Raw genomic sequence first — 72,089 nt, forward strand, 5'->3', positions numbered from 1 at the left:
TCTAATCTAATCTAATCTAATCTAATCTAATCTAATCTAATCTAATCTAATCTAAGTTTTTGTGTCATTATTCCATGACAAACAAACAGGTAGTCTGAAGATAAGGTTGTTACTGGTTGGTTTAAATATAAGGGGCATTCAAGTCAAACCGGGACTTGTCATCTCATGAGACTCTCTCAGGGTACCAAGAGAGCCTTTGATCCTTTGACACAGAGTTAAAGGAACATTTCGACATGGAATTCCAAGAACCTCTTGAACGCACTTTGATCCGTGACAAAACCTGAGTGCATGATTTCACCCCTGAATAAAAATCTGCATCAAAATAGCGAAAGCAGATATACCTCAAAAATATTCTGAGTAATTGCATTAATACGAAGTTGCAAACCCAGGCCTTTTGATGTATAAATTTTGGCTTTTTAACTGCATCATATCTGTATATATATTTTTTTAATAAAAATAAGCAAAATGTTATGTAAATTTTTTTAAAGGAGAAAAAGGAGAAAGATGAGTTCTTATTTAGCATATAATATGTGCCTCTTTGTGTCCCTCATAAGAATTTTAAAATTTCTTATTAATAATGTATTTTATGTAAGGTATATAAGCCCTAAGATGAAAACCCAAACATCATAAAAACTGTAGCCAATCAATAGTTTTAATTTAGCCCCTCGAAATTCATAATGATTAGCATTTTCATCTCTAAATCAAAGAAAGCCTTAAAGATTGTTGTCCAGTGTAAATGATCAGTGAGACTTGTCTCGAGTCTGATGGCTCTTCCACAAGAGGGAGATGAGACACTTTACAAAGCAGAGAAGAAAACGCAGCCAGCTTTTAAAGCTTTATAGCCACAGGATGATCTCCAGTTTAAAACCTTACCTGGCATCAAATCTGTCTCCGCATCCTCTGAGGAGCACTGTACAGAGAAACATCATAGACCATTATAAGAAACATTTGTCTATAAAAGATTTATTTCTGTTTTTCTTGGCTATTCTGTTGGTCACAGTTAAAGATTATTGGAGAGCTTTTCCTTAATCGTGGATTTATGGAAATGAAACAATATATCTTCATTCCTATTACATTTATAATTATTATGTAATTATTTTGTTTCATTTATTCAATGACTGAGCTCATAAAACTAAGTTATTTGGCTTCCTAAAAGGTAAATCCAGCAATATTAGCTCACGTGGAAATTTCAGAAAATTTTGGAGGGGTCCATTGATTAAAGATTAAAAAAATGCGCGTTATGAAGTAAATAATTCCATTTTGTAAATTAATAAACGGAAAAAGAAATATACATTATGGTGGAGTTCTTGTTATTGTATACCACATTGTTTTACTAGGTTTGAAGAAGGGCCAGCCATGAAACAGCATCCACAAAACAGACAGGGTTAAGGGCCTTGCTCAAGTAGCAGCATAGGAAAGCTTTGGCTTGAACCCTTAACCTTCTGATCAGTAACCCAGAGCTGCAATTATTATATAACAGGAATGTAGCATTTCTGGCTCTACAGTAGTGATGGAAGGCCACATCTGGTGTAAAATTAGCCCTATGCATACTTCTGTGGTTAGTCTCTGGCTCTCGTCCACTGCATGATTTTGATTTCCCAATCAGGTTAAATCATTAACCTGTCAGGTTAAATTGAAATCATGCTAAGCACAACCATCATCAACCCTTTCATCGAGCATATGTTCTGACTTCATTAAGTTTAAATTCCACAGCAGAGGCAGGAAGAAAGAAATTAGGGACAGACAAAAGAGAGACATACAGTAGATAGAGTGTAAGAGAGACAATACTCCAGGCAACAGATGCCCCATCACCATATTTACATAATGTTGGCAATGGGTGTGGATTAGAATTCAGATGTAAGGAGCACAGCTGTTGTTGTCCAGAATGAGCGTGACTGAGCAGGGGAGTGGGCTGAATATTCATGTGGCATTTATTGCTTTTTCAAAGGCCATGTGCATGCCATAGTCAAGTGCAGTTTCCACCAACATTATGACCTCAGTTCCTTTGAGTAGTATCTTAAATGAGTTTAAAATAAGAGGAGTGTTATACTTTACTAAATGAATATGTGTAAGTTAACCATACAAAAACATACGATGGCCCCTAGGGTATACACAAGTGGTAGTGCAGTGTTTTACTTTTTGCATGTGTTTTCGGTTTTGCAGCATTTTTCTTTTTGCGTGTGTTTTGACTTGTGTGTTTTTGGTATTGCAGTAATTAACCTTTTGCACATGTTTTGGTGTTTGTATTTTTTAAGTGCTTTACATTTTTGCACATGTTTTAACATTTGTGCGTGTTATTGGTAGCTTTTCTTTTTGCATGTGTTTTGACTTTTGTGTGTTTGGTTTTGCAGTGTTTTTCATTTTTGCATGTGCTTTGACTTTTGGTGTGTGTTTCTGTATTTGCATTGTGTTTCTATAATTTTTATGCTCTTACTTCATGAGGCAATTTGGCAACAGCAATTAGCCTAACCTGCATGTCTTTGGACTATGGGAGGAAACCAGAGTACCGGGAGGAAACCCACCAAGCATGGGGAGAACATGCAACTCCATGCACAAAGGGAGGGGAATTGAACCTGGCCGGGAATCGAACCCAGACCCTGGAGGTACAGGGCGACAGTGCTAACCACTACACCCCCCTGTACAAAAAACTACATAAAAATAATGTCCTTTGTAAGATGTTAGGCCAACGAGAGCCATCAGAGCTTTGGCTTAAATTCTACACACCCGAGGAACATTACTCAAATTATATTACTTTGGTTGAGGTTTTGATGATGGTGTAGAGCGCTGACTAACATCTTGTTCCAATTGTGTTCAATTGGCTTGACATCTGGTGAGATCTGTGAAGGCTATATCATATCATTTAAATCAATTTCATACTTGTCAAAGCATTCACTGATCCATTGTGCTCTGTGAATGGAAAGCATTACCATCCTGGAAGAGACCACTCCCAGGACAGAAATGGTTCATCATGGTTGATCAGTCAGAATAACTTTGTATTGATTTGCCATGACCCTTCACTCCAAGGGTGAAGTGAATAAGACTGGGCAGATAAAATACACTGCTGTCCACAGCATCGCAAAGACACTACAACTCACTGGGCCTTGCCAGTTTTGATCACAATTTCCAACCATATCCTACTAACATCTTTTCAATAGATGTCACTTTAACACTGTTCATTTTAAAAAACAGCCCTGTGAGCTGTCTTAATGAATGAACCTCCTGTCATCCCTGCCTCATTAATAAATTCGCTTTGAAAGTCACTTAGATCTTTTCCTCTTGCCATCTGGATCCAAAATCACAGCACATCGTACATTATATGAGACACATAGCATGAATGTTAACATTATGTTGTACACCTGTCTGGAACTGAATCTCGTGTTTTTTTTGCGATTTCTCATTAATCTGTATACTTTTATGTATATTTAGTTTACAGCTATATATTACTGATATAATGCCAAAAATTGGTTCAACACATGAGATTTTTCGAACTACACACAATTTCTGCTGCAGTCGATTACAGATTAAAATATGTGCAAGTTAAGTTGTAGACATACAGTACACACACTTTCTAGCTAGAAACCGCAAGATGAAAAAATACACTTAATGCAACTTTAATTAGCTGCTTTGTTCACTGCCAGTGTGCAGTGTAAAGGCCACACTGATTAACATGACAGCGTGTTAGACAAGGCGCTACTGTGGCCTCGTGTTAAATAGGTTTAAGAGGAGCTCCAAATAGAATGAAGGCTAATGAAATTTTAATAATAATCTGACAGATTTAATTATTATTAAATATTACATAAATCAAAAGGATGGCATGGTGGCACAGCGGGTAGTGTTGCTACCTCACAGCCCCAGGGCTCTGGGTTTGATTCAGAGCACAGGTCCCTGGCTTTGTGCATGTTTCGCGTGGGACTGGTATTTCATCAAGTGTACAAATCTCTCACCTTGTGCTCAGCAAATAGGTGACGCTAAACGAAATAAAGAGATTTCTGAGGATAAATGAGTGAATGAGCTGTCTTTTGCTTAAAACTAAATTATTCTGAATTATTCAGTGAATTACTCACATATGAAAAATGTCACTAAGCAACTTATAAATAATAAATTCTAAGCTTTGGCGTCACAGTCAGTAAAAATATTTCAAAAAATATGTGTGTGAAATTGCGACGCTGCAATAATTAGCTCATGCTTGTCATTTAGGTTGACACATTAAGAGTGAAAGGAGGCTAAATATATGTTTTTCCAACACGCTGTAAAACCTTAAGGGCTTTTATCAAGTCTGTCTTGTCAATAAGGTTGTTTTTCAAGTCTGTCTTAAATCAAAATTGAGGCACATATAAGCACATTACCATATGTTATAAATGTTCCTGCTCTGCTAAGTGCACTAAATAAAGAGTTATGTTTGGACTCAATTTGTAATACATTTGGATTATAGATAATAAAGATACCAATATGACTAAGCTCAGACGCTTCTGACTCGTATCTCAGCTTAACCTTGGAATGCATTTTTGCATGGAACGAGGGTTGGGTAATTTGGCTCCGATTACTTTCATTGTACTATATTGTACAGGCGACAAAAGCTGGGGTGAAGAACAGGAATACTTTTAACAACCAAGTCATCTGCTTAGGGTAATATGCTTATAAGCACCTTAATTTAAAGTTAAGTCAAACATGAAATAACCAGGATTATCCTCTTAACAGGTGCTGTATTTATTTCAGTTTTTTTCTGTATCTTCAGCACTAATTACTATACGTTTACAACATTCCCTGGCCTTGCAGTATCCTAGGTCATGTCATCCCAAGCCTTTTCAGCATTGTTATAAATTAAACCCTTCATATATCCATTACCATATATCTCCTCCAATTTCCTGATTTATATTTCCTATCAATATGAAGCTTGCTAAACATTTTAGTCTTTAAATAAGATATTTCTCCATTCCATCTAATTGTGATTGACAGATAGTAAGTACTGAAATTTTATACTTAAACTGATTTAATATGCATCGCCTATTGGCACCTTTAAAAGACCTAGGCTAAAGATCAATCTAGGTTCAATCAACTGACAGTTCTGTACTAGCCAGAGCTTTGTCAGGTCAAAGACAGGACTGCCTGATCGCCCCTTTCGGGTCATTGAGCAAGACCATAGACTCTCAAGCTGGAATTTTATATTATTTCATTTAGCAGGTAATATCGTAATGTTACTGTATCAATGTCAGAGCATCATAATACTGCCTGGTGATGTTTTAAGTGTATTACATTCGCAGTTAGAAATGAGTAACAATCATTTCTATACAATGTATACACTCATTACAGCGAAAGACATAACTCAGTCCAGAACATACTGCTGACCCAAACAACTGATCGATGTGTGTTTATGTGAATCATCAATAAGTCATAAAGCGCCCAGAGTTACATAAACAATGCTAGAAACATAGAAGATAACATCAAAGCCTACTTTCTCGAATGGCAGCTTTTTTTATTTTATGGATTTAATGTACAGGATTAATGATGATGTCAAGCATCTTGTGTGTTCTGAGCAACAGCCTGCGGCAAAGCATACAAACAAGCTCACGAGGCACAAGGCATACACTGAATCACTTTTATTATAGTGAATAGGACAATACAGATGGAAGACTGTATGGAAACTATTGATTTGGCTTGGCTTAAAATATTGTTATGGTGATGTGAGTTGGGAAAGTCTGCATGACTGCAACATGACTGCTTTCTCTAAATGTGTACATCCATGTGAGCAAATTGCATGTACATGAACATTACTTCTCTGTGTCCAACCTGATTTGTCCACTCTTGCTCAGAATAATCCTACAAGACCAAGACAAAAACCAAGCAAAACCTGCAATCAAAAAAGCTGTAAGGTCTTGTATAGACAGGTGTGTGGTTTTCCCAATGAAGTCCAATCAGTATAATCAAACACAGCTGGACTCAAGTGAAGGTGTAAAACCATCTCAAGGATGATCAGAAAAAATGGACAGCACCAAAGTTAAATAAATAAATATATATATTTATATATATATTTCATTATTGTAGCCATCCAGACCAATATATAAATGGAAAGAATATTTTTTTTTAATTAAGATTTTATGAAGAGTTGTGCATGATCGTTAAGTATTCTGAAATTATTTCCAAATTATATCAAACAGTAAAGAGTAAGGAGCATTTGAAGGGTTAACATAAACATACCCATTTTTATTCCCTTTTTTTTTTACCATACAGTACATAAGTGTTGTTAATATTCCCCAATGCAGTAGTCCTGTTGTGTAAATCCGTTGGATTTTTGGTTTTATAAAAAAAAAAAGGCAAAAATGTGTACAGTATGCTTATAATAGGTGGAAACTATAAAGTCTTTACTTTAAACCATCGCTGAGTAATTTAACTGCAAACATGTTGCAGTTGTGCAGGCACTCGTGTAAACAGTAACAAATTTTAAATACGTTTAGTCAATCATTTACTTGCCTACTCGTGTCCTCATTTAAACTTTTGCCAATTCTTGACCTTCTTACCATATCAGACTTGGATGTCAGCCATTATGAAGTGATGTCCTCTGACACAGAGACGAAGGAAAGGAACTTCAGCCGAATAGTAAAAACACATTTATTGAAGTGACTGGATGCCTTTATTTGCTTATTCTTTGTCCATGAATGAAAGTCAGATATGTTTTCAGCGGAATGGCCTGAGCCAGTATTGGTATGTTAATTTATTCTATCCTTTAAATAATAATTTCTAGGTGGCTTTGTGTCTTATTGGTTAGCCCTGTTGCCTTCAGGGTTGGGTACTTGATCCCACCTTCAGTATGAATAGGTATAAATGTGTGCTTGGTGTACCCTTCCCGAAATTCCCTGGGATAGGCTCCTGGTCCGCGCTCCAGATCTAACAGATGGATGGATAATACAGTCTTTACACTTTTTGCTTCTGAGACAGTCTTAATAAAGAAAAATCCTCAGTGTGGGCTTAACACTATAGAGTTCCAACTGAACCTATATAAACATTGTAGTGTGTTAATTCAAAACTCTGGGTGTTAATTTGACACTCCAAGTTTTTTGCTCTGTTTTCTGAGACACTCACACATTTTACACACATACCTTTAATGTGTAAAAAAAAAAAAATGGTACTGCTCAACTGGATAACAGTGTGCTCAGGTGTCATTTAGAAGATTTCCTTATCCTCTGGGAAATCAATTCACACACACACACACAAACACACACACATGCACACACACATGCACACACACACACACACACACACACACACACACACACACACACACACACACACACATTTGTCTTTCTGTCTTTGGAATGACCTTCATTGGAAATGGCTAATTAATGTTATGCCTACACCCACAAATATTACCTTAACTTCAATAACTATTTAGCTCTCTGATCAATCATCAATCAAATGTTTAGTTTTGCTTCTTCTTCAATAAACCCTGCATTGTCCTTTTTTAAGCTGTGTCTCTCCTGGGAATAAGAAAAGTCCCCACAGTTCATCAGTTTCGGATGTTCCTATACTTGTGGAGACATTTGGTCCACACAAGATTTGAGAACATGGCACACATACACACACACATACACACACCATAATCCAATGTGAAAATTTACTGTATTTCATATCTCAAACAAGAAGGGAAAAAAAATTGTGTGCATAACCACAAGGTGGTAGACGTAGACCATTATTAATAGAGTAAGTAGAATGCAAAATAAAAAAGTCAGCATTAAATCAGCGCTGATCGCATCCTCGAATCTCAGGGTCATTCGGTCCACAACCAGCCGGAATTTTCTGACAGCAATATCAGTAATGCTCACGGCCTGCTTTTTAGCAGTGGGAGGAATTTCAATCTAGAGCCCTGTGACCTTTCAGAGCTCAGCTCAGACGGGTTAAATCACTGTCTGACCCCTACACAATACCAGGACACACTCTTGAGCGCCTGTTTTTTCAACCTGTGCCGGATTTCCAGCCATTTCCCCCACAAGAGTGTGAGAGACAGACCAGGTATATACTGCCTGGAGACATTTACCCCAGGAGGTGATTTTTAGGATGTAAAATGAAAGAAACAAAAAGATGTAAGGATGCTGAAATGTGTAGATTTATTTAGTCTTGACAAGAGTATCTGCCAAACCCCAAAATGTAAATGTAAAGTATCGACAAAAGCCAGGAGCATGGTGGTTACTAAAAATGGTTTTCTGAGAGAAATCAATGATGACCCGTTAGGCTGCCAACATGGCATGCACAGGTACACACATTCACATATCAATGTTTTCACACATTCACAGGTACTTCATATTCACGATTTCTCTATAAGTATTTATATATATAGGTGAGGTGGTATCGCACACACCCACACGTCACGAGTATGCACAACCATATCTTACATGATTTCAAGCGCTCCACATGCAGGAATTTCTCTATACGCTTTCGCTTTAGACACCCTTGTGGCTTGTGATGTGAGGAACATCTGCACTGTTCCTTTCACACTTATTTATGAGCTGTTCCATATCTCTCACCCAAGGCACATTTGCACTTTGATTCTTATACACACTAAAAGAGGACATTTCACATATGGCTGTCAAAGTCCATGGCTCTGCATTATTAATTCACACCTGCAGTGAGTTCTTTTTTTACCCCAATGCAGATTCACACATAAATATCAGATGCTGTATTTGCATTTACCTGTGTCTCAATTTGGAATACCTGTACACCTGATAAATAATGCAATGATCCATTGGACAGTAAAAATTATTTTGTTTAAATAATAATTTTTATATATATACTGCATTTTTTTTCTTCCTGATTTCCAACAGTTCAGTTTCTGTGCGCTTATACCCACTGTAGCCACAGATTGAAACCTGATGTAGCCCATACGCTTTCTGCCCATTATGGTGCTAGAGTGCTTACTTTAATTACAGTCAGTAGCCTTCCCGTCAGCTTCACCTATGAGCTCCCTCATTAACACATCATTACCACCATCGCTAGAGCCTCTTACTGAACGCTTGTGAATGTGTGCGTGTGTGTGTGTGTGTGTGTGCATTTTCCGTGTTTTTTAACACTTTGCTCAGCCTGTCTGAGTAATAAAAAACATGGCTGATTAAGATCACATTTGCTCCCCATTCTGATGTTTTTATATAAACATTAACTCATGTGCTTGACCTGTGTAAAGTTATGCATTTCTCAGCTCCTACATGATTGGCTGATTGGATGATTACAGGAATGTACAGGTGTAAAGGTGTTCCTAATAACATGATAAATAGACTATATACAATACAATGTAAGATTTCAAGTTAACAAGGGCCATACATTCAATAATCATAACATTTAATTGTTAAAAGAAAAAAAAAACATGTAAAGGTAAACATTTAGCCTTTTTACTACTGTTCAACATTACCATAATTATTCTAAAGATTCTATTATTATTCCTAATTGTAGTTTTTGGAAGAGAAAGGTGAATAGGTTTTTTTTCTTCAATATTGTTTTTTTTTTTTTAAGAAAAAGTGACTGGGCAAGATGAGTGAAATAAATGCGTTCAGTGGATTTTTGGAGAATGTTGAAGCAAAGAAACATTTACAGACATTTTCACTCTGTCCCTGCCATTGCGGTTACACCAGCATTTAGGAAGAGGAACAAGTCTGCATTATTTAACGTCTACAATACTCACTGTGAAATAGGACCTTATGTACTGTAGTTTAAATGTCATCTGAACACCACATTAAATACCTAAAAAAGGCTGTGTGGGATACTGTAGTGTAAGCTTATGTTTCACTTCCTCTTGCTCCTGCTATCACTGGCACTTGTTTTTTTTTTTTTTTTTGCTTTTTATATTTTTATTTTTGAGAAAAAAGCCGAGCGAGAGAGAGATTGCTACAAAACTCAAGAAATGCATGAGCTCTTTGTGTATAAGAGAAATGAGATGTGTGCAGGAAATTGTTTTTTCTTTTTTTTTTTTTGCTACATCCAGTTCCATTCACTGCTCTGCAGTTTGCATTGGGATTTCTGAACTTTACTATACCCTTATAGGACGACAGACATGTATGCAGTCAGAAATTTTTTCTCATGGGATTTAATGATTTCTGTGATTTGTAACAAAACACATTTTTCTTTGTTCCAATTTGCTAGCAGTAACTCAATACAAAAAAAAAAACACAATAAAAGTGAGTTTGCTATATTGTATTTAAAAACCCATCAAGCAGATTGTTGATATTAAATTTCATGCCTAAATGACAACAAAAACAACTGCAGGCTGATTTCTCATTTGGGACAAAACTTCACACAAAATTCATACTTCAATAACTAAAACAATGTTGTCTAATATATTGACATTTGTGCATGTTTTCTTTGAGTCAAATTTGTAAAAAAAAAAAAATAATAATAATAATAAATAAATAAATAAATAAATAAATAAATAATTGGTTATTGGTGGTTTGTACATTTTTACACCTTTTGTCAGAACATTAGTTCTACAACTATTAAAACACCAGATGCACATCCCTGTACAGGGTCACGGGAGGCCTGGAGCCAGGGAACTCGCAGAATGAGGCAAGGTACACCCTCGACAGGGCGGGGCACAAGTACACACATGCACACACTACAGGCAATTCGGAAACACCAATTACTCTTCATGCAAACTTGCAAACTAAAGCGGGAATTCAATCAATTTGGAGGTATAAGGTCACAGCGAGAATCACTACACCTCCATGCTGTCCCTGTCAAGAACAATCCTTAAAATAATATATACTGTCGGTGTCCTTACAGACGGTGTGTAGTTTGTTCTGTATTGTAATGTCTGTTATTCTCTTACTTGATGAAAAAAAATCATTAATTTTCAGTTGCACACAATGGCATATCTTACTGTACATACTGAATAGACCATTCAACTGTATTGACAATAAAATAGATTTCAAAGTAATAAATACAAATGCCTACATTTTGACTGTAAAGGAAAATGACTTTACCACCTGTGTGGTAAAAAAAAGAGAATATACTGTAAGATGTTGACCTCATCTTTACATGGCCTGTAAATCCGTGTGACTGCACGAGGACAGTGAAATGCTGTGTTGTCTCATGTTGTCCATTTCAGACTTGACCTTTCCATAAAGATCATCCACAAACCAAGACAAGGCATTCTGGATTGTTTGGGCTGATTCAGGATTTGTGGTGTAATATGGTATAGCTCCTCCAAGAAGACTCACTGTTGCCCTTATGAGGCGTTTGATTTAGTTCAGTATAACTATATAACGTCCAACCTCCTTCTCCATTTAGTCTGGAACTTCAGTGTTTAATCAGTTTTGACACCCAGTATGCAAACATTTGCAAGTTGGGCTGTGAAGATAAACAACTTTGCTTGGTGTAAAAAAGCAAACTGAGCGAAGATTTTTTAAAGAAGTGAACTCGGTGGAAGAAGGGCGACATGGCCCCAGGCTCCTCGATTGAATCTTGAGTTATTCAGGAGCTTCCAGCTTCCTCCCACAAATTAGTTTAAGGTGGATTAGACCTTCGTGTGAAAGCACAGTACCAGTCTTAGGTTTGGACAATTCTAATTCTTTAGTAATTTATTTTCTACATTCTACAACAATAAGTGGGGACATTAAAACTATGAAACAACACACATGGAATTATCAACACCAACGGTCATTTTACGACATGCTGTTCTGGAATAGTTCTTGCAAGAACAGTATTGTCAAGTGCATTTGCAAAATCCTTCAAGCACCATGATGAAACTGGCTCTCATGAAGGCCATCCAATAAAGCGAGACCAAAATTTACCTCTGCCACAGAAAGAAGAAAAGTTCATTTAGAGTTCCCAGCCTCTAATATCATCTAATATGTTAATATAATTACCAGCAGCTTAGATAAGTGCCGCTATGGAGGCGTTACAGAGCATCAGACACATCTCAATATTAACTGTTCAAAGGAGATTATTGCATATTTTGGATGCCTTCAGTATTTTTACAATGTAGGATCCAAACTTTAGACTGGTAGTTTACCCAGTGCCTGACAATGGCCTGCTATATTCCCAGCACGTACACATTGTTCCTGGAAGAGGCATCAGGCACATGACAACCCTGGCTAGTACGGTATAATGTGGCAATGTGACTGTATGTATTGTAACTGTAAACATTTGTCTATCACTGTCACACATTTTCCACTTCATGCAGTCCCTTGAACTACTGTAACAGCTGTGTGTAGTGTGTTCATCCTAGAGGAGCAATATTTGTACAACTAAATGTGTGCATATGGATTGCGTGACAATACAAACACCAACTTGACATGAGACATTATTCAAAACGATTACAATCTATATTGCTTAGCCAAAAAAAGCACACAACAATATTAGTCACACACACACAAATATTTTTTTCAACCGCCTTTAGCTTTGACTACAGGATGCAAAGTGGTGGCCGGGTCATGTGTGAAAATGATTCCTCATGCTCCCACAAGCACTCAGCCATCAGGGATGAAAAACTCCATTGAGGTGATATCCTGGTCGTTCAGTACATTCAGGTCATCAGCTGACTTCATTTTATTGCCACATTACGTTGCCGAGACCTGACCAACCAAAGCAACTCCAGATCATAAAACCTCCAGGGGCATCATCGGTGCATCAGTTCATTTACATCCCTTTTTACCCTCATCCACACATTACTCTGGAATAGGGTCATTCTGAACTCATCAGACCACATGACCTTTTGCCATTGTTCCAAAGTCTAAACTTTATACTCGCTAGCATATTGAAACCTTTTTTCTATTTATTTATTAAATTTTTTTTAATCAGGAAGGGTATCCGGTGTAAAACAAGATCACGGTCATTTATGATTTTTTTTTTCTGACCACATTTCTTTTCTGAAGATGATGATTCAGCACTAAAATAGTGTAACATCACGTCTAGTCACACTTCTTCTTTATACCAGAGCTTCTATTCTGTCCTTACAGATGATACAGCAATACACAACCAGTTCCATCATTTACGTTGTGTTTCTTAAACGACATCTACACAACTGTTACACTTTACGTAGCCCTTTCTGCTGTAGTCTGTCTGCAGAATCAGATGGACAGCTGCATGTTTAAGTGATTTGTCTTGGTACTAGGTGCAAAAATATAGGGGCAACATCGAGCATTGAACAGTTTGTACACAAAGGCCCTACACACTTTTGCACACACTCACACAAGATCATGACATCCACAATGTGCAAACAGAATCTGCAACTTTCTTTTAAATATTCAGCTCTCCTTCTCTATTTAAAGGGGTATATGGATAGGAAGACAATTGAAACACTTTTGACTGTCTGACTAATCCTGTCTTATGTTTTTGAGCTTGCGTGTGTGCACATGTGTTTGTGTGTGTGTGTGTGTGTGTGTGTGTGTGTGTTTCTAATCCTTTCCACAGTAATCATTCACTCTCATGCTTTTCCTGTTCCATCATATGAGCACAAAATTGCAGTGTTCTGATGTCCACACTTGCACATTCTGCCATCTAGGCAGAAGGACACAGTTATGTCTCCAGTCTCCACCACCTGCATTTCGCATTCATAGAAAATCCTGCCTATTAATTTCCACGAGTGGAGGCAGGGCTGGAGTGCTGATGAAATATGTGCCAGGGAGGAGCAGGCAATTTCTATCTTAAAGCCAACAGACATCACTTTCACTTAATGCTGTTTGGAAGAAGGAAATAGAGAGCTGCTTTTTTTTACTCTTATTATTTTTTCTAATTCATTTTCACAAACATGAGAGAAAATCTAGTGCAATGTAGGCCATTTCTTGCTCCACACCACATTTATTTCTTCTCCCTCTATTTCTGACAGAGAGATGGTTGTGCAATGTGTGTGTTTGTGTGTGTGGGCAACCTGTATAATGTGGAATAATTGCACATGCAAACAACTCTGTGAAGGGAAAAAATCTCGGCTCTGCCTGAATCCTACTCTAAGAATCGGATTCGAGTGCGTACTACAAGCAGGGAATTTATTCACCTCACTATGTGTCACACTTTAACTCAGATGTTGTGATTTAAACAGTTTCAGTGTACTACACGTGTTAATAATTATATCTGGGTTGGACCTTTTTGCCTTAATTCCTTGTGGCATAGATTTAAAAAGATGCCGGAAACATTCCTTACTAATTTAGGTCCATATTGACATGACAGCATCATAAAGGTGCTGCAGATCTGTCGGCTGCACATCTCACATTCCACCAGGATCCCGAATGAGCCCTACTGGATTGAGATCTGGTGACTGTGGAGGCCGTTTGAGGACAGGGAACCCTGTGGGGGGCTGAGGGGCTCGAATTGTGCCAAGAAAATATCCCCACACCATTACACCACAAGCAGCCTGAACTACAGACACAGTTATGTGGTCTATGATCATTCTCACCCTACTATCTAAACATTGCAACAGAAATCGAAATGCATCAGACAAGACAAGTTTTTTTTTCCTCCAATCTTCTATTGTCAAGTTTTTGACCCCATGTTTTGAGCCTGACTGTTTTGGTCTTCTGCTGCTGTAGTCCATCCGCTTCAAGGTTCTACATGTCATACACTCAGAGTTGCTCTTCAGCATACTTTAGTTGCAGCGAGATGTTATTTGAGTTACTCTTGCCTTTCTATTGACTTGAACCAGTCTGCCTATTTCTCTCTGACCTCGAGCATCAACAAGGCATTTCTGCCCAGAGAACTGCACAGGATATTTTCTCTTTTTTAGACCATTCTCTGTGAACTTTACAGACGGTTGTGTGTGAAAATCCCAGCAGAACAGCAGCTCCAGAAATACTAAACCTAGTTTGTATGGCACCAACAACCATCCCATGCTCAGAGTCACTTAAATCACTTTTCCCCCCCCGAGTCTGATGCTTGGTTTGAGTTTCAGCAGATCGTTTTTTCCAAGTCTACATGCCTAAATGTATTTAGTCACTGCCGATGCTTAGATACAGTATGTGCGTTAACAAGTGAGTGCATATACTGTACATACAAGTAACAAGAGGCTTAAGCAATACCATGGTCTGACATGACTCAACTTAAAACCCCTATAACTAAAATTATGACTAAGGGTGTGACAATTATAAAAATAGAAAAATATCAGGCATATTATTATACTGTATGTACAATAATATCTTGCCTTCTTTTTTTTCAGGCCACAGAGTTTTTTTCTCTAATGTTTCCATCAGAAAAGCACATTAGGTCCATGTGGATGTATATAGTTATTGATGTTTAGAATAAAGCCATTCAACCATAGTGACCAATCAAACACTCTAATCACTGTAAGAACTCAGTAATAACCTGATGAGGAGCTGTAATTTCCATTTTTTCCTTCAAATCACAGACCCTCTGGGGGTTCCTGGACTTAAACACTCATGATGATGATGATGATGATGATGGCATAGAATCATAATTTTCAGTTATGGTTACAGTAAAAAAAATATTTATGATGTTTGTAGCATAAAAGCCTGTTTTATAAGCATAAAAATGGCAGGTGCAAATGAGAGAAAAGTGGTATTACATCATTGTTTTATTAAACCTCTGCAGAAAGTTATGCTCTTAATGGGTTTGTCATAAAAATATTTTTGCAGTGAATCTGCAAGTTATATCCTACTAGAAGGAAAAAGGTTTTAACTAATATTCATGTCATTCTACCAATGATCTGGACCTCAAAAACAACAGCAATGAGTGGTAAATAATTATAGATAATATTAAAAAAACACATTATACACTCCAACTTTCCAGTGACCGGAATCACTTTGACTGACTTTGTTTTGTACGTCTATATCACAATGTTCATATTCATATATTTGTACTTTGTTTTTACTTTTTCTTGGAGCCAATCCCATAAACACCCATGAGTGTAAAGTAGAAATACAGAAATATAGGACTCCAGTCCATTTAAGAGCACCATGCTGACACACATTTACACCAGATTAGTCAATCCATCTACATGATTTTTCAAATTTTATTTATTTTTTTTCTGAGGAGGGTGGAAAAGAACCACAAAAAGTTTTATTCAATCAAGTGGGCTTTTAGTGTCATTACTCTAGTGTCATAGCTGTTATACTGTATATTGGAACATAACGTCAATTTATTTCTCTATGATAATTGTGCACAGTGGTACAGCAGACAAGATGAATTTAAGTACAAATACTCAACAAGTGCAGGACAATAAAAGCTTAACATGGCCAGGAAAGCTATAACACAGTGGCCAACTTCCAATATTGTGCAGCAGCAATAAAAATGAGCAGTGGTATTAGGTCAGGTGTTCCATTAGGGTTAGGTGTTTGACCACCCAAGGGGGGTGTTTTTCAGTACTTCTGTCAAAGCGCAAGAGGGTGAAGAATCCAAGTGAGCATTAGGGGGGGGGGTCATCTGCCATACTTCTGGCTTTATTATTATTGTATGAGAACATGGAAGACGTGAGACACTGTTAAGGCACTTATTGATCAGAAGGTTCAAGCTTTAACACTATTAACACTAAAGCTATTAACTCTCTCTGCTTCATGGCTGAATCTGATTTCTTACCTTTCATGAAATTATTTCACTGTGCTGTAAAGTCTAAGAGACGAATAAAGACTTCTTCTTTAGGCTCAAGATGGCAGATGAGGTCCTTCGAAATGTTGGGTAGCAATGCTACTCATGCAGCATCCACCAAGCCTACATGCAACAACAAATTGATGAGCCAAGACAAGTAATCAAAACTGCAGTAGCAACATTGGTAGTGCTAGAACGCCTTGACAGCTCAAGCACAATAGCTTTCGAATTGATGCGCATGTCTAATAGCCTAATAAAAGTCCACTATTGATCACTACCCCACCGATACAGACTACTTACTGGAATTAATTTATAAACTAATAAACGTGGAACAGTCCATTTGCCCTCCACTGTAAATGAACAACCTGTCTTAGAGGGATTCATTTAAAGCTTTTATGTTATTTTTAACACATCCAACCAGCAGAGAAGAGCTACTTCGATTCAGTAATAAACCTAACATTAAACTATTACAATTTTCACAGACGCCCAGAAGCATCACATCACACAAGCACATAATTTTTAATAGTGTGTATTAACATTATTGGTGGGAGACACGCTGGATTTAAGAAATGCTGGAGGCAAGTGCTTCACAAAACCACAAATTTCCTGTACACATTATCGTCATGATATTCCAGTTACTGATACAGGGTGAACATGAAATGTATAAAATATGAACTAGTCAGCAATTAGAATACTAAAGATCACTTGGGGGAAAAAAAAACAAACATCAGCTGTGGTAAACCTGCCATACAGTTATTTTTTTTTATTATGGGAATCGCTTGATCATTGGAGGACCTGAAATCAGTCTCAATGTTTTGTCTGTCTGTCTGTCTGTATAAATGTCTGTCCAGCCAGATTTTGTCAAACCATCACGCAAAACTGGCAGGACGGAATTTAATAAAACTTTGCCAGTCCTTCTGTATTTGACTAGTTAAGCCTGCACCATAAATGAAGTCAGAATGTTGAGTAGAAGTGAAGTTGAAGTTGTAATCTGGCACATGAGGAGTTACAGTATGTGCCAGATTACAAACCACAAGTACTGACAGCGCACAAGCTGAAGGGCACATCTTAAATTGACCACTGGACAGAATTTTATGAAACTTTCGCTGTACTTACATTTCTGCCTAAAGTTTAATCTGTCAAAATATTCACAAGTGATGTTATGAACAGGTATGTGCCGGATTTAATAATCTAATTTAAAATAAGCTACTAATCAGCTAAATGCAAACAAAATCCTGTGCCAACAGATATTTAAAAAAAAAATCTAAACTGAATATTTTACTGGCATTAGTTAATATTTTCACCACTAAAATAACAGCGCTAAAGTGGTAAAGCTCACTGGAGTCATTTTAAGACTTAATCTTTGTCTTTATCAACTTTTTCAATTTCTTGTCTGTGATTTACTCTCCGATTATCAAACAGAGTGTATTTAACTGACAAAAAAAAGAACTACTACTTAGTGTGAACAAGGCATAAGAAACTCAAAATTACACCTTAAAATTAAACCTTACAAAATTTAATTTCTTTGTATTAATAAGTTAGGCAGTGAGTTCTGCCGTACAGAAAAACAGGCAGACATGTACAGGGGCTTCAACTGGAAAGAATAATATCACTGAGTACATCACTTTTAGATTTTTTATTTTTAGCTTTAACTTTTAACTATTTCTAACTCTTTTACGCAACTATCACTTGCAGTGCATTAAAGATACATACAGTTGACCATTTTGCATAACACATGGGTTAGATTGGTAAATTTCATATAACTGATATCTACAACCCAGTCCATTGTGTCTAAACTCATTTACCCGATTAACTTTTGATCATGGAGCTAACAATTATGTCTTGTTATATTTAAGTTGGTAACAAAGGAAAAATCCGTATAAATGGTTATATAGCTAGATGTCCAATTAATGTTTGGTATTGTTTAGTTTACTGTACATATTTAATGGCTGTATAACTTTGAGTCAATTATTCTAGAAGTGCACAGGTTATAATGCTTATTACTCATACTACACTGTCTGGCAAAGAAAAAAAAGTTGCACAGTCTAAGATTTTGTTTGATCACCTTTAGCTTTGCTTACGGCGCACAATGTGGTGGCAGAGTCATGTGTGAAAATGATTGGGTTGAGTTGTCTGATAAGCAAGTCAAGATCCTTCATGAGAGATTAAAAGCAAAATTAAACTCAGCTCCAGCATATGAATCTTATACACCTGCAACATAAACAAGGTAGAAAATCTTTTTTTTTTTATTCATAAAAATAAGTTATAACCTACATTGCAGCAATATATTATATATTGCAGGCAGCCCATTCTAATATTAGAGCATAAAGCTGCGAGACTAGGCTACTGTTAGTTTATTTTTTTCATTATTTTAAATAACTCACACAAACTGTTCAAACACACATGAAGTGTTGATTAAACAAAGCTACTGTAAGCACACTCAGTTTAAAGACAGTGCTCTTGTGTATTGAGTACATCATTGTAACATGTTGAAACAAATTAGGAGAATGTCCTTCTCAGAAGTGATGGATATGGGTAGGCCTAAATGTTCGTATTGACATGACAACGCCGTTAAAGAGCTCTCTTAACAGGCTGCACTCTGAAGTGCACTCCTCCTCAGCAAGTGAACAAGTTTGTGTTGCCTTATTTCGCCCCATGTCCCTCCCCTCGCTCTCTCATTAGGCCTCTTGGGCTAAGGTTGAGGGAGAGGTTTTGTTTGGATCTGGCCCAAATGCAAACATACAGTTGAAATATAGCCAGACAGCCATCTCTCTCTCTCTCTCTCTCTCTCTCTCTCTCTCTCTCTCTTTCTCTCTAGTGATTTGTTATGTTGGACTGCCTCTGGTTTTTCCAACCGAGCGCAATGAGCCCTAGCTACAGTGAAGGAGGCACAGTCGATGCAGACACTTTTATGGACCCTTACAACAAAAACTGTATTGTAGAGAACTCTCTTAGCTACCACTGAATTTCTGGCAGCGCTAAATTTAGCCATGCAGTTCACAGTGTCTTTTCTTGCTGTTTGCAGCATGCACCGCATTCTTCATAATGATACTAAGGTAATGCAATTAAATGCATTCTTACACCTCAAGGATGGAAATTTTCTCTCCTTACATGTTTTAACTGCATGTAAGTTATCAAGTTTTAGTGATAAAATGAATATGGGTTGCCTCCTTTTTCCAAGTTGCATACCTTTATGAACATTCTAACCCAAGAAATTGGTTTAATTCAATTACAAGTCAGCTTTCATAGAGAGCGCCTTAATAGAGTCATGACTAGGCAAAAGCTTTAAGGTCAGTGCTTTATGTATTGCGCACACACACACATGCTACGGGCAATTTGGGAACGCCAGTCAGCATAATCTGCATGTCTTTGGACTGTGGGAGAAAGACCTCCAGGAAACCATGGAGGTGCAAGGGGACAATACTATTCACCATACCACCGCACCGCACACTAAACACTACCAACACAACTACACCAAGATGCACAATTTATTGTGAAACTCTAGAAAGCCGAAGTCAAGTGGAGTAAACCGAGGTAAATGAGATTACACATAAGTGTTTGTTTTGCTAACATTACACCAATCCATTGGCAGAGGGTGTGTGTGATAATAAAGGTAAGTTGATAAGACATGCTTGTTTAAACTCCTAACAAGGTGTGACAGACCTTTGTAGGCTATACAGAGCCACTGCATGTGTTACCTGTACTTAAGTCAGAACATATTCTCCTCACATCTGCTTCTGCTCAAGGAAAAACTCAGGTGATTTAGCTGATCAAATCAGTGCATTAAGGACGAGGAGGCATTGCTACCAGCACGGCAGTCTTGTCATCTGTCAATTCAGAAGGGCTTTCAGTCGTCTACTACACTGCCTGGACAAGGTCACTGTTTCTGAAGGGTCAAATTATCAGCCTTCATCAAGTAAAGAAAATAACATCCTAAACATCCCAGGTAAATCCTGGAAAGATAGATCTGAACTGTCAACTACAGGGACATCACTTAAATATTGGGCAAACTGCATTGTAAAAACACGCGTGGGCGCGCGCGCACACACACACACACACACACACACACACACGCACACACACACACACACAAAACCACACACACAACCACACACACACACACACACACACACACACACACAGACTCACACTCAATCACACACACACACACACTCACACACACACACACACATAAACACACACACTCACACACACACACACATGCACACACACACACGCACACACTCACACACACTCACACAAAGAGAAAATCCCCAGGAGACATCACAGCATTTCCACATCCAAAATCAATTGGAACTCGCAGGATTGAGACGAATCTAAACAGACTGTGAAGCGATGAGAAACAGTAATGTGGTCTGATGAGTGCAGATTGACCCTATTCGAGAGTAATGGCAGGATAAGAAGGGGTGCGCATGAAGCGACGTACCCATCATGCATAGTGCCCGCTGTATAAGCCTTTGTAGGACGTGTTATGATCTGGGGTTGCTTCACTTGGTCAGGTCTAGGCTCAGCTATGTGGCAGTAACATGACTTCAGCTGACAACCTTCATGTACTGAATGTCCAGGTTCTCACATAAGGGTATCCCACCTATCCCGAGGGAATTTGTCTTTATTGATGGCTCAGGCATATTCCAGAATTTAGTTTGTGAAAGAGTGGCTCTGCAGGCATGAGGAATCGTTTTCACACATGTGGATGGTCAAACTAAGTCTTAGACTGACATGACTTTTTTTTTTCTTTGCCAGACAGTGTAGTATGAGTAATACGCATATGCAGTCTGTGTGGATACATTGAATAGTATTTAAATAGACTTTTCAAGGTTACACTTAAAAAAAAAGACATTCTGCAAATCACTGATTATACTTTCAATTATGCAGTGTGCATATTAAAATCCTTTGGTGCTTTAACCATCAGCTGCTTTTAGAGTAACTATAGTGTTACAATGCATTTTTTGGGGGGGAAGGAAGAGACACAGAGTCAGCCAAAAAAAAAATGTGTACACACTTCAACTGTTGTTATGTTTGCCTTTTTTTAAAACCTCAAATTGTTTCCTCTAAAGATGTCAACAGTTGCACCATTGTTGATGCGACTATAATCATGTGATCATCAAAAAAAAATATCAGGATGAAGGCAGAATCACGCCAACATTCTATGTAGTTATTCTTAACCTGAAGACAGAACACATAAACATGCCAGTGAAGAGCATTATAAGGAGAGAGATAAATGAAGGGTTACAAAAGCCCTGACTATACACTGGGCCCAAATTTGTCTGAGGATAGGGGTCCAGTGCACTAACATGTCGGTGACACCATCCTTCTTACCGGTGCTCGCCAAACACCAAAACAAAAAATAATACAGCACAAGACTCCTACTTCAAACGAAATAAAGTTACATTGTATCCTCCTCCCCTTCAGTTTCAATTACTTCTGTCCAAAGTAGTAATCCTCTCCCTAAACCTCAATGTGAACTTATTGAGATAATATTAAAAAAATTTTATTGGGGGGTGGGGGGTTGGTTCTGTGGTGGGAAATGACATTTGTTTTGCTAAATTATCTTGTTATAAAATTGTCATGACTATATCACTGTTATTTTTATTAAATTATTACAAATGTTGTATATGTCTTGTTCATATATGCAGAAAATGGACTAATAAACACTACAGCACCCATTTCACAGATTGTACAATAAATTTACATGCAACATATTAATATTTAAAATATTTAAAATAAAAAAATCTAATTTAAAATTTTAAATAGAATTAGAATTAGTTACGATTACAAACCTAACTAAAATAGACAGAATATCAATATGTAAATACTATATGAGATTTGAATATTATATAGCATACATAACATTTTATGATGGATTTAAATGGGGGGGGGGGGGGGATTGATGGTGTTTTTTTTTATTCCATTATACCGCTGCTGCAAGAAGTGCATGTAACTTACCTTTAAGTGGCTTTTTTTTATAATACATGCTTCAACTGCTTGAATCACAAAACTGAGTGCTAAAAAAGGAGTATAATATTAAAATATAGTCAGTAAAATGGTAAAAATATGTAAGCTAAAACAAGTCACTGAGGATGAATGTAAAGACCTAAATCATGTGCACACAGTGCCAACAAAAGGTTTTTAAACCTGCACAAGCTCAAGTCCTCATAACTGTTCATGACTGTTCGTTAATGCATAAATAAATAAATGAAAAATTACATTAATTAAAAATACCCCATTTACATGAGTATTCAGACCTTTTGTTATTACACTTGCCGCTGAGCTCTGGCACACCCTGCTCCTATTAATGGTCTTGTAGATGAAAAGACACATACTGTCTATAAGAGGTCTCACAGTAAATGGTGCCCGTTAGACTGAAACTCAATCCAGGTTTATTTATATAGTCAAACAAAGCCATGAAGTCAAGAGGCTTATCTGACCTGAGAGACAGGATTGTATCGAGACACAGATCTGGGGAACGATACACAAAAAAGTCTGCAGCATTGATAGGGCCTCAGAGCACATGAGCCTCCATCCTTTTCGAATGGAAGAGATTTGGAATAATCAACAGTCTTCCTAGATCTGGCCGCCCAGCCAAACTGAGTTATTGGGGACAAGGGGCCAAGAATGATTGTGCCAAGAAAAATGGACAAAACTTCCAAAAGAAAGGTGCGTTAAGCATGTAGCATCAGTCACAAGCTGAATAAAAATTGAGTCTGTCATTGCTGCCAAAAGTGCTTTAACCGAGTATTAAGTGATGTGTCTGATTTACGCAGATAAAACACTCCAAACACCTGGTTTTATTTTGTCATTGTAGAGCATAATGTGTAGAATGATGAGAAAAATAGATTAAAAAAAAAAAATTCCATCATACCACAGTTTACCAAACGTAACAGGTTTTTAGTCAGTTTTAACACATAAATAAGTAAGTCATGTTTATTTAGAGCATGATATAAATTCCGGTGGTGTATAAAATGTATCACGAATAAGGGAAGTTTTTTTTTTTTATTATTTGAATTTCAAGAAAACAGTGGAAAAAAGTGCAACCAAAATGACTGTGTGCAGAAGGACACACACATGCTCACACACCTGCGCATGTATGCGCTTTGTTCCTCTGAGCCTAGAAAGCTAAAGCTAAATATGCCAGCGATTAGAGCACAGATAAATAGCTCCTGCGTTCAGCACAATTTATTGGCATTAATTATTTAGCTGCCACAGCCGGACATTATGCAGTTCACACACTTAATAAGTGTGGATCGTGAGCGGGTCAGAGAGTGATTAGTGCCGTTGTGCAGCGAGGCTATGGGAGAACATTTATTCCTCTGTAATTACTTAAGATGATTGAGCGCACGCATTAGGCACTCGGCAGAAGGAGGCTTCCTGAGACACGGGCTCTTGTTAAAATTAAGAAAATGAGAAACAATTTAACCTGCCATTCATGCTATGTATCCCCATTAGTAAGATGAAGATACGCTGTAATCACATCCATTCCTTAGACTTGACGTGTCTGGGGGTTTCGGCTGACATTTCTCTGTTCATCTCTATTTGAACGCTTACATTTATTTATTTTATTTATTTATTTGCAGAGAAAATTATTAACACATTTAAGAAAGGAATGTTTTGTTAAATATATTTTTTTATTTAAATAAAGTATTTTCAAAAAGCATTATGTGTTCAGTTACAACTTATTAGCCACAGGGATAAACACTTAATCTCAAAGGTATCCCATCACACACTGGTTATTCATATTCACGCCACAAAACAGATAGACAGAGAGGTAGCAAGTTATGGTTCCAGCTCCTTCAGTAATCTTTTCTAATTCATTTCAATTTTATTTATACAGTATAGCGCTTTCAACAAGGTTCAGTGTTGCAAAGCTGCTCACAAAATCAAAACGATTGAAATGAGTATGAAATGTGAGAAAATATGCATGAATCCAAATGATCAGATTGTCCTTGATAAGCTAGCGACTGTGGCGAGAAAGAACTTCCTTACATGGCAATTAGAAAAAACCTAGAGGAACCAGACTCAACACAGAACCCATCCTCATTTGGGAGAGAATGGATAGCAGGGACTGATCTGCCATCATAATGTTTGTTAAGTACACTTAAACATATGTAAAAGTAGTCAGCAGGTAATATAAGGGTTGTTCAAGTTAATATGGCACAGTTATGAAAATAAAAACTACCTTCATTTTTCTGTCTAATCCATTAAGGTAGAACGTTTTCCCAGCACGCCGGAGCCATGATCGGACAGCCTGCACCAAGGAATTCCTTTGTTGCCCCAACCATGTGGAGATGTCTTGGAGTGAGATCAACACTACAATATATTATATATTTGGAGTTACATTTAATGTTGTGAAATGTTCAAGTTCCATGACAACATGACAAGTTCCTGTCATCACATTAATTATAAACCGTGGTTCCCTCGTCGAAATGAACATAAACACACACACACAAACACAAACGCACTTAAATGATGATGAAGTGAAACACCCACTTACAGAGCCAGAGACAGATGAACTGGGTTGCAGTGAGGTCTCTTGACAGAGCAGGCTGGAGTGCTCAGCATGACAAAGATGGCTCAGATAAGTGTCCAATTTCAAATCACTCCAATTTTCCTGGCACGTCAAAGAAAAAGGAAAAAAAAAACACAGCTGTTCAAAGTAAATATGGCTTTCTTATAGCAACAGGCTGAAAACCAGGCCGGAACCACAAGCGATATGATAAAACCACAAACTCAGTGTTCAACAGTGGAAAAACGATCTTCTAAAGATAAAGCGATAGGGAAAAAATAGGGAGCGAAACAAACCTTTCCAAACATATAACTGTCACTTTCCGGCTTCTCTTTATCCACTGTTTAGCCTTTAATAGGAACACGAACAGGCCTAGCATCCCAAGCAGGAAGGAGCTCTTTTGTTCCAGCTTGCAATCAATTTTTAATTGGCTTTTACAAACCAAGCTAAACGTTTTCACACATCGACAAGCCTGTGCTTGTATTACTTCAAAGGGTATACTGGAGTGATCTAGTGTGTGCCAGGAAACATCATGCCCAACAGCGTGTCTCCGTGAACTCGTGCTGCTTCAGTAAATTCAGCACAAAGCACAAGAGAGACTCAGTCACTCTTCTGAGATATAGAGACTGCTCTTGACTAACAGCAGAAGCACCCAAAACGTTTTTGTGTATGAAGTTCCAGACAGCGGCATTGCGGGCTCAGTGGTAGGCCTCTCATCTGCCATGCGGAAAGCCTACTGTAGGTTCGATTCCCAGCCAGTGTCACAAAACCCAGCCACTGGATGCAGGTCAGCCTGGATAAAATGGAAGGGGTTGTGTCATCCTGTGTACAACCTGTGCTAAAAGAAAAACAGCATGTATTTCAAGATAAATGCCATGCTCTAAAAATCTGTGTTGAAATATTACCACAATTCTCCCTAAAACCTCCCATCCACGTGATTGCCAAACACTGGGAGATTATTGCATTTAGTCAAATTCTCTATAAAACAATGAAACATTTGTATTTGCAAAACCCAATGCGAGGGTTGTTAAAAATAAAATAAAATAAATAAACTAGTGCCAGTCATTATCCCAATCCACACTGCACACTGCAACAAAAAAAAAAAAAATGTGGACACCCGACCATCATATTTATACTGTATGTTAAAAAGTGCATGGTTGTCTAGAATTTATTTGTATGCAGTTGCATTATAGAGATTTTTTTTTTTTCAAATCTGTCTTAAATCAAATTTGATGTGCACATAATTCTGGACCTGTCTGTCAAGTTTGTCACCTGGAATGCAACGCAAAAAGAATGTAATTTGTGCTAAATACACTATAACTTGTTACCAAGTCGATTTAGCTCAGTAAAACTGTAGAAGCTTTATACAGTATAAATATTAGCTGGACTTTGGAATGCATTTTTGTTACAAGCTTGAAAACATACTGTATGGTAATGTCTTTATTTGCTTCCTTATTTTAAAATTTAAGACAGACTTGACAAAATCCAATCCCCCCTTTTAAGATTTTCCTTCACTGATATTAAGTAGCCCAAACATGTTCCAGCATAATGATAACCCTGTGCACAAAACATACTTCATAAAGACATGCTTGGAAGAACTCAAGTGTCCATGACATTGCCCTGTCTTCAACCCTACTGAAAAGCTTTGGTATAAACTAAACCTCAGGCCTCGTCAGTCGACAACAGTTTCCAAAGTCACTGAAGCTGAATGTGCATGGATCCCCACAGTCACGCTTCAAAATCTAAAGGAAATTTTTTTTTTTTCAAATAAAGATTTTTTATAATAGTATAAAAAGACTAAATCTGGTATTCATTCATTTTTTATACCACTTCTTCTGTACAGGGTCAGGGGAAGCCTGGAGCCAATACCAGGAGACTTCAGGCACTCGGTCCATCACAGGGCACACACACTCATACACTGTGGGCAATTTGGGAATGCCAGTTAGCCTATAATCTGCATTGCTTTGGACTGTTGGAGGAAACCTAAAGGAAACCCACCAAGCACGGGGAGAACATGTAAATGTCCACACACACGGACACGAGGCTGAAATCGAACCCTTGACCCTGAAAGTGAGACACCACTGTGATCCACCCCTAAATCTCATATAGGAGGAAAAAAACACACATGATGATTGTGAGATGTCCACAAACCTTCGGCGATATAGTGTCTTCCCACACTGATTTGGACACAAACTAAAGCTAGAAACACTTCTTTGCATAATTTAAATCTCAGACATTCAAAGTGCCTGACATAATACTGTCCACAAGCGTTCAGTCGGACATTTCCATGCACTGATTTCCAGACGAAACGACCCGTTAGCACACTGCATAGGCAGCACGGTTGCACAGTGGGTAGTGTTGTCACCTCACAGCTCCAGGGTTCCTGTTTGATCCTGAGCTCAGGTTACTCTATTTGTCGTTTTCTCGCTGTGGGTTTCCTCTGTGTTCTTCTCCACACTCGCAGAAAACATTCCAGTATGGGGCTTGGCTAGATTAAACTGCCCCTAGGCCTGGGAATGTGTTTGTGTATGTTGCACCAGGATGGGCAGGGATCATGTCCGAGGTTGTTTTCCAGCCTCACACTGAGTAGTCCTGGGGTAAGAAACCTACATTGACCCCTGATTAAAATAAATCAATTATGGAAGATGAATGAACACAAAGAGTTTTTCAGGGAATTTAAGTTACATTTTTGTTTTTTTTCTTTTATATGAAGCACTTTGCATTTGTCAACAGGTTACATGGAAAAGGTCTGCAGTTTGTCATCTGCAGTGTCAGTCAAACTGTCACTTCCTGCAAAAATTTGCATTTCTTGGCCCTGTTTATTCACACGATTCAGGAATGCCTGAAGCCTGGCTGGTTAAACTGGTATCACGTATACCACAAACTTCACTGAACTGACGTGTTACTCGTTGGAATGTACAATTTACACCCCATAAACCGGCAACTCATTGGCCGGTTTATTAGGTACACTCTAAATGTGATACACTGCAGCTGTAGTATTTTGTGCCTTTGTGCTTTTAAATTGTGCGTTTGTAAATAAAAAAAATATATAAATCTAGTTATTCAGTCATCACACCATGAATCGTGTCTTTTCATTTAAGCAGTTTAATTCCCGCTTATGACATTTTCTTATCCTTCTCACTGTTCAGGTTGCCCACAGTACAGCTTCATAATTTCACAGGGAAGTTACACAGCAGTTTTATTGCTCTAAAGTCTTTATTACTTTCCTACTTGCCTGCCATATCATAGAACTTGCTGGCAACTTGACAATATATGGGAAAGCTGGATTCTAAAAATGTTTTATTGCTTTGAAGCTCATGAGATTGGAGCTTCAATTGCTGAATGATGGAATATCCCTATAGGATTCAACTAAAGTTCGAGGCTTTGTTAATACAGGATGCTGTTATCAAGGCACATGCAAGGCTGAGGAACCTGGCAGCTCCTGCTGCTTCTGTTCACCAAACAACAGGCAAAGCCATATCTTTATAACACTATGGTTGATCTTCTTAAACCAGCAAGCCTTCTGATTTCATCCCGCTTTAAAAAAAAAAAAAAAAAAGGATCCCCCACTCCCATCTGCAGATGTTGCTCCTTTTATCGCCATATGGGATTCTTTACTTTCTGGTCCACAGCCTTGTGTAGACGAATTGCAAGGTAGTGAAGAGGTGCAGGGGAGATCCTCGGAACCCAGGAATTGTCTCAAAAGATATGATTTGCTCAGAATAACAAGGAGATTCTTAGCATCTGATGCAAAGTTGAATTCCTGTGTGGTCGTATTTTCAAAAATGTTGAACAGGATTTCGAACTGATTACACCAAGGGAAATTTGCCCAACAATAGGAAATGACTAGCATATGTCCTGGCTAGCATTTCAAGCATTACTAAAATACAATATGTTTTGGCTACAAACCAGTTCCAACCTTTTTGGAGTGAATCGGCAAAAATCTTAAAGAAACCCTGATTCTGATAAATATATATATATATATATATATTGCAGATTTAAAGAGTCTCAGCAAAGATTTTTATTACTGTTCTGCTCATCATGCAATTAGACAATCAGCCAATAATGTGTTAGTAGTACAAAGTCACGCGCTCACTCATCATCTATACAGTTTAAATAAAATGCTGTATAAAAAGGGTCCCCAGGGGCCTGGAACCTATCCCAGACTCTGAAAGTGCAAGTCTATTGTGCTAACCACTAGGCCACCTTGTTAGTAGTACAGTGTAGAGAATCATGCAGATACAGGTCAGGAGTTTCAGCTATTGTTCCTAAAAAGCATCAGAATGAGCAGGGACCATGATCTGCGGATGGTTTTATACAACAGTCTCAAGAACATTTATAGAAAAGTACAAAAAGCAATAATAATAAAAAAAAAAAAAAGGAAATAAAAACATCCAGCCAGTATGAAGGATGTTCAAGTCAAACTGGGACTTTTGAATATACAGAATAACAGAACATAGTTATGAGACTAAAAGCTCCCTTTATTTCTCGATATAATCCCCTGCTACACTAATGCTCTTATCCCAGCGTTTCACTAGTGCTTGGATTGCATCAAGGTAGTAAGTTTTCTCAGTATGCCGGAGCCACGTTCTATGTCTAAATCACTGTGCTATGTCTAAATCACTGGGCTCCCAGGAAGTCCTTTAGTATATTATTCTTTAATGAGAAAAAAACAGCCTGGTTTGAAATAGACGACCTTATACTGTCCAGTGCACCACTTATCGTCACATCCCCCATACAGTCCTGACCTCGCTCCAAGCTATTTTCACATGGTTGGGCCAACAAAGGAGTTCCTAGAAGGCCAGTGTTTTAGACATGAAGTAGGCAGTGTAAACCTTTCTACCTTGATGATATCAAGGCATTAGTGAAACACTGGGATAAGTGCATTAGTGTAGCAAGGGGATTATATAGAAAAATAAAGGGAGTGTTTGACTTGAAAACCTAGATATTCTGTCAACTCAGATCACTCTGACCAATCTCATCTTTTTATTAACAAATGTTGACTTTGTTTGATTTACTGAACTTACTGTTTTTAAGTATAAACTTTTCATTGCAATGTATACTGTATTTGCTTTAGAGAAACCCTTCACTTCTGCCTGAGACATTTGCATAATGCTGTATATATTGCACAGCGTAAATTCTCTCTCTCTCTCCTTTTTTTCCAAACACAAATCCTGTCTATTTTGTGCAATTAACAAAATGTCTTTTTCAGACAAAAACAAAATGAAGCCTGCTGGGTTTTATCTGCAAAGACAAGCAAGTGTGACAGTCGGAGTCTCTAAAAAGAGCTGTGGCAGGTTCTCTGAGATCCTCTGTAACACTTACCAGCCAATTCTCTTTAGAACTGAACAGAGTGTACCTGAGACTGCTGATAAAGAAGATTTATCATGCCAAATATTGACTCAGGTTTAGTTTATTACTGGTAATTGATCTGTATGGGAAGTGGTTTTAAATGTAGAAAAATTTAATTGTATTGTTTTTTAGATTTGTTCGCATGGGCCAAAGACTGCACTGTATATTCGAGGTGCATTACAATGCGGTTAATTGTATTTGTATCTGTTTAGTGCATAATACAGTATATTCATATCTGAGGGCATCACCTATACCTGTAGTTTATTTATTTAAAGTGAACTATCCCACTTAATAGTGGACAAACCAGACAAACCGGAAAATGGAATGATTACCACCCTGTTCCTGCAAGATCCCGATGCAAGGGTAAGAAAAACAAGGAGAGAAAGGACTCTATCTACAATCTTATTTGTAAATTTGGATTAATTTAGGACAAGTTATTTCTTTAATAAGAATAATGTATTCATAGTTGTTTATGAGTCATCATCGGTGTTTGTTCACAGCAAAGAATCAATGCCAGGTCAAGGCTTAGGCGTTTAGATTTGTGACAAAACATCAACCAGGACGAGAGTGAACGCGAGGAAAACAGGGAAGTGTATAAGCTCTCAGCAGGGAGTGAAGGGAGGGCAGCTCAGACAGTAGCTCCCCCGAGTCCAATGTCGGTGATCTACACTGCTGGTGGCTGCCCTACTCTGACATCTCAATCCCAGCTGAGACAAGCTCCCAGCAGGCCTCGAGGGCAAAGAGCTAGCAGAGGCCTCCTAACACCCAGGCCACGATCACACTTGTTATTAACAAACATCTCTGGTGATCCAGTCACAAATGGATGCATGGCCATTCACACCGCGTGCTTCCATGACTTGAATTGGTATCAACTGATTACTTTTTATCAGTAGCAGAGATGTTACATTTCCCAAAAGCAAGTGGAAGTCACTTCAAAACCAAACCTGCAAAAGATCAGCTGATAACGAAGGTGACAGTTTAGCATGTTGGTATTTAGTCACAAGCCATAGTATTTTCCTAATACATGTGTACAGCGTTTAAGCCTCCGGTCCACATGAAGCCGGTTATTTTGCACCACTGACAATAAAGCCCACCTTGAAAGATTTAAGAACTCAAATATTCACTGTATTTACATATATGGGATGTTAAAAAACATCGTTTCACAGCGCTAACCTTTAGTGTTAGGATGCATGTGCTTCCCATGTGCAGGATGCATGGGGGGGGGTCATTTCTTTTTTGATATATTTGCAATTTCATTATTGTTACACCATTGTGCAGGAAGACCACAAAAAATGTTTTACAAAGAACATTTATATGCTTGTTTGATGGGCCTTTGATAAAATGTTCAAAGCATGGCCAATAAATATAATAGCAGGAGTGACTGATATTTTTTTTTAAACCGTAAAAACTGGTAATACTAACGTAATGTGGTCTCTTACACACAGCCACTTCTGCTATTCAGCCGTTTGACAAAGTTTCCCACATGCATTTTACATGCATGGTTATATGATGTCTTAAATGCTGCAGCAATTCAGAAATTGATCTGTGGTTCTTAAAACCTAATTTCAGACATTCAATGACTTAAATTGTAAATTATAACAAGTATACGCAAGTATAACAGAAAACTTCATCCAGTCAAATTGACCACATTAGGACCCTGACTAACAAACAAGTTCTGTTCCGGGAGCATGTTTGTAAGTCAGATTCGTTTGTAAGTCAGACAAAGTGAGTCTTCTACAACTTTGACACAAATATACAATGTAAAGCATAAAAAAAAAAAGTTTTGATTCCAGATTATACTTTTGAGACTGCACCTTTAAATTGCGAGGGGAATACATGGTGACACAGCGGTGTCAGCTGGTCAGCCCGGGAAGACATTGTGTTTACTACAAGATGTAAAATGTAAAATAATAATAATAATAAATGACAGAGAATTTTTAGATAAATTGAACATTTTATTTGTGAAAAACTACAAGCCAAAAATGCATAAATAGACATTTCTATTTGAAGCAAAAAAAATTATATGGTAGCCTCTAAAGAGCAAAGTCGTGCACATGCTGAAAACTGTAGTATTGGAACAGTGTAGTAAGCTATAGACAAGGAGCAATGTCCAATAATAATAATAATAATAATATTAATAATAAAAAAAAAAAAAAAAAAAAAAAAAACATTTACACAAGGAAATCGAACGCAACAATCACAGAAAATTACCAATAACACAAGAAGCGGAAAACGCAAAGCATGACAAAGTCAAATAAAACAGTTAGATTAATACACTAACAGACCCTACGCTTATTACGAAACGAACTGTAAAAGCGCCTCACAACAACATCGGATTAGAATCGAATTAAGCAACTGCGTGTACTGTACAGTTATATAGGAATTTCACACAGTTAATGCTACCGTATATCACAAGGAAATAAGCAGTCTAATAAACGGGTTTGTGACAAAGGAAGCTTTTAAAAAAAATAATTAAAAAAAAGGTAACCATCTTTACACAGTAAATTAAGGTTACTGGTTGTACACAAGAACAGAACTGCTTGCGCGTTTAAAAACGAACCAAAAATTTTTTTACAAATGAAATAATGAAAAAAAATGTTCAGCTCCGTTGCCATTTGTAGCCTATTATGTTAACATTTGCACCATTATTGAGATACACATACAAGCATTGTTTAAACATTTTCTTTTTTACCTTTTTAAAAATTCCAATAAATTAAGATACAATTCATTTTTCTCTTTACAATTTTACAAAAGTTAGCTAACTGCTCATGATAGTGGGTAAGGCAAGTGAAAAGATGGCTATATTCATAAGAAATGTAAAGTAGGCTATACAGTGCTCAGCAAGTGCCAACAACTACATGTGGGCTCAAATGTGGCAAGCATTTGGACCATTACTAAACACCCCTCCCCAAACACCCAAAACCCCCCCCCCCAATAATTAACCCAATGTAGTTTTCTTCATGTCGTGTTCACATTGCATATTCGCAAAAAATCATACCGACTCAATACAACTGCCGCATATGTGGTTCAGCGTTCAATCAAGCAAGGCTCGGTGAAGTGTGTGCGGTCGAAAGAGGGTACAACTTGATGTTTTCGGAATCCAACAACCACTGGTTTATATCACAAATACACAAACAAGACATGGTTACTGTCTCACAATGTAACCCAGTAATGCCTTCATTTGTACATGACACTAAAGGACTATGCACTACCGCGGTCTGAACATGACACATCCCAAAGCCACTGGAGGAAAGAAAGCAAAAGCATAAAACTTCAATTCATCATGTCACTGGAGAAGCAAAACCAAGTCTTCAAGTCTGTTTACAAGTGATACGTTCACAGCTGTTCACACGTCCGAGTCGAAACATTAACCAGTCACTAAAACATTAGTAAGGAGCAATTCGTTGAAGTCGAAATATTGCGATACTGTTGGACAAAATGTGACCCTCTAACTGTCTTGCTAGAATCAACATGGTAATGTACAACATCTAGCGCCGACATGGTCTTTACAGGTTTGATTCCAAAGCAAGTGATGAATTTCACAGTATATTGTGGACAAGAATTAGACAGTAAGAACTAGATATGGATTATATTAGACTTTATTTAAAATTTATTATTATATATAAATCACACATATGATCAGTACATTTCGAATTGTTATTTGTCTATCATCATATCGATATCAAATTCCTTTGGTCCTTCAATAAATAAAACTCATATCATATACACATACTTTATACAGGTTTAATACAATTTAACAAAAAGTTGTCCCTTTTTTTTATTTTTTAAAGGTATGGAGAGTTAGGTATTACTAATTTTGGCCTTTTTTGATAATGGTGAGTGTAGGGAAGGTGGGTGTAAGTTTGTCCAAAACGCAGCTGAATACTCTGGACAAGTGACGGGGGGATAAAAAAAATAAAATAAAAAAAAAACTCCCTCTGTTTTCCTTCAGCCACATCATATGGTTCTACACAGCTAGTAAAAGTCATCTGAGTCCCGAGATACAATCTTCATTTTGTCTTACCTTTTTTTTTTCTTTTCTTTTTTTAATCCTTCACCAAACAAGCATTTGAAGTTGTGACTGTGATTCAAGTATGCTGGAACGCACTCTGTAGGAAAATCACCACATGGGTCGGTGTGGCATAACTTAAAACCAGACTAGTTAGACTGGGTTCTGGACTGAAACGTTTAGTGTTTGAACTACATGCCATAAATAACCAATAAGTTACTAACAACTCAAACAATGCCATTAATTCCTTAATATAAACAATAACAAACAAAGAGCATTTCCAGTTAACTTAAAAAAAAAATCAATTGTAAATGCTCTTTTTATTCAAATATTATACCCAGATGCCTCTTTATGATCCAAAGCTAACCACTGCGAGTATAAAATATGAGGTTCTATTCACAGATTTCAAAGACAGGCATCACAGGGAGCGGGGTGCAAAGTCTGGACTGTGTGAAAGCTAGAATACCGTCAGACCTGCCTGGCAAACTGATGGCTAGAAATGACACCATGAAGAGCAGACAGCCTTCCCTAGCACTCTCAGAGGAGGAAAAAAAAAAACCTAGAATAGCTGAGGTGAAGTAGCAGAAAAATGAGTGAAATAGGCTTTAAGCTTAAAGACCTTGAAGTGTGAAAGACAGTCTGAGGAGGAAAGGATTCACAGTGTAGCTAGCACCAATGTGGCAGAGTTTCTCAGGGGGCTCCGGGAAAACAATTTAAACTCATTAAAACCTCATTAAAAGTGTAAAATGGAACCATCAGCCATGCTACTTAGTGAAGCATCAATGGGGAAAAAAAATCCTTAAAAGTATTAAGATACAACAGATAATAAATAAGTGTCATAGCCATTCAGGAAATTGTTAAAGTGTAGGTGGTTACTGTGCACAGCAGACTTGTTACAAAAAAACAAAAAAAAAGTTGATTCAGCCAGATGTTCACTTACAAGTATAAAACAATACATACAAGAGCGGGGATGCCATCTCACCGGCCCTGCTGTCACTCCAGTGCTGAGAATCCACTGCTAAGAGTCCAGGGAGATGAGATTATCTCCGATCAGGAAATGTATGTGCACGAGTCAACATTTGTGTAAAAGTGGGGACGTGACAAACATTCGTCACCTCTTTTGGTAAATAGAAAGCAGATGGGCGGAATGAGAGCAGGGCATCAGAGAACAACTAGCATCTCCACAGTGTGCAAGAGCAGTTTGAAGGCTCAGAATGACTCGTCGTGACCAAGCGAGATATCTCGTTTTGGAGTCGAGGCACGTGACGAGCTCTTGTCCATGCTCTCGGAACCCGAGCTCGGGTGCTGCTGCTCAGAGGCGGCACTGGACGTCACCGTCGAGGAGGAAGTGGAGGACGAACGCGTCTTCTCCTTAAAGTCCGTTATGATTACTGTCACGTTCCCCACCGTGATGGCCAGCTGCTGGGCCGTGCTCCGGTCCACGTTCTTCAATTTGGGTCTGCTGACCAGAATCAACACAACAACTATTATTCCCAAGTATGGGATATGCAATGATATTTATTTGAAAGAAACGTCTATGATAAAGCCGTCTGCGTAATGGCCACAGTAGTTTATCACAATGCAATTTGTAAATTTATTTAACTGTGTTTAGGAAATTACTTTAAAACCATAGCAATCACAAGATTCATAATTGAGTATTTGATAAGCTGGTGGTAGCTTTTCATAAAGTGATTAAAAATACACACCTCTATCCATTTTGCTTACACAAAAAAAGTAATCATTTTGCACTAAGGATCAATGGCAACTGTGTGTTAGACATTGCCAGTATCCGATTACATCGTCCTATTGGCCAGGCCTAGACAGATCAGTGGGAAAACAGCCAGCAGAGAGTGTGTGGGAGTGAAACCTTGCACTGCTCATTTGAGCACAGCCCACAACTACCACACTCATTCAGAGACAGAGAAGGAGAAAGAACGGGTAGAGTGTGGGGGGGGGGGTTTGTGAATCAGAGCAGCTCTTGCATTGAGATGCACTGCGGCTGTCTGCCAGCTTTGTTCAGTGACAGAATGACTAACAGTAGCTATTCAAGCTGAGGGAAAGCATTTCAAACTGCAGTTATTAATACACTACCATCTCTTTTTTGAAATGGGATTGCATTAAACATTCTAATAAGACAGGAGACAAGAAACTATTGCTCAATTTTAATTTTTTTTTCAAGTAAAGATGGAAACCAAAGCACCTTGAGATGTGAGAGTTTTTAGTCTTGGTTGTTGATTTTCCAGACTGTATACTGTTTCTTTCACTTGGTGGGCTTTGATGGTTGTCCAACTTAGGTCTGCAAAGAGATGTCAAGAACCAATTAATGCATTAGAAAAAGTTAAACTAAAGTATTGTGCAAAAAAATAATAATGTGGGTTACCTGTTCTTTTTGCTGCTGGGTTTCTTTGGGAGGGCAATAGTGATTTCTTTCTCTCTGTCCTTCTTCTCTTTGTCAGCATGATCCTTCTCAATCTTGTCCTTGGCCAGCTGCTCGCCATCAGGCAGGTTTCGCTCTGGTCGCTCGCCATCAACCCTCTCCTTCTCAGGTCTCTCTGGCTTCTCCTTCTTTTCTTTCTTAGCAGGGGGAGGAGTGGCATACTGCTGTGCCACCTGCTGAGCCACCAGCTGGGAGTTTATCCTGGGCTTCCTGTGGGGCCATTCAGAGTTCAGAGTGCATGTTAAAAAGGGAACGCGCAGAACACATAAAAAATACTGTATGTGGGACAAGGATTTAAACATGGATATCATGATAAATTATTAAAATAACTCCTTGATATTTAGTAGGACAAAATTGTTTGTGCAGCATAATTCGGAAATTTGTGTTAGAACAAGATATAAAAATGGATTAAGATGCACTTAATTAGGAACACTAAATAGGACCTCCATTTGCTCTCAAAGTAGTAGCCATCAGAAGATGGCAAAATTGTGGTCAGCAACAATACACAAATAGCCTGTGGCATTTAAGCAACGAGTGATTAGTATTACAGAGCTCAAAGTGTGCCATGAAAACATTCCCCACACCATTACACCACCTCCACCATCCTGGACTGTTGAGACAAATTGTGTTGAGTTTCTGTAGCCTTTCTGTCAACTCAAACCAAGTCTGGCCGAAAGTCCCTGACCTCTGTAATCAACAAGACATAATAGATGACATAATTTCTCTCTCAATTTTAATAGTTGATGCAAATATTACCCAATGCTGCTGGTCTGTGTCTGCATGAATTTCTGCATTGCACCGCTGCCACACGATAGTCAGATTACATAATTGCATAAACACATAGTTGTTCATGTGATGGTGCTTGGTAAATGAATCAGTCATTTGAGTGCTGAAATGCCTTGAGTTAATAATTAAACTTAAATATGTTCAACAGTAAGCATTTCATGAGCACTTGTTATTGTCAATACTGTTTAACAGTTGGTTGTCAACAAAACAGTACTTCAGTGCTGTCAAACAATCTTTCAAATGCCCCTCCTTTGAATGCAAGTACTTCCTTGTATGCAAGTGCAAATTCTGGTTTTCATATGTTATGTGCTACTCGCATAAAACAGAGCAAGAGTGAGCTTAAGAATAGGCATGTATATTGACTTACTACTGTACAAACAACTTGTGACACTTAAAGTAAAAAAAAAAAAAAAGATGGGCAGATTGATTCACCCGTTGATAAATGCTGTGGATCAAAACACTGTCTGAAGAGGAAGCCTAACTGTGCAGCGAGGCATGTGTGAGACAGCTCACTAACGTGGCAGTGTAAACTGCTCTTAAGCGCTCACCCTATTGTTAAAAAGATGTGAAGGCTTTACACGCGTTTTAGAATTCACCATCCTAGTGTGCTGGAATAAGCTATAATAGTAAGAGAAAACTATGATTTTTTAAATTTTTTTTAAGATATGATAACACACTATGATATGAAGCTCAAAAGCATTAAAATCTTCACAGAGGGCTCAGACCCCGTATGAATCAGGCTCCATGCTATGCTATGCTCCAGCTGTGTGTGCCTGTTACAAGCCTAATCCCATTACTCCACTCTCTTAACAAATGAGTGTGAGGATCACAGGTGTGGGACAATGACAGGCACTAATCTAATTATGGCCTGGGGGTTGGCCTCATTCAGCAAAAAGAGGACTATAGTGCTTCGCAATCTGTCCTGCCAGTACGTGAGGCCAAGCGCCACCACAGGTGGACAGATCTGATTACAACAACTCCTTGCTCTACAATGACATGGTGAAAGCCCTGTGGCTATTCACTGTTTTTTTTTTTTTTTTGCTTGTTTTTTGCACAAACACTTCTCACTCCTACACAAACCCACAAAGAGTCCGAGCAGCAGCCCTGTGCAGCAGGCTTTCTCTCTTCCCTCTTCTCTGTGCACGGTTAATTAAAAGCCTGAAGGGGCTGTGGTTGAGATCTGAGACAATTGTGCACAACCCAGGCCAGCTCATGCTCCCTGAGTATAATGGCAGACATCTGGCAGCAGCTGGGGGTAACAAAGCACCGAGACCGAACATGGGCGGAAATGAGGGAAGAGAGCCGATGAGCCCACTAGCTCTGTTAACGTTGTCTAAACATTTTGACATGACAACCTGCCTTCATTATCTTCCATCTGCTAACTTGTTGAAGGCCATCTTTTACATCATTTGGCAGTTTACAGTTCAGCTAGAAGATCAAGCGGTGCCTTGTTCATTTAAAGGCAGAGTTGCAAATATCAGGTATTTTGTTATGCAAATGTCCTGTCGAATACAGTCCTGGATATGAAACTTTTTCCTTAAAAAAAAAAAAGTAAGAAAGAAGGAAAAGCTTAGGAGTATTCATCCTAATGATTTAATTAAAGGCATTTAACCACATCATCCAATTATATCTAATTAAATCCAATTAGCTAAATCCAATACAAATGTATTAATAGCAGATTACAATTTCTAATCTGTGTTTCTTTATTTAATCGTTTTACTAACAACCATCCCCATCTGTGAAGGATCTGAAATAGCTACTGGAGTAAGACTGAGGCGGAAGTAACAAAGTGCTAAACTTCACAGTCTCGTCAAACAGCACACAGTTTCCGAGTGCAAGCCAACTTACACTTGTTTACGTGTATACAACTTCATGCAAAGCTAGCTAGCATACAAGAGCAGGACCAAACATTACTCTAAACACAGGCATGTTTCCTAGCATAACACCACATTAAAAAGGTACAATAGACTGTTTGGCAAAGAGATAAAGTGTGTGGAAGTGGACCTAATTTTAGTTTCAAAACTCTATGTACATTTGCTGCAGCCTAACTAAGTTATGTTACACCCTGAAAAAGACACCACATACACACAGAACTCCAGCAAAAATATGCTGCATTAAAACACTGTAAAACTAGTTTAAAGAGGAATAAGGTTTGGGGCTGAAATTTTTCTAAATGGCTTACATATTTGAACAAAACAATGCAACTAAGAACATTCAAAATCTACTTTGGCTATTTGATATACATATTTCATTTTGTGTGTGTGCTTCAACACACTGATTTTTTACTTACAGGAGAATTTTGCTTATTGCTAATTAATAACCATTTTATTGAGCCATCTCATCAATAGACAACACATTTGAATAAAACGGCTGCCTCTCTTGCGTAGTAAATCTTGGCACTAAAGTGGCTAGTCTGAAAGATGTCTCTTTTTGCCCCTTGACAGACAGCCAGCAGGTTCCTGTCCCATAGGGACTAACCAATCACAAGACAATCAATCTCCACATAATAGGGAATCATGTCAAAGGGACCAGCATAACATCATAATCAATACCATCTCTGTGAGATGAGTCTGGGCTTTACAGAATTACAGAACTGCTGGGAACAAAGCCAACCACTAAAAATGGAACATCTGTAGGAGGAATGTAGCAGAATTCCACCCTCCCACCAAAAAAAAAAAAAAAAAACAGGAACACTGAGAATTAATTAACATTTTTACTTTTACAGTCATCATTTCCTAAATTGAGCAGAAAACCTTAAAGGTGAAGTCAAATAAATTTTCAGCAATTAGGTATATTTTCTTTTTAAATTTTTCTAAACTTTTTATAAAAGGCAAAAAACTAGTCAACGAAAAGGTTAAGCGTTAAGTGGCATTTATTCAGTCTAACCACTATAGGAGAGCCTAAAGGTATTTGCTCTGATCTAGCTGAGGGATTTGTCAAAAGTGTGCGCTGAGTCTTGCTAAATGCCTGCTCGGCTGAGACTACCTTTAACGGGCATCCGAAACAGCTTCCCACCTGGGGTTAGGCCGGGAGCGCTGCTGGTGGTGGACAAGGCTGTGATTGATTTGCTCAAACCCACCCTCTCACTCAGGCTCTGCTGCCAAATCCTGAGATTTGTATCATGCGTAGATCAAAAGAGCAAAAATAGGCCAGGCGGTTAAGCTGTGATTCAGTGCCAGCGGTAATTCAGCCATGAATGCTCTCTGGCATGTCAGGACCACTGTTAAACCTGACACGACAAGGTAAAAAATAAATAAATAAATAAATAAATTTCACACAATGCATTATTTTCTGGCCAGCACATGACCAGCATTGCTTTTTCACACAGTGGTCACTAAGTGAAATAGCATCTCTCTATGAAGCCCATCAAATTACCAAACGCAAACAACTTTAGAGTCAGATCTGTGTGCAATACAAGTTATATAATGTTTCTTTAAATATATATATATATTCCTTTAATACAGCAAACTGTCCTCCCCCCCTTAAGGCAGCTGTGGGTGAAAAACGGCGGAGTGGGAATGGCGACAAAACAGCCACTACTCAGGAGCTCGGGTAAACTGCTATAACAGCGTACAAGTACAACATCAGTGAACAGCAAACACAAGACACTTCAGACCAGACAGTCTAATAGTACAGCTGCTTTTCACCACCATCTTAGACATTGACTGACAGTTCCTCCTCCCAACCACCACTTCAATCTTCAGTGAACTGGGCCAGATGCTATTAAACGCCCGTCATTGACACACTACACTGAAGACCAGACGGAAAGGCAGCAAGCAACAAGGAGTTTACACAAAGCTCAATCAGCATCACAGCCCTAAATACAAGCTCTGGTACAATAACTGTATACCGTGAAGGTTACCTGCTGTAGTCACAGACATGCACAACACTCATCTTTCAGGTAAACAGTGCCCAGATTGTGTTTCGTCTGAGATTTAGGTACAGTGAGCTTTAGGCGATAGTGGGATACCAGGTCACAGACAGGGATAAATAAAACGTCTCTTACAATGGGGTGGCGGAATAAGAGTACTTGAGTGAAGAGAGGCTATAGAAAAAAAGTCCTCAATTAAAATAGCTCTTTAATGCAAGTGTAGTGCAGGGACACGGGATTGCAAGCAGTGGCCTCTCTGACTGCACTGGTCTATAGCGTACTGACAGATGGTAGACATGTCAAAGAGACAAATAATCATTCTGACAACAGTAGCGCAGCCCTGTACGACAAGAATGTAAATACTTTGGTTGGAAACGGGCAGTGGTAACCCAAGCTCTATCTACTACTATTATTTCTCCCTGCAGAGAAAATGTGTTTTGTGCACCATAAGGATTACATTACTGAACCCAATGAGCAGAAATCTCTTGGATGCTCACAGGGGGGGTGAGAGAGAGAGAGAGAGAATAATGACTGTGCATACCATTCCTCATTCAAAGTGTTTGAGATGCTTTGCTCTGTGGGCATTACCTAAAACCCTGATGCAAAATCTCAGGTAAAAAGCAAGCCTTAACCTCTTCTACTTAGGGCATCACACATCATTGCCATGGCAGACAACATTCATATGCTGTCATCAGAATAACAGAGGCCTGATCATTTAGTACAACCATATTAAGCTCTCAGGAGTGGGGGATGATGGCTCTGCTGGTTTTTGGTGAGTGTTAAACAAGCTCTGGGATTCAGCTCCCATAAGCCATTCCACTAAACGATTAGTGGTACGGCGTCTGTTCGCCAAAGCCGAGATGGAGTACGTAAACCCTCAGAGAACACCTGAGTTCCAGCGACTGGCCTGAACACATCAAGCATTCACCTGCCCATCATTTGTAATAAATTCTGATTCTCCTTTTAAGAATGTTTTACAGATTGACCGATCATAAATGTGTCATGAGACGTCTCTGATAAACGCGTTAAACTTAAGAGGGGCTGTTCAGGTATACTGATGACCACCCAAGTGTATTTTGTCTTTCTAAAGAAGGACTTATTAATCTGTTCCAAGAAAACAATGTGCTTTATTTCCAACTTGGCAGCACCGTGTCAGGAAGAGGGGGAGGGAGAGAAAGAGAGGTAGGAAGAAGAAGGAGGAGGGGCAGAAGGACAGCAACAGAGAGGCTGAGAGAAGAAGCAGTGCCCTAGACAGACCTGGCTGTGAATCAGATGATGAGTTTCTTTGCTAGCTAGTAACTTGCAACTGCATAGAATATAGTAACCTGTGCTGCGTCAGTCTCTTCATGGTGCAGTGCCAGTCAGTTTCATTCAGCTCTCATATCCTACAGCACAAGACAAACAGAGCACAGCAATGTTGCCTAAAGCATCAAAACAGCATGACCTCGTGTTAAAATAGTTGCTGAATATTTTACCTCGCTAGTTTGCATTTATTAAGTGTATAAAGCTCTCCGCTCCCTGCTCAGACACTTAACCTATTCACACACTGCGTTTTAGGCGGCAAAATGCAGCCAGACATACATACACACACTTCAAATCACTACCAATTACCTGCTAACAGTGCTATGTGGTGACACTTTAAATGCTCTTTAGCCTCAGATAGTTTGTAAGGGAACTGCAGGTGAACGTTTATTAATGTTTATTAATGAGACACTCTCATCTTCCCATCATAAAACCCACAAAAGGTTTAATTATGAATTTGTAATTGGTTCTTCATCAGCTGTTTTAACTCTTGTAAATATGTCATGATTCGTTGCAGCATCAAGTGCATTAACTGAAACCGTCGCCTCAATCATTTTATGTTTGGCAGGCCTCCACTGTTTCTGCCTCTTCAGATAAACCAACAGAAGTTTAATAAAGTTGAGATTTACCACAAATAAACAAGTAGGATATATGAATACAAACATTAACAATGCTTTTAAATGAATTATTTATTCTATATGAAGATACGGTCATAGCGGTATTGTAAGCTTCAGGACTCCAACTTGCCAGGACACAGAGTGTGAGAGACAAAGCAGAGTGATTGATACAAAGAAGCACTTTTCCTCTGGGATTAATAAAGTTCTTTGAATCTTGAATCACAACCTGACAGACAACAACAGAGAAACACAGAACGAAGGAGACACAACGTGACAAAGAATAAAAATGCGGAAAAGACACAGAGCAACACAGAGACATAACGCAACACAGAGACAAAGACAGAAGGACACAGCATGAAAAGTAACAACGTGACAGCATTACAGAGAGAGAAACAAAAAGACACCAACACTCCAGCCTAACGCCATCTTGTGAAGTCACAATAGGGTACAGGATGATGTCAGATCTGTTCTGCAACTCTTTCAGAACAACAGTAAAATATATAAAGTAACAGCTGGATTGTAATAAAGTATTGCAGCAGGATTTTTTTATTTTTTTTAACTTGCCACAAAAAAAAAAAAAAAAGCATTCTACACAGTGGTTTGTGGATCGTCGTGTCAGACATCAGCAGAGACTTAAGCGACATGTTCTCCACAGATTCTAATGGCAATGGTAAGCTGTGTGGGTACAGCAACCTGACGATTTTGAAATGCATGACAAAGTGCCTGTGTTCTGGTGATTTATTGAAACATTTTTTTGTGTGCGTGTTTAATCATGCATTGCAAGTGCTTATGCTTATTTAGACTTAAGTAGTGATGCGATTTGGGAACTATTCCATAATCGATCATAGTTTCGAGTAAACCAGTCGATGATTGATTAATATAATTTTAACTGCACAGTATAATGCTTCGCTATGTTTGCTAAAAATAAATCAAACCACCATTAACTAATACTACAACCAGAGTACATTACACGTACATAAACAAAGATAAGGATACTACATTGACATTGTAGGCCAACTAGTATCATCATTCTACCTGCACACCTTTTGACAAAATTTGATTGTTTACTTGTATATTTTTTCCTTTTGTTTCCTGCAAGAAAGCTTTAAAACAGGTAAATGAGAAAGATATTCCCGGCATTTTATATAATCGGGTTGCGAGCATGCACAGGTATCAGAATTATTTGAATACTCGTTTCAGAGTATTCATGCGTTTCCTCTACACAGCGGTTGCCTGGATTTGTAGAAAAACATGCACGTTTTAAGACTAAAAACGATTATCATTTTTCATTATAGCTGGTGAAATACATGTCTATAATCGATGATCGTTTCATCAAAAGACTTAAGAATTAAATCTATAGTCAGGATAATACAACAGCATCTGATTACTTGTGTGTTAGAACAAGAAATAGGTTTAAAAAGATAAATGACTTTGGAACAAGTCAAGTATCTGTTCAGCAGTTTCAGGATGATTGAGATGTTTCTTATAAAGGTTAATCTGAGGCTCTGGACACAGTTTTAGAAATGTATGTACTTGTACACTTTAAGATCAAGTGCGCATGAGTCCATCAGTGTGGCTGCCATAATGACTGGTCATTGTAATCGAACGAAAAAAAAAAAAGAAAAGCCTTAAATTGATCCATATTTTTTCTAGACCACAATCTGTGATGAGAGTGCTGGCAGAATACATAACCTACTGCAGAAAGCAGAGAGTTAAAACAGAGAAAAAGCGCATGATAAAGCTTGTGCCAAGTAAGTCAATGCTTCACTGACAGTAAGTGCTCTGTCTCAGGAGGCAGAAAGCTGACTCCATCATCTGTCCATAATAGAGGGTTTCCTCCCCCGTCTGACCTTTCTTGCCACACGCTGCCTGCCTTCGTCGAGACTGACAGATAGGTGGTGTGGCAGTGCTAAACACTTCTTAGCATCGTCCGTCAGCAGAAGCCCGTCACATTCTTTGACGTGCCACGTGTGCTACTTGCGTGCATGTTCTCCTCCCTCTCCTCTTTTTTTCCCCCCAACTTGTGCTATCTGCTCTGGACTACAACTTGCCTTGCACACTTGTTTCTCCTTCTCCCAGCTTGTGTAAACAGAACCTGTTTTGAATTAGCTTAAGTAGGCTCTGGGCAATACGGCATGCTGCTAAGCGGAGACAACATTTCACGAGATATTTTATGTCTAGACCAGACTGGTCTGCAAAACTAATGAGGAAAAATGCAATAAAGCAGCTCAAACAGAAAACCACTCAACCGAGCTTCTGAGAGTTGCAGTTTAGAATGCCAGGATACTTTGCACTGGCATGTTTCTTTCTTAAATCTCAACAGATAACCACAGGCTACAGACACTTTAGAAACATTTTAAGGGGGAAAAAAAACAAATATCTCCGTACTCTATCAGGGTGGGTACATTTAATATAACAGTGTCTACAAAACTCCAAGTGCCAGCATTTACAGAATAAGAAGTGTGTGCACGCACCTATAAAGGTCCCAAATTAGTTTTTTTTTGTATTTTAACAGCCTCACTTGTCAAATGAGGCACACCATGCCCGTACCTGTACCACAAGTAGAAAACATAGATAAATAAAATCATCTGTGCAAATGCAGCCTTGTGTGTCAGAGTCAGATAATGAAACCAAGGGAAAGGACAACTTTCCAATTATTACAGCATACTGTCTCAAAACAGTACATTTCCACCTTACATGTCGTCCTGACAGCTAAAAGTTTTACTGCTTGTTGCAACAGGTGTGGATAACCTGTGTGGTACGTCTTCGTTTCCGAGATATTGAAGTAACAACTAATCCATAATGGCTAGTTTTTTGCTGCTTTGTTTCCATTAAATCAACACACTGGCCTGCGGGAACAAGTAGTACCTTACCAACATTTTAACCACATCACGCTCTTTTATTTCAGAAAACTGTTTCTCCATTATACAAGCCCTTTAAGAGTATTAGCAGCAAAACACAAAAAGATGTCAGCATGTAATAAGACAATAGCGCTAAGCCTCTTACTGGTGACACCACGCAAGGATTATAGCCTGAAGCAAGTGTACTGAGCGGGAGGTTTATCACACACACGGCGCTCCATCAGGATGTGTTGAGAAACTGCTGTATCTGGGCTAGATATTAATGACAGCTAGAAATTATACTGAGTGAAAATCGATCAAGCAATTTCACGAGTCAAGACCGGTTATGAATTCACATCGAAGCAAAAACCCAAAACGTAAATATATTGTTATTAAGCAATAACCGAATAAGCTCTGTGGCAGTGTATCTTGAACAAATCTTAACGTGAACCAAAGTTAACCAACTCCTTGAAACCACACCTGCATACTGTATACTGAAACCACATAAGACACTTACACATTTATATGACTGATCTATAAAACACCACAAGCCAAGACTGATTCGAACATTTGCATTTTGGTGTTACATTGGATTATGTAAAGGACTAAAAGTGCCCTGCGTGAAAAAAATATTTTGTCTTCAAAGAAACTGATGGACAAACTACTGTTTGTGCGTGGTTTCACTTACATGATTTAACCTTGATCACGGCATGTTGTGGTTTCACCGGCGCACAGCTCAGATAAACACCCATTCCCTGTTCCACTGAATGACTAAAATGCTGTGCCGGGGGTGCATGGGGGAATAAAAGTGAGGCAACCCGAGTGCAAAAGAAAGAGTGCGAGAACGAGAGCGAGATGGCAAGCCCGGCACTTCCCTTCACTGCGTAATGATGTGCTCCATTCTGCCTTCCCTCTGGGAGCCTCTCGGCTGAGTGAACACATCCCCGCACCACCGTCCATCAAACTGCCGCTCCCCTCACTCTCCCAGCATGGTCCCACTCACTCATTCACTCCCTCCCTCCTCTTTCTGCTTGTCCCTCTCCCCCTTCCCTTCTCTTCTCCCCTGTGCCTTGTCATCTGGTTCGCTCTCAATGTTCCGATTCACAGGGCAGTTTAGAGACTGCGCCGCGGCTCCAACTCGTTTGCTGGGTCCCTCGGCCAACAATCTCTCCCTCTGCTGATCTCAAGTTTCAGACTCGACAAAAACCCGTGCTTAAAATTCCCACCTGTACTGGCGTATGTTTTAGCCAAAACGAAAAAGACTAATGAACTATTTTTTAAATTAAAAACATTGTCAAAAAAAATGTTGAAGTTTGCGTGCATGCGTGGGTTTTTTTCTACACAAAAGACTGAAGTCCAAAACCTTTTCCGTACACAAACCTCAACTCCATTCTTCCATAAAAACTTACATTTTAGAAGAACCTCATGTTGCTTCAAAATAGCTAGTGGTCAAATCAAAACAGTTTAACAGTTTAACTTTATTTTTGTTCTTTTTTTTTAAACTCAGCAAGTGATGAATTTTCCTCTATTGACGATGTAAAACCTCAGCCATAGTAAAAAATGTTTTTAATATGCCTAAAGTTGAGCACACACTATACAATTTCCTATCACAAATTCTGGGGCTCAGCAACAAAGCTGATCCTTATTCGTTTCACCATATTTTTCTCTTATTTCTATTTTGTTCCTTGAACAAAACCATGTAGGGGGGGAGGAAACAAAAAAACAGCACAGAAAAGTCATACGATAGGCATTTCACGTGTTTATTTTTGTAAGGCTTTGGGTAACAGGCGCACTTCAGCAGGGATCTCGTCAGGTGAAAGATGGTTGTAAAGCGGAAGACTTGTTTGCTGTTCATAGCACTGCGTCAACAAAACAACAGACTATATACATTTTACATAGTGTTGTGCAGGACATTGATTTATAAATTGTGAATAGCTCACATTCTTGCAGAAATCCTCACATCTCTTTAACAAATTTTATCCCACATCAGGGCAAACTAACGACGGAGGGGATGCGGGAACCGACAGAGAAAGCTGCACAAACTAAACTGCTTCTATAACTCAATTATGCATTAAATTTAAGTGACGGTAAGGAAAATCCCAGGATTATAGCCATCTCCTCAATCATTTTATATCAAATATGTGCAGACAAACATCCATCTGCGCCCATCACCTTACTGCTTGCATGAGCAGGTAGTGTTTGAGTACAATATTAGCATACTCCATCCGGAATTAGACACTTAAGGCCTTAATTTCCTATCAAATTATGAACAGCCCTTTCACTTCAACTGCAACAAATTCACACACTATTAGACACTTAATATTCCATCTGCTTGGCTTGACACATGAAGCAGGTCGCCCACAAATCGCAATTTCAGACTTATGTTTGATTGCAAGCTGCAGCTTAACACATCACACTCTTCAGAAACTGATAACATTCAAATGACCTGCTTGGAAAGTGTGCGTGTGTGTGTTTGTGCGCGCGTGTGTGGCAGTTTTAAAGGGAAACTGAAGAACAGCCTACTGGTTATAAACCACTGAGTAGGTTCAGCAGTGATGCACTGATAGCACTACATAGATAAAGGTCACATGCACCGTACCTCCACAGATTATTAATCAAATCTGTATCAATCATTTAGCGCTGCAAACTTGACCTTTAGATTTAACAAGAACGTATGAACGAGGAGAGAAAGAGTACACCAAAACCAAGTAAACCAAACTGTAACCTTAAAATGACTACTGCAATACTTCAAACACTCCCCTCGAGTAGGAAACAAACATAAAACTTAAAAATGTGCAGAACAGACCTGGCCAGCCAGCAGAAATCTGCAGGGGAAGGAGATGTAACGTACACCCACACTGAAGATCAAGGTAACACAAGCCTGGCACTTCCCCTCCGATCCCACACATCAATCAACTTAAGAAAGTCCTAATGGACACTTCCTGAAACCTGCAAGAGACTGATATGTGCACGGGGAACGGCCGGTATGAAAGCTGATACAGAAAGTAGGTGTCGCATTCTGAGGCACTGCTCTCAGGCTTTTCACGGCAATGTTACAACATGGTGGTTAAGGGTCTTCTGAGGTTGCTGCTGAAGAAAAACTCAGCAGTTGCAACACAAGCAACTGGACAGCTGAAAGTTCTTTGAGGGCTGCTTGTTTTTTTTTTTAAATACATCTAATAGTTAATGTTTTAGTCCACACTGCTACATGAAACATAATGCATACTAATTAATAAAATGCACTTAAATACTTTACAGGTTTAGTCTTTAGACTCTGTCTTTTCTGTTTTATCATGTTTGAGTCACAGCCTTAACAGCGTTAATAAAGCGCTAGACATTGTACAAACACAACCATCACTGCCTCTTTGTCAGCAGCGGCAAATCTATTCTGGTTCTAAACAGCAACATGCACTCCATCTACGCATATGCCTTCGTTTCAGTACCTATATTTATATAGATTAGAAAATGTCACGCAAGGAAATCTAGAAGTGGATAAATGACTAAATGCTGGAATCAGCAGTGAGCAGTGCCACAATTATATTTTGGACTTTATTAATGACTGTTGTCATTTTGTACCTTCCATTTTCATGTCCCTTGCTTAAGAAATCCACAGCATAGCACTGCCTTCATTGCAGGATTTATGACCTGTGTGACCCCCGATGACCTCGGCTCACGTTAACACAGGGCGACAGTCGCAGACCACTGATGTGCAGCGGAGAACGCTGGAAACACATCGTTCACTATGTGCTGTCTGCTACAGCAGACTGCATGCAGATCTGTGTTTTGAAAGACCATTCTGTGTTTTGAAAGACTTGAGTTTTACACAGCCTTTTCACTTGTACTGATTATTCTCTCTCCATTATCAAGTTATGTTTTCCATTATTTAATATCACTCGAATGTGTGGTACATCAGCTTAATCTGACTCAAGCAACATCATAGAAACTGAAACTGTGCTGCGGTATTGTCTGTCGCAGTGTGGTCATCTGTGTAAAACATTCTAAAGCATGGCAAAACCAAACAATTTAAAGTTGATACATTTTACCAAAAACAGGTGAAAAAAACTAAGTACTGAGACCTTTGCATTTAAAAAAAAAAAAGACCACAAAACACTATCAGTTGAGGGCTGGCTGTGTTCTTTGAACTAAACACCATCAAAAGGTGAAATAATTGGCAAATGAAATGTGTTATAGTCACACAAAGGCCCATTCAAAGAGGGAAACCTAGATAAAAGGCGAGGAGAGTAGAAGACAAACCGCCAACAAGCACAAGTGCATGTCATTTTGCTGCATGCGCAAGCCGCTCTCCCTGCTACGCTGCTGGAACACATCAAACCAAGCACAAGGTAGCTAATTAGTGCTCATTAAACCAAGAGCCAGATTTCTTACATCAGCAAACAATCATGTCCATCAAAGGTTAATGTCTTTGATCAAACAAGGCAGCACTTCTTGTCTCAGGTTTTTATTCACCAGGCTGACAGGGGCTTGGCAGTTACTGGCGAGAGGCAGATCTGTGTTTTGACGCGCGTGGTATTACTTTCTTCCATTACCATAAATCCTACTCATCTACTTCCTGCAAATCGTTCTGGTTGGTTACAGTTCGTTCAAGTCGGGAAGAAAGGCGTTATTGTTATCGATACTTGCGTTACAGGACATGTGTATTCCCCTTCAAAAAGGTGTATGCACACATACAAACTTTCCTCCCAAATGGCAGGTCTGTGCTGAGTGTAAAACCACAGATGAAAAGGTTAGCGAGTGGGGATTCCTGACGTGGGCCACACATTACTCATAGCTGTAGACACCACATCAGTCAGCTGATGAGAAGTGTTGGCGGCTTCACTCACTCACTTATACACAAACACACACAATAAATACACCATCGCTATGACAGATCGAGCTTATTAGATTTATAAGAACAACACGATGACTGGGTTTCACAATTAGCATCAACCCCACAGCCTCAAAACAATTTACACAATCAAGTGACTTGGACACAGCACCCACGCTTTTAACAGTAATTTAGAAAAAAGTTTTAGAGAAAAATGTCAGCTACCATTAGGGATCTCTGCGTCAACTTAATAACAAATACAGGTTTCCCACCCGTGCGTCACACGGGAGTTGTACTAGAGAAGCACTTTATCATCACTGACAAATATGCATCACTTACAGAAGAGGAAGCAACTGAGAACCACAAGATTTCCTAACGGTTAATAGACTCCCCAACAGCAGTGTTCAACCAGACAAGAATATTTATGTAGCACAGAGTCATCTCTCACTTTCCACCTGGCAGTGAGAAAAACAGGATTTAATAATCAACACCTGACAACCTGAACACCTTACATGATGACTCCAGGCCTCTGGAGCATATCTACACATCTTCAGTAGTTGTGTTTACACAGACCCCAAAATTCCACTAATAATCTCAATAAAAGCTCATTTAGAATAACACACATTCTGTAACCACTTCGACTGGCCTGATCCATCCTGATCAAAAGGAATTTTCAAACAGAATGAAGAGGGTGATGTAAACCTTTGATAATCCATTAGATAGGAAAGCCTCAGTAATGTAAACACTCAATCTGATTATTTCTCTTTTGTTGGCATAAATATACTCTTTCTGCTCACGTTTGCCCCACACAGAGGTAACATCAGGTGATGTGACGAGGTTCCAGGAGGGAAGTTTAGTTCTTAATCCGCTGTAAAGGTCCTCTTGCACGCTCCGTCTGCTTTAAGACTGCAGGAGCTGTATGCGCTCATTATTTAGAAAGACAAGCAAAAATGGAAATATTGTCCCCCCCCCTCCGAAACGACGTGGGTCCAGAACGATCACCAGCTGTTATTGAACGGGATTAGTTTGCGTAAAGTTGTTTTATATATCCCCAGCAGATTAACCACTGTCAAAAAAAAAAAGTTACATTCCAATTAAATGCTTTGAGCATGTACACACAATCCGTCAAGAAACAGTTCATGACCATGTAAAAAGTTACGCTTGGGCTCTCTAATCAGGATGAGTTTCATCGGTTTGAGGTAACATTGTCCATGCAACCGCTGCTGAAGACGACAATGCTGAAGACGACAATGCTGAAGACGACAATGCTGAAGACGACAATGCTGAAGACGACAATGCTGAAGACGACAATGCTGAAGACGACAATGCTGAAGACGGATGCTTGAGGATTTGAAGGAGAAGAAGGATGCATGTGAGGATTGTATTCTCCTTTTGCCAGGAGCTTTAAACTCCTCCAGGACATGGAAAGATGTGCAACTTTACACCATGCACTTCTCCTCTTAAGTCAACAGGGTGCATGAAAAAGGAGCATCGCTCATTTCAAACAAGGCGGTGTAAGAAGTTGATGTGCAACAGCAGCAGGATTGCATTAAGGAGAGAGTCAGGGAGAGTGAGGGAGAGTGAGAGACAGAGAGAGAGTGCGAGAGAAAGAGCGAGAAAGGGGCTGAGTAAAGCCCTACCTTGTGGATGTGCCCTTCCGGACGTCGCAGATGCTGCATTTAAACGCTTCCGCGCTGTTCCTGAAGGTGCACACACTACAGTCCCAGTAGCCGTCATCCGCCGCCGGCTTGGCTTGTCTTTTTGGCCTGGAAAATAAGACGGAAAAAACATTTCAATAATGTCAACTTCACTCCTCAGACATGCACTGTGTCCGAACGCATATTATTAATAAAAACGCACAAGTAACGTAAAGTGACACATGCCAAAACTCTACACTGGGTGAAATCCGGTGACTAGCTAACTCTACACTGGATAAGATCAGTTAACTAGCTTGCTAACTAGCGCAAGGTTTTTTTTTCCTCTTCTTCTTCTTCTTCTAGTAGAGACAACACTCACTCGACTAACATGCACCGTCCGATTGTAACCCTAGCATTAGCGCGCGACCAGGCTATAGCTAACAATATCGACGGTTAAACTTAAACACCAGAAATGTCCTCTCCAACCGAAAAATTCAAAACAGCCTAAAGTGGCAGTTAATACATGTTTTTTTTTTCTTTTTCGACGAGGCCCGGTGTATCCTCCTGTAAATCTCCCTTTGTCTGTGAGTGACTAGCTGCTCGAGTCAGTAGGGGTAGAGGAGAGAAGAAGAGAGGAGAAGAGGAGAGAGGAGAGAAGCCGCCATAGCTGCACTGTTCTCTCCCTCTCTAGCACACGAACAGAAAAAACCCCGCACACACAAACACTCCTTCAGGGGGGGAAAAGCGTGTGAATAGCGCGAGCCCGAAAAAAAACGGCACGGAAACGCCGCCGAACAAACAGGAGTCTTTCTTTCTCTCAGGGACGTCCAAACGGTGGCGTTTCTTACCTGGTCGGGCTCTTTTTGTCGCCCATGATAGGGAGAAACGTCTCACGACAAAGAAAAAGAGGGTTTTAAAAAGGTTTGTGGGTAATTAAGAATAATTGTGAGGAGGATCCAGGGAGCTCGAAGCGCCGCTAGCGCAGGCAGGCAGGCTGAGTCGCGTTCACGGACGGGCGCGAGGCAGAGCGAGTGCACACCGCGTGACTCCGCACTGCCCAATCAGCGCCGCCTTCGCTTTAAAGTCTCGCTAGGAAATCGAAAATAGATCCAGCAAATAACGCCACTTCTGCCTTTTCTCTTCGACCGGAATGTCTTCGTCGACTCGCACCAAGAACTCCGTGTGAGTCTGAGCAGAGCGTGTCAAACTCTACTAGCAGGGTGCCCAGCTTATCAGGGGAAGGGCTAAAGGCAGCCAAGTTCAGGCTGCCCACACTGACTGGTTTGCAAGTGAAGTCAGGCTGGTGCACTTGAAAAGACAATTTGCCCAAACTTGACAATTCTAGGCATTACCTAATTCTTCTTCTCCAACAACACTGAATGAGCATTATTTAATCCTCATTCTTCAACCCACTCCTGAAACCTGAGTTAAGCCCAGAAATGCACCCGATCCAGCTAATCAAGGTTTTCCATAGTATGAACATCTAAATACTTGAGCGAGGTGTGGCTTCAGGGTTGGGAATCAGAAGCAGCTGCGTGGATACAGAAAGACTGTTGGATGTTGTTGTCGTCGGAAGTCATTCAGCTATTCCCGGCGTCGAGGGGTCGCCACAGCGGATCATCCGATCCGCATACAGGTTTTACACCTGATGCCCTTCATGAGCATTTTATCCAGGCTTGCATCCAGTGGTTGTGGTCTGGACATCGGGTGGGAATCGAAGCCCTCTACATGGCAGGCGTGAAACCCACCACTGAGCCACCAATGCCCATAACAGACCCACTGATGGAAAATGTCTAGAAAATTGTTCAAAGATGAAGTGATAAACCAACAGACGCTCATGCACGTTCGTTCACCTGGTCAGGGTTTGAGGTGGTTCCCGGGTGTATCCCAGGAACACCTTGAGTGATGTGAGAAAGCACCCTTTGACCATCTCTGGACAGCAAGCACACACATTTACGCAGAAATCAAGCAACAGGTGTCTATTCATCAGATAGATGACAATGAAGGTTGAGCTCTGGATCACCCGGGAAACCCTCCTATCTCTCCATCATCGCCTCTCCCCCAACTTAAATAAAAATTAAATAAATTAATTCAGAAAAGATGTAGTATTTTTGGTAATTGAAAATGTCTAAAGTATTCCAGTTTCAGCAGGCAAGCACATCACAACAGTGTACTCTGCTCCGACAAGGCTGTCTCACTTCCTACAGATTATGAACAATTAGCTGATGGATTGAATCGAATATGTTAATGTGTGCATGGCAGTGGGTATCCAAGGCTAAAGCTGACCACATTTATCTCATTATTTTTTCCAGTCGCTGACTTGTTGATTCACCCCAGAGCAAGGCTGCATGGGGGTAAGAGCATACAGCTCTGAAAGGCGTCCTAATGTCAGAGACAAGGGCCACTCTGTGGGGGATGTGACGTGTGAATCATCATTCTCACTAGTCAGGCTCTGGTCAATCACATGTCATTGTGCCCATCCCTTCTCTCTGACAAGAGGATGTACCACTGGGTCATCGTCAGCCCATTTGCCCTTGTTTCTGTCAGGTCTTGTAAGGGATAAATTAAACGCTCTGATACATAGAAACTGCCAATCATGTTATTTATCTCCAGCTTTATGTTCAAGCTTGTTTTCAAAGAAGCGCATTCACGTCATGAGTTGGTCAAAAATGAGCTAGGTGACAAATATTGACAGATAAGATATTATTTTATGTTAATCGATGAACTTTTCAAGTTACAGTAAATATCATGGATGATCAATAAAGTCAAATGTCTGACTGTAAAGTACCTCCAGCTACCAATTTCTTTATCTTCCTGCCTTTAAAAAATGTGATATGTGTGGGCGTAGGGCAAATTAGAAGCGATGATTCAAATGATTCTGGCAATCATAACTGAAAGTGCACACAGAAGAAATAAAGACGCCTTCTTCCCACATCAAACCCAGATGCTTGACTTTGTTCTTCAAGCTTGATCCAGCATGAAACTCAACATTCACATAACCTGCTGACTATGGCCATATGTCATTAAAATATGCTTTTCACTTCAATCGATTTAATTATAACTAAACTATATTTGTTTAACAGTTTTAACAATAGATGTAGCCACAAACGCATGCTGGAACCCTAATGAGGAAGTGGCAAGAAAAATTCCCTGACGTGGTAAGAGGTTAGAAATCTTGAGCAAAGACAAGATGCAAAATTATGAGACTCGGCTGCATTAGTTTACTGTTTCAGCTGGAGTAAAAGCTAAGCTTTAAATAAGAGGAAAGAGTCATAGATCATATGGGATGATATGATTAAAAATTCTTGAAATAAATCTTTATAAATGTTTCCAATATGCAAGAAAATGATGAAATACCCAGGCATGTCAGCAGAGGGTAATTGGGGAGGGGGGTTGTTGTCCTAGAAGCAGACCCAGGGGATCCATTGACATGCTGAATAGTCAGATATGATGTACAAAACAAGAAAAGTCAAGGACATTTATATCATTCACATTTTATATTGGATCCGTTTAAAAAAAAACAGATTTCAAGAAAAAAAATTGCTGGCTCACAATCCTAATTAACTGGTATATCATTAGTTTTATATTGTGCTGCAATTACATGCCTATAAATGCTCATGGTGGAGGAGGCACCTGGGAATGCCAGTCTGAATCGATAGAACAATGATGAATATGATCCTCTATGTGTTCGCAAACAGTGAAATACACTATATGTGTAATACACTATATGGCCAAAACTTTGTGAGCACCTTTTTAAAACTTTGTAAATGTCTTTTTATGCTATTGTAAGCATTACAATGTCCCTTCTCTCAAACTAAAAGACCCAAACCTGTAACAGTATGGCAACTCTCCTGTACAAAATAAGCGCCATGAAGACATGATCGGTATGGAAAAACTTCCTGCGCAGAACTCAAGGGACATCCATGACCTGGAACGTCGACTGCTCACCAGGCCTCCTCATCCAACATCAGTGGTTGACCTCACTAATGCTCTTGTGACTGCACAAGCACAATTCCCACACTAATCTAGAAATAATTCCCAGAAGAATGGATCTTATTATAACAACAAAGAGAGGAGGAGAGGTGGGAAACATCTGGAATAAGATGTTCAAAGGGCAAAAATACTACCAGTCAAAACCTAATTCCATGGGGTTTCGTGAATTTCATTTCTTTATAGATGCTAAAATAATGCTAAATATACCCAAAGTATGCAATCATCTCCTTTGAAAAGTTGATATTGAGATGCGTCTGCAACTCATACTCTGTAAAGCCTTTATAACAGCTTCATTGGTGATTTTTGTGGTTGGTGACTCTGAATGAAGTTCTCCTCTGCAGCACTGGTAAGGTTTGGTCTTGCTCTCCTGGGATGGTCTCAATGAGAGCCAGTTTCATCACGGTGCTTGATGGGTTTTGTAAATGCACTAGACAATACTGTTCTTGCAAGACCTTTGTGTCTTAAAACAACTGACTGTTCTTTTTGTTTTTATTTAATTACTTTATGTCACGGGTAATTTCATCATTTTTGAATGTGGAAAATAAATTCAAACTTGTGTCCTATCTTTTGCCTGTTACTGATATGATACTGCTGTATGTGTGAGGGTCATGTGTCCACAAACATTTGGCATTATAGTGTACTAACAACAGCATCCTGCAAACTAATTGTAATCACTAAACACAGCATCAACGCTGATAAATTCCCTAGAAACCCTAGTTCAGTTGCTTGTTGGTGTTTCAAGATTTCACGTTAACTATTAATCCCAGAAAGACCCACTGGAAATACAATAAAATGGCATTGTTCTGATCAAATGAGACCAAAAATAAACTGCATTAAGGGGGGAAAAAAGAGGGTAAGGTGGGAAAGCCCATATAAATGCAAAATGCAATGAATCATTGAGGACTGAGTACTTTTTTTTTACAGCTGCAGGAAAACTGAAGGCATCATGAATTTAACATAATGATTCAACCTTTTTACTGTAAAAATGTATAATACATCATACTAAGTAACCTGTTGACTATACAGTACATTAAAACACTACATTATCAGGGTAAAGAGTCTTGCTGTTATTAATTGTGGACCCCCACAGGAAGTACATTGTTAGTGTCTGAAATTGATACTACGACAGAGGAAAACACATGGTTTCAGACAGTCTTGTATAGTGTAGGCCGTGCAGGCCTCTCAATCACACATGACTCGGTTTCGTTTTCTACTCATCTTCACCGATTAAGCCTCCTTAAATGGCAGCAATTTATTTTCATTATTTACTCACTCATTCTGACGAAGCTTTCACAGGAAGCAACATCTGTTTTTTTTTTTTTTTTTGGTGGGAGGTTGGATGTTTTTTCCTTTTACATAGTGGTGTGAAAGATAAAGAGAGAGCAAACCAAACTCAGAATACTCATGAGTAAGCTTCTTTTCTGGTGCAAAGGTCAGGAGCTGTTCAGATATTACCGGATCATTGACTTTCAGTTTTTCTTTTTTTTTCCCCTTCAGTCTCTAAAATTAACATAAATCCGAGCTCTGATTTCTGTGAGGTGTGCACCCTCGCCTGCTATCTGCCACCGTCTTACGTCTTACACACGTGCTTCTTAAAAACTAAACCAAATCCTTACCCATCTGTTAACTATCTGTGTGATCATTAAAAAAAAACGAAAATGTAAAAATAAATGAGAAACATTTGATTCAGTAGTTACGGATAAGGATTGCCAGAGCCGGAATAGATGATGAGCTGTGTACCTGCAAGGCTGGAGAAAGTTGTTTTGCTATTGGTAATGACTCTGTGTGATTTGTTCTACTTGACCTTTCACCCTGCAGATAAAACACATCTGGCTGCTTGCCCTAGGGACTGTTTGTTGTTGGCTGGACCCACCATGTGTGTTTGTGTGAGTGTGTGTAAAACTTCAAAGATACCTTGACTGATCAGTACACAGAGGATATTTGGTGATACGTATTCTCTTTCTGTGTGTGTGTGTGTGTGTGTGTGTGTGTGTGTGTGAGGCAGATGTGGTAATGTGCAATGTTTTGTAGAACTAGCATTATAATGCATATCTATTTTTGGTATCAAATCATTTTGATATGACAAGTTAAGCACTTACATTTTTTTTTACTGAGAAACATAATAAACCAAATCGGAAGACTTCTATCTAATCAAACACTATTGGCCCCACAAGAGAGGGAGCAGTTCTAAGACAAAACAAGTGACAGGGTGGAATGATGCAGCCTGGCACTGAGTTATTGCTACCACCCTGAAGTGGATTATTTTCCTATAACAACATGTCAAACTTGTTTTATTTCACAGAAACCACAGCAATCTGCCAACTCTTAAAAATATGAATAAAAGAATGACACATTGTATGAATCAGATTATAATTGGGTTTAATGTAATGGAACAAGTTGGTTTCTGTTATCACTTGCGTCATAGCGAGTATAAATAATGCGGCTTGTCATATGACAGACAAACCACAAAGTATCCCATCCTGAATCCTTTTCTATGAGAGAGAGAAAAAAATTAATTAAATCTAAGTACTTTTTGACTTAGATTAAACAGAGTCCACTATTGTACTAAATTCCTGTAAATTAGTTGTTACTATGATGTTATAATAAAATTATAATTTATTAGAATGAATACTTTAATATAATCCTATGATTTAAATTACAGCTTATCAAAGCTGTTGTTACTATATATATATATATATATATATATATATATAAAGAATCACACCTCAACCCCTTTGTAAGCACAGATTAGAGAATTCAACAGTGCTGTGGTTTAACACACCATAATACGATAATATTACACTGACCAAAAAAAAAAGAAAAAAAGAAAAGTCGCACACTCTAAGATCTCATTTGAGCACCCTTAGATCTGATTACGCTGCACAATGCTGTGGCCAATTTAGGTGTAAAAATTATTACTCATATTCACAAAAGATAAATCTGGACTCATCAGACGACATGGAGTTTTTTTTTTTTTTTTTTTACAGCTTCAAAGTCTTTATGCTTTTTAGCAAATTCAAGCCTTTTTTCTGATTCTAGGAAATTCTTGGATTCTAGGAAATTCTAGAAAGTGCTTTTCTTACGATCACATAGCTGTTTAGTTTCAATCCTAGGACTCCTCATCACAGTGTGCATGTGAAACTGCTCTTACTTTCTCTATTAAACATAGCTGTGATTTCCATTGTCCATTTTTAAATAGCAACTTCACCAAACATTTAAGTGATCCCTATTCATACATTTCTTTTCACAAAAACATTCCAGGTTTTTTCCGAGAGGCGTTCAAGTCAAACCTGCACACATGAATAAATGTATGTATGTACATCATGTATACAAGTGTACATCTGATTGACAATTACAGAAGACATAAAGGATGGTATCTTTTATTTTAGCCGCAGTAGAACATTTAAATCGTGCAAATGTTTTAAAGGATGCCGTACTTCCATGAATGATGATCACACTCCAGGCTGAGATGGCTCGGAGCCCGCTGAAGTCGTTCCTGTGAAGTGGAATGCCTGATCCTTGAAAATTGACGAATAACTTGTTACCAGCAGGAAGTCCGATCATAGCTCCGGCGTACTGAGAAAATGTTCTACCTTGATGGTATCCATGCACTAGTGAAAAGCCAGGATAAATGCATTATTGTAACAGGGGATTATATAGAGAAATAAAGGTTGTGCTGTTATCATGCACAATCACAGTCCTAGATTGACTTGAATGCCCCCCAAACAATGTGTTGAACCGTTTTTTTTAAATCTCCTTGGTTGCTTTCTTTCCTTAATGCAGGTCAATAATTTGACCTTTCTGAAACAGCAACTTCGGCCAAGCTGTGGAAAAGGAAATGATTATGTCCTACTTTTTCTGCAAGGAACCATGTAGGAGGTATAAAATCTTTAGTGCATGGCTCAATACACTATTTTAAGTGTGTTTAAAAGAAAAAAAATAGTTTCACTCAATTCACTTATTCAGGGTCGCAGGGGTCTGGAGCCATTCCCAGGAGACTTAGGGCACGAGGATGAGTACACCCTGGTCAGGGTGCCAATCCATCGCAGAGCACACACACAGTAGTACATTATTGCTGTTTCCCTATGGATGCAGTGCTTCATGGCATGCTTGGAGTTCTGGACAGTTTTTGTTTAAAGACATCCAGTGATTCAGCAGTTTGAACAGTAAGGGAAAATTCCACCAGCTGACTTCCAGTCCAGAGAAGAGTCTTACTGAATGTCCTCCTTGTATCTTAAGGGATGGTTGGACTAGTTGAGCTGAAACATGGTGCCTAACTGATGAAATTTTCCAGTATTCCTAAAGTCTTATTTTAACACACTACCATCAACATGTCCAACCAATAAACTGGTCAATTTAGACATAAAATATATTGAGTCATGTCCAGTATGCACTTTTTCCATTACAGTGGATGAGGAGAACACCGGGCTCGAGGCAGGAGAGCATGCCTATTGCAGGGTAATACACACACACACGCACACACACACTTATTTGCATGCTCAGTCACGCCTCGGGGCAATGTAAAGTTGCCCACGTACAAGTGTGTTTGTGTGGGAGGTGGAAGAAAACCCACTCAAACACAGGAAATAACCTAAGAAACTACACACACACACACACACACACACACACACAATATGCAAAAATCATATCTAATATTGTCTAAGTCTTTTGTTGCAAAGATTAAATAAACTAGCAAAATGTGATATTCGAATAATTGAATGCATATACACAGCAATTTATAACTGTCTTGGCATTTTACATTTTACAATTTTGAAATGAAAGCATTTGTCGATTGAGCAGTGTGAAATTGTATTACATCATCATTACTGTTAGGATTCACATTACCATCAATTTATGGTGCCAATGTGCATTATATCGGATAGAATCCTCAGCTGTCTAAGAAAGAAATGGATGTGTGTAGGGGTTTAATTGTGGCCAAGACCTCTGGGACTGAATTAGAGTGCCATTTTCATGAATAAGCGTACGTGTGTGCGCGCGCGTACATCCTGGGAGAGTTGGGGGATGGAGGTCATGGCTTCCTTTTCCACACGTGGAATGCCTCCATAAGTTCCTGTTTAGATAGGCAGCCCTCTCTCTCTCTCCCACTCCTTTTCTCCGTCACATGCTGGCATGAGCTTAAGTGCTGCTTATGTTCCGATGAGTGCTTGGTGATAAGACGAGGCATGGATAGGCTCCAGGGAGAGCTTCAGGAAGGTAGATTATCCTCCTTACTGCTAGATGTGTAGTGTCTCAGTGCTGCTGGGAAAGGGAGCAAAAGAAGACAGAGACAGACTAAGAAGACGGTGGAAAGACTCCCCTTGAACCGGCAGAGTAGAAGTTATGAAAGGAATTTCGGAGCAATAGACATAGACGGACAGACGGCGAAGGAAAAATGCGTGAGACAGAGGACGGCCGAGGAGTCTGACTCAGTAACGCAGAGCTTTGTCGAATTCAATGCAGCCTTCACAAAAGGCTTCTCAACAAAGCCCCGAGAGCTGAATGTCTGAGCGTGTAAGCATGTAGAAGTGTGCGCACGCATGTGTTACAGCATGTCTACAGATGTCACGACCCAATCGCATGGTTTGTTAACTAACCGCACTGTACCTTTAAACAAGAAAATGAGGTGCTTTGTTTTGGCTGCCAGAGCTCAAGCGCAGACTTTCGAGGAGTGTTCATTTTCAACGATGTGGCTTTCAAACAGCCTGTTTTTGTAATTTGCAGTTTTCGGAGCAGCTTCCTACAAGCCTTAACAAAACTGCCGTCACTCAATAAGAACACAGCGAAACACACAAAGCTTTACGCCAGGAAGGAAACGTACAAAACAGACGATTTTCTTTTTTTTTTTTGGACATATTTAAATGTCTAGAGCTGACAAAAGCCATGCACAGGGAATGAGTTGCTTTGTAGTGTTGTGCAGTGCTTCTGTAGAACTGCTAATATAGAGAAAGAGAAATGGCTTTGCAGCAAAGAAGGATGGGGGAAGTGGAGACAGGATGATGCTATAGAATCTCACCCAGTACTATGGAACTCAGTCCATTTAACTGATTAGTGTGCAGACTAATGCGTCTCAGAGGCAATTTCTCTGCTTGGAGATGAACATATTCTGACTGGAGCATAGTTACATTTGCTGCAATCCCGTAAAGAGAAGTAGCGAGAAAGAAAGAAAGAGAGCGTGAGAAAGAGAGATAGAGTATTTGATTTATGGCAGGGCTTACAGGGCTTACCTCTCCAGTCCTGGAGGGTCAGAGTCTATCAGAGTTAGCTCATTTTCTTGCTTAAAGACATCCGATTCATCTCACTAGTTTATTCCCAAGTTCCAAGTCGAGAAATAACCAAACTGTGATGGACTACAGAGAGTTTTACACACTTGCTATAAACCAAACCAAAGACTCTTTCTCTCTCTCTCTCTCACTCTTTATCTCTCGCTCTTTATCTCTCGCTTTCTATCTCTCTCTTGGGTGACTCAGCTACTAAATACATGACCTAAATCACTGAGGACATACCTCTCTCTCTCTCTCTCTCTCTCTCTCTCTCTCTGTTTCACTCTCTTTCTCATGCTCATTCTGAAACACAAGTAGCACACAGAGTATCCATCACACTTAGGCAGGTACAAGCAAGTGCCCTGCCCATGCCTTATTTCACTCCGATTCCTTGGACCCTTGGGTTTCGTTCTCAGGAGTGTGTGAGCCGGGGGCATGATGCCTTACAATTATCCTCTCAGATAATTAAATGTGTTAAATATGCCAATGAACAAAGACTTCAATAAGGTGAGTAAAAAGACAGAGGAGAGAGACAGAGAGAATGGGGAGGGGGGGCTAAAAGGAACATGTGGGTGGTAATTCTACATTAAAAAGCAGATGAGTTGAAGACTGAGAAAGGCTAAAGAGAGCAAAAGTGCATTAGGTAAGGAGGGTAAAATGGGTTTTGGGCGAATGGAGTCGTGTGGAAGACAAGTGGTACTGATGAAAAAGAGAAGGAGGTTACCAAGGCTACCAAGGCAGCATGCCTTCATAGAAAGCTCGGTGGCATTTTTGCACTAGATGTGAACCTTTCATGGTGTTATTAAAGCAATTTAGTCTAAGTACATGATCAAACAGGTAACTTCAGGCATCACTTCTGAATGTCAGGAGAAATGCAATGAAATTCACTCAGCTATGTTTCTGAAAGATGTCTCAAGTTGGTGGGAAAAGCTCTGGAATGCACGTCTTTTAATGATATTAGATGCATACTGTAGATGCATTTAAAATAAACGTTACATTTTGTGTACAGTATCAGTTTACATAAATCCTATCACTACAGTATGGTTTCTATTAGAAGAGTACAACAAATACTATATACTTTTTTGCTCCAAGGGCTGTCATGAACATAACCATTGTCAAGTCCAAGACAGCTCTAAAAGCAGAGTTCGCCAAGAACCAGTCAAGATCAACTCTTAATGGGGTCGAGACCAAGTAAAATGCGAGTTCAAATGAAAACAAGACAAAGTCAACATCAATTATCATCAAATCCTTTTCCGAGGCAAAAACTTTACTTGAACCATTTTGGCCTAGTTTTTGAATTGTACTTTATATCAGCCTTTGTGCTTGTGAGAAAAAAAAAGACGCACCATTAGCTCAGTGGGTTAAGGCGATTCCAATTGGACGAAAGGCTTTCCACAAGTGCTGAGAATGGACAACACTGGGATATTTACCTATATGAGGTGTTCTACAACTGTTAATTACACTAACTATCATAGCATAGGTGAAAGTAGGTCTGTACGGTCTACAGTACTGAGGAGAGAGAACTGCCTGTGGAAAACCACATTCAACACCAGTCACTGAAGCCAAAAAAAACACATTTGTTACCACTGTCATCTTAAACAAAGCTTTCTCTCTTTAACAATTGCTTCTAAGTCATTCTGAATTAGAACTATCAGTGTTCCTTTATTTATGGCTAACTAACCCCTAAGCTGAATCCCAAATCGCTCTCCATCCTTGGATCTAGGGCCCTACTTGGAAACGATGGACTGTACTCCCTATATAGTGCACTGGTTTTCCATTACAACAGAGCTGATGTTCTAAATCCAAGAATACAAGGAAAAAATATAGAGAGAAACTTTACAGGACTGTCCACCATGTCCATGGTTTATTCTCCACACCTTTTGGCTACATGGCATAAGTAAGAACTGTCAGTCACTGTCATTTAGTTCTGCCAGCTGAAGAATATGTGCTGTGGACTAAATAACGGGTCCATATAAAAAAAAAAAAAGTATAATCTGTTGATAATAAATGGTGTGTGTGGGACTGTTATATAAAAGCAATATCACACTCTAGGTCGTGCTGTATTGCTGGATATAGCACGGCTGTGATGCCTTCGGCACTCGGGCTGTGCCTTCATGTCTTCAACCACATCACAGCCGTGCTATACTGTATCCAACATGACAGCATGACCTTAAAGAGAGAAAAAAGCAAATCCGATATTAAAAGCTCCTCTAAAATTTGCTCTTTAGATGATGCATTTAAGCAATATCATATAGAATCTGCGTGTTTTTTTTTTTTTTTTTGCTGTCTCAGGGGAGATTTTCAGTGGTTGGTGATTACACTCAGGAAACGTTTACGCTTCCTGACAGTACTGCAGACTGATGAAATGCCACTGAATAAATGGCATGATATAATCAAATTCATTCTTTAGGGAAAAAAAGGAATCTGGAAGGCTTTTTTATTATTGAAAAAAAAAATTAATGTTTGCTGTATGCCTTTCACAGCTTTGAAATTAGGTGTAAATTACATGAGTTATCGTCTCTGGATGATTGTGCCACATTTGAGTACTACAGTATATATAAGAGAAGGGGGGGGGGAGCTGGTTGCATTACATAAAACACGGCAATTCATCAAAGTCATATTCAGTAGACGAATCAAAACAAGACTGAAAAGCTTTAACTTAATTGTGTGAAATTTCCTGAGATATTTCCTGCGCTGTGATGATAAGTAAGTAAGATGCAAGTGCATGAAGAGAAACACTAATATACTGTACGATTCCTGTACAGAACAAATTTGATTAAAAAGCCAGGGAAATAAAAGCACAAAGAGGAGAGAATAATAGCAGGTAAGTGCATAGGAAAAAAAAAAAAAAAAGGTATTTATGGGGTCCAGGTGACGAGCTGACAGCAGAGACGGAGCTCTAAAAACGCTCTACTGAGGACACGTCCAGGACGGAAGCCTGGCCCTAAGGCGCAGCTCAGATGTCTCTTAACTGGAGTGTGAAGTTGGTGTCCTTGGTCTGTAATGATACCTTCTGGCACTCCATCATGCCAGAATACATGATGGAACTGAGCTTCATGCATTTTATTGGTAGTAAACTCAAGGGCATCATCTGATGATGGCATTCAGAATTTCCAATGAATGATTGATGCACGCACTACGGCTCAACAGTTTGTCACAGTTTGCAATTCCACTATATAATAGAGATGTAACTGAGTGTGAATAAATTATTGGGAAGGAACAGATAATAAAAATATGGATTTGAACTAAAAGTTCAAGTTTCACTTAAACTTGAGTCCTGCAGAGATAAAACACTTCATGCAGGTGCAGAAAATAATCAGATTTGCAGCTTTGGGAGAAATAAAGACGTTCATTTAGATGTATGCACAATGATACATTTGCAGCAGCATTACCAGGATCATGTTAGTAACTGTCAGAGTGGTAATGGTTTAAAGTAAGCTACTTTAAACCCTCACTCAGTTTATTTGGGTCAGAGGAAAAAAGAATTATATATATATAATATATAATATATATAAAAAACCACCTCGGTTTTAGGTTCCCCTTATGCCACTTTCCAGAGCCTCCCATGGTCGCTTGATCAGACTGGGATCTGGGGAGTGTGGAGGCCTGTATGGCAGCCCCATGTATGGTGGGCTGTGGTGCACCAAGTCTTCTGTGCCTTTTTATTATGGCCAGCAATTATTTTTTCAGCTGTATTGGATTTTCTGTGGGATTCAACCAGATGGGCTGGCCTTTAGTCTATAATTCCTATCTACTTTCCTATTCTTATTAGTTAATTAACATTGGCCTATAAAGCCAACTAAATAACAGGATGTGTATTTTTAATCAAAAAATACAATTATATTGATATACCATTTAGACACAGAGGTAAATCCAATAAGACATCGGACTTGATATAGAGTAATCACTCAGTCCTGAGTGAGAAATCATTGTTTAGACTTGAGTGCCTGTTGCTTTAGAGCACTGTGAGGCTAAGAGGCATGAAACTTACATACAGTATGTGGGTGTGAGAGAGAGAGTGAAAGATAAAATGCGTGTACTAGAGAGTTGTGGTGGGCTCACTGGGGTGAAGCATTTCAGTGTAAAACATGCACCCAGGACAGGTCATGTGTTATGCATTGATCCATATAACCTCAGCCGAAATCCCACACGGCGAGATGGTGTTTCTGCCAAGGATTTTTTTTTTTAAGACCACAGGAGTATTCAGGCCAAGCCAGACCACTAACATCCATCACATATGATCTATGAGAATTGGAAAAATGGTAGAAAAACATTTTTTTTAGTGGAACCACTTTACGGTTGAATATAACCAAGCTGAAAAACTGTACTGTCCATCAAGTGTGGTGTTTGTTTGTTCTTCGTTAGTGTATTAAATAGTACTGCTTCACTAAGTAGCATCATTAACCCCAAAATTACACGTTTTTTTTTTTTTCCCAGATTTTCCTATTCATCCAGGAATCATACACGTTATTAACCAGACTGTGAATGTTTCCTAGGTTTCTTTCTCACGGCTTATATGGTGAGCTGCCAAGAAGCGCATTGTCAGAGACCCTCTCCAAACCAAAACTGGTTTACAGTCTCGTTTTTGCAGCCGCACTCTTTCTGTGAGAACACGAATTGTCTGGCCCTATAAAAGGCAAGCATGCCCTGCTCCACTCCGCTGACGGCACCACCCAAGCGGTGGAAGGCTCAAACCCAAGACTTACTGAGTGGAATTTGAAGGGAACACTTGAGAAACACAGCATGGGTTGAGCATAAGGGAATGGAAAAATGTCTGCATCAATTTGTCAACAACAAAAAAAAGAAATAAAAAGAAAATCATAAGCGATCTGTCTATATAGATTAGTTGTATGACTTTTCTATTTGAAGTGTCTGAAATAAACAAGCATTCAAATATGTTTACCACATCAATACAGCACATCAAACTTTTGGTTAGAAATGTTCAAAAGCCTCTCTAAGGTACTAAACAAGGGTTAGGGTTTTAACGGCATTGTAAAACAGTAAGCACTGGAGAAACAACAGTTCTCTCAGAGAGATTGCAAGAATGTACAGTGTATGGCTTCTCAAGACTGTAACGGTATGACTGGATCCGCTCTAAAACTATAATATTAAGATGATATTACTATTATGGCACAGCTGGGAGGCTATGAACTGTGCGGATTCTGATGTGAACGTCTCTACGGATCCTGAGTATGAAATTCTGCATTACTTCTTGGCCGGTTCATATGAAAACTAGGCGTCTATGTGTGTGTGAGAGAGAGGGAGAGCGAGCCCCTGGTATTCGAGGGAATAAATCTCAGAACGATTTTAACGCTATGCAGATGTGTAACAGCGATGTCTGCACCGAAGCCAACAGCGAGTGCAAGACACTAGTGCAAGTAGATGAATTTCACGTGGGTGGTTGCTTCATTGATTATGTGTCAAAGGCAGATTAGAGCATGTAAAGATTCCATGCACCCAGGGATGGAATAGATTACAGTGGAACGTAGTTCCTTTAGTCCTGGCTGGAGCCCCAGTTCAGCTTGAGTGATCTGAAGTCGGTAATTGCGCAGCAGGAAGCAGCCAGTTGACCAGATGTTGGCACTGTCTTTTTTTCTAGGAGATACAAGCCAAAACAATACACAATTTATACAATGTTACAGCACAGGACAAAAATTTTAGGCACATGTGATATAAAAAGAGAATGTTGTAAACTACATCACAACTACTAAAATGTAAAAGAAAACAAAAAGAAAGATTATAAAGAGCATTAAACGTTTAACCACTTATTTCCGGGAAGCATTTAAACTGGATAATTGTGTGAGGTGGGAATAGAACCTGAATGGGGTACCTGACCATCACGCACACACATTTACACAACTACCTACAGTCATGTTTTAGGGAGGAATGAAGAAACCGGAGAGCCCTGAGGGCACAGAGAGAACATATAAAACCCCACACAGTAACTGGAACCCTGGAACTGTGAAGCAGGAATTCTACCCACTGCGTCATTGTGCCGTTTAGCAGAAAGCGTAAAACTTAAACCAGGCCCGCATGTAACATTACCAGCCTTTTCCTAGAAAGTTGCATTCAGACACCTTGTTATGCAGTTATTAAGATTAGCATTTTAAGAAGAACGTGTCACAGTTCTTTCACAGTCTTTGGTTTTCGCTAGCTTTTGTTTCTGCAGGTAATCACAGGTTGCCTCGATGATGAAATCAAGGCTCAGATGAGATGAGGCCATACAAACTGCTGCATCTATTTACACTGATCAGCCATAACAATAACACCATTATTATCAGTTATATACAGTACCAGAAAAAATGGTGACAAGATCATGGGCACCCAGGACTCACCCATGCCCATGGGAATCAATGGCCAGACTGTCCGGTCCGATCCCTCAAAAAAGCCAATGCAGGACAAATTGGCAAAAAAAAAAAGGGGGAATGCTAGTCACAATAGAAAGGTACCAGAACACTCTGCGCATCACAGCTTATCATGCACAGGGCCTGGCAGTCAAAGAGCCCAAGGCCGTTGTCCCAACCTTTAAACAGCCCACATCCCAATCTGACTGAGTACCCATGGGATGTGTCAGACAAACAAGTCAGATAAATGGCAGACCCATTGCACAATCCACAGCACACAAAGCATCCACTGCCCACATCCTGAAGCCAGACACCACAGCACACCCCCTGCAGAGCCACACCCCGAGGGGCCAGAACTGCCCCAGTGGAAGGGAACCTGCGCAAGACTGGGCATAACATTTAGTGCTGTAATGCTATGAATGATCAGTCTACAGTTTATATAGAAAATAAAAGATACAAATCTAAGGTTTTTAAGTTCTTCATGTAATGCATAAAAACTCATAAAACACCTCTAATGCTGCCTGAGACCTCTTGTACTAGATTAAAATATGCTTCTCTGACCTGCCCTGATCTTAACCATAGATTTTAAAAATGTTCTTAAAAATTCAATACAATTTATAATGACCATGACCTATTGTTATGTACTCATATGCATCTCAATTTTGATTTAAGACAAGCTTGGGAAAAAAAAAAAAACCCTTAAACTATCTCTTTAACTTTGCCAGTGTAATCTTGTTGGACCACAGTAGTTCTTAAAATTTCTGTCTGGATGTTTCAAATGAAGATTATGCATGCTCAGCACAAACTCGTCATTGGTCGAAGGACAAACAGCAAGTAAATTAATAACCAAGGGTAAGTTTAGGTTCGATCCTGAGCTCAGGTTACCGTCTCTGTACAGTTCTTCACATCTTCCCTGTTTTTATGTGGGTTTCTTCCAGGATCTTTGGTTTCCTCACACCTCCCAAGATCATGCCAGGAAGTGGGCTATCCTTGCTAAATTGCCCCTAGGCGTGGGTGTATTCTTGCCTTATGCCATGAGTTCCGCTGCAACCCTGACCAGGACAAAGACGCTACTGAAGATGAATTTATTAATGTAAATGGCTTCTAATTTTTTTTTTTTAATGGAAGTAATGTAATTAAAAGAAAACTGGAAAAAACATTTGCCTTTACTATACAATCATCTTTCAAGTAAAGTGACTTCTTTTTCTTTTTTTTTCTTTTTTTTAAAGAAAAACCCCCACCCACATCTGAAAACCCTAAAACAAGCAATTCCTTTTTAGTTTTCATGAAAAGCATTAGAAAAGTGACAAGCAACGTTCATGTCCTTTTTTGGTATCTATCTGAAACTACAGTTTCACTTAATAATAAACAAGCTGTTTTGAATCCCTGTCTAAAGATTAGAAGCAGGGAGTTAGTGCTGCTGGTCCAAAAGTCATCGGTCTCACCCTTCCAGAGTGTAACAGACTCTGCAAACACCACAAGAGATTACATAAGAACCAGAGAGGCCAGCGCATTCCCTTAATGCATACGCATCTTATCTCCCGAGACACACTTTCTAAGGCCTTATCCAAGAAGGGAGTTACCAATTAAGCTGCCACTGGCAAAGTGCATTAAGGTTATTCAGGATGCCATGTTGTTGTTTTTTTTTTTTTTTTTTTTTTTTTTCTTTTTGAATGGTCGAAGAATGCTACTGGAGCAGCAAAGCACTGTTAAAATCGAAGAATATACCCCAGGTTTAATTAGTTCATTAGGAACATGGATCAGGTTCATGTTCGCACCAGTGAGTGAGAGAGGTTTTGTTACAGGCACAGCGTCGCGTTTCAGCAGTGAAGGTTGTGACAAGGCGAAGAGAGTCCTTGACATTCCCTCAGAGAGAAAGAGTGTGTGTGTGTGTGTGTGTGTGTGAGAGAGAGAAAGGTCCAGACAGCAGCACTGTGACACACTAACGACGTGCTGTGCTGATGATAAGGTGCTACTGTGGCAGACGCGCCCCCTCCTTTCGTACATGGTGTGTGTGTGTGTGTGTGTGTGTGAGTGTTACCATGGCAATTGTAGACTGTATAACTGCACATGTTGGCCTTGACTGTCAGACCTCACTGTGCATAGGTACTGTCTGGATGTGTGTAATATCACATCCAGACTGGTCTGAACCCGACATGAATTTGTGTGTATGTTGGCTTTGCTCTTACTCAGTTTGCTTACGTGCGCCAGCCGCGCGTTCCCGCTGTTTGAGCGGGCGCATCTGAGTGTTGTCCGGATGTAATTCTCACCAGCCAGGCGTTGACTGCTATGCTCCAAGAGCCACGGGGGGTATTCTGGGGGGTGACAAGCTGACACATTCAGGCAGGCACATGCAAGGAGATCTCCTTTCACACACGACATCCCATGGGCCTCTGCTATGTGAGAGAGGAGGGGAAATAGACAGAGACGGAAAAAGGAGTATGAGGGATCCTGAACTCTAGTTTTCGGAAAGAAAGATTTGAATTGTTTTAATGAACCTGGGGGGTAGGTAGTCTCGGAAGAAAATTGACGGGGAACTAGGCTGTCCCATAACCTTGGTCTGTAAGCTCGGCGTAGCCGGATAACAGGACATCGTTAATTCCGAGCTTTACTTACTGAGTGGGCCAGGAGTATCTCAGTGGTAAGGCATTGGACTACGGTTCGGAAGATCCCAGGTTCAAACCCCACAACCACCAAGTTGCCACTGTTGGGCTCTTAACCCTCAACTGCTCAGATGTATAATGAGATAAAAATGTAAGTCGCTTTGGATAAGAGCGTCTGCC

At 39.3% G+C, this 72,089-nt stretch overlaps 1 protein-coding gene across 2 annotated transcripts; it reads right to left on the reverse strand.

Moving 5' to 3' along the window:
- Nucleotides 1–32,319: 32,319 nt before the first annotated feature.
- rybpb (RING1 and YY1 binding protein b) lies at nt 32,320–53,868 on the reverse strand. 2 transcript variants are annotated; one of them, XM_053499168.1, is made up of 5 exons: nt 53,558–53,868; nt 52,713–52,838; nt 36,775–37,041; nt 36,595–36,690; nt 32,320–35,856 (listed from the first exon to the last, which is right to left on the reverse strand). In XM_053499168.1, the coding sequence occupies exons 1-5, from the start codon at nt 53,581–53,583 to the stop codon at nt 35,604–35,606; spliced, it is 768 nt and encodes a 255-aa protein (XP_053355143.1). In that variant the 5' UTR covers nt 53,584–53,868; the 3' UTR covers nt 32,320–35,603. The 2 variants fall into 2 exon arrangements, with proteins under 2 accessions (XP_053355143.1, XP_053355144.1); XM_053499169.1 differs by having other exon boundaries at nt 32,320–35,853; nt 53,558–53,866.
- Nucleotides 53,869–72,089: the final 18,221 nt, after the last annotated feature.

The sequence above is a fragment of the Clarias gariepinus genome, chromosome 6 (assembly GCF_024256425.1).
Source record: "Clarias gariepinus isolate MV-2021 ecotype Netherlands chromosome 6, CGAR_prim_01v2, whole genome shotgun sequence".
Classification (NCBI taxonomy): Eukaryota; Metazoa; Chordata; class Actinopteri; order Siluriformes; family Clariidae; genus Clarias; species Clarias gariepinus.

Coding starts and splice junctions, on each gene's coding strand:
- rybpb (XM_053499168.1), bottom strand. CDS start 53,583: ATGGGCGACAAAAAGAGCCCGACCAG. Junction 52,839..53,557: donor GACAAAAAGAGCCCGACCAG/GTAAGAAACGCC, acceptor CTTATTTTCCAG/GCCAAAAAGACAAGCCAAGC. Junction 36,691..36,774: donor CCCAGCAGCAAAAAGAACAG/GTAACCCACATT, acceptor ATCTCTTTGCAG/ACCTAAGTTGGACAACCATC.